Genomic DNA, 72,089 nt, shown 5'->3' with positions numbered 1-72,089 from the left:
TCTTTTTCGACCTGGGCTTTTTCTTTTTCTTGTTCCAACTCCAGTTCCCTTACTCTGGTTTTCTCTTTTTCTACTTCCAACCTGGTTTTCTCTTTTTCTACTTCCAACCTGGTTTTCTCTTTTTCTACTTCCAGCCTGGTTTTCTCTTTTTCCTTCTCGGCTTCATTTTTCATCTGGAGTTCTAATTTCATCTTTTCCAGCTGGAACTGTCTCTCCTTGTCCTCACGCTGCATCTGGAGCTCTAACTGGAATCTCTCCAAGCTCCTATTCCGGCTACTCCTGCTACTGCGGCTACTCTTGCTGCTCCTACTCGATCCCTGGGATCTCACGTCATCCTGCCCATCATCCTCCTTTCTACTTTCAGCTCCTTCCTGGGCTCCTTGTTCTGCCGCTTCACTTCTGGCTCTCAACTGTCTAAGGATCTCATCCTTCATCCCAGCTACTTTAGATGCTTTCAACCTGATGCCACATTTTTCTGCTATTTGTTTCAATTGATCCTTCGTGCAACCTTCTAAATCCTCAGGCTTGCCTGACTCCACAAACGCTTGCACCTTATCCATCTTTGTCCTGTGAGTCTTCCCAAGAGAGAATATACACCTGCGGTCACACAGTTTATCTCAGCAAGGATGTACAAATCCACTCTTGGACAGGGTGTGGGTGTGTCAGTTCACTCTCCCGGACACAGGCCCCCAATTTATTATAGACTGTGGGTTGGTTGGTGTTGTCGTCGTTGATCCTTCTCTACGGACAACCCAACCCACAACTCGGTAGAGTGCTTATACTAGGAGATCACCCTTGGCACTTCTGGCTCTTGGAGAGGGGCTCAACGTCACACGTTTAGGGGATGCGGCTCCAACACTTAGCCTCGTTGTCACGTGCACACACCCACTCGAGCCGCTGTGACTCCCCACTCTCTCCTTAGATAAGATATGATCTCCTCAATCCCCTATGACTTACTAGTATTACCTCCTACCCTGTCCACAGCAGTGGTTCTTGGTTCTTTCTCTCTCCTTCTTTACTACCTCCTGGGAAGCCTCACTAGGACAAGGGCAAACACCAGCAAATTGTGACACATTTACTGGACAAAGCACATACACGATACATACACACATATAATAATAATGAATCCTATACTCTATAATATCACAATCAGGTTGCACTCCAACACCATCAGAACTCTATTATCAGCTTATCAAGTGGTATCCTGCTCCACTGGTTCACCACCTGATACTATCAACCTCCTCAAATTGACCAAGCCTACGTACACTGTTGCACCATCAGCAAGATAACATATATATATAGAAAATCAGCATTTGAATGCAATAACATATACCAGTATAAATGTTCATTGATACTTCAGTATAAAAAAACTCCTTGACATAAGAATGCCAACAGTCACTCACCTCTCACTGCGTCTTGCACGCTAATGACAACCAAACACTATCAACTCCCTACTAGTACTCCACCAGAACTTCCCCTTCCACCTCTGGAAGTTCACTACCCTAATATCCTTAGGTTCTTCCGGGCTTCACTACCAGGATCCTCTGCAGCTCCTCCAGGCTGCTATCATGAAGTTTCCTTGTGCAACTACGGTGCTTCACCCTTCTGTTAGGTTCTTCCACAGCTCTCTTGGCTGCTACACCACCTCTACAGAAGCACGTGACACTCCTCTTCACTGCTGCTTCTCCTCACAGCTTGAGGTCCTCTGCTCCACTACCTTGGAGTCTCATCAGCTACATCATCTGCTGGCTTCGAAGTTCTCAGCAACTTCTTCCCCAAAGACAAACCTGCAACCCATCGACGTTCCAATAAAATGTTCCCCTTTAACACATAAACAAAAATAACCACACAATATGCTTGCCTCAAACCTCTATCTGTTCTCTACATACAGTGAGAGTGGACTCCCCCGTTTTGGGCGGGTCCATACTCCACCTCGCCTGGCGGCGGTCCTCACTCGCTGGGAGGGTCTTCCTCCATCCGGAGCCAGGCTCCCTCAGTCCTCCGCCAGCGCTCAGAGGGGGCGGACGTCGCTCCGTGTTCCTCCCTCTCCACTCTCTTATTTCAGGCTTTCTGCCTTATTAAAACATGTCTAACTTATAAATAAACATTGCTACTGTCGCTGGGCACACGACCAACTACAAGCGATCACTATGAACTGGCGTATATTGTGCTTACCACAGATTAACTGATCGAGGGCGCTTTCCCTCTGACGGCGTCTGGTCAGGGCGCTCCACACGGCCCACAATAATGCCTCCGGGCGGCTTAATATTCACTAATTATCGTCCACGACTTGAGACCACACGTCCCCAGCTCGATTCCACAGCTGGCACGTCTGCACACTTCTCTTCTCTTAGAGATATATCACTAGGGGTTCCCTTCTGACGGGAGCTCAACGGAGCGCGGCTTCCCCCTACGATGTCTGGCACTCAAGTGAGGTCAAGGTCCTCCAGAAGCGAGCCTCACGCCTCCAGCAAAATGTCCACATCTCCTAGCCCGTCATTTATCTATTTTCTTCTGCATTGCCCATAATCTCAAACTGTTACACATATCCAACCAACTATTTTACATATGCGTTATCACCTCAATACTTGCTAGACCTTCTAGTTAGGTCAGGCTTGCTGAATAACTCTCAAGAAGGGAGACTCGTTTCTCCTGCAGGCTGAGATCATAACAATAGTAAGTCACTGGAGACGGGAGACCTACCAGAAATATGGAAGACGGCGAATGTGGTCCCAATATACAAAAAGGGCGACAGGCAAGAGGCACTGAACTACAAGCCAGTGTCCTTGACTTGTATACCATGCAAGGTGATGGAGAAGATCGTGAGAAAAAACCTGGTAACACATCTGGAGAGAAGGGACTTCGTGACAAATCGCCAACATGGGTTCAGGGAGGGTAAATCTTGCCTTACAGGCTTGATAGAATTCTACGATCAAGTGACAAAGATTAAGCAAGAAAGGGAGGGCTGGGCGGACTGCATGTTCTTGGATTGTCGGAAAGCCTTTGACACAGTACCGCATAAGAGGCTGGTACATAAGCTGGAGAGACAGGCAGTCCTATCTTGTTTCTGATATATGTAAATGATCTCCCAGAGAGTATCGATTCATTTCTCTCAATGTTTGCGGATGATGCTAAAATTATGAGAAGGATTAAAACAGAAGAGGACTATTTGAGGCTTCAAGAAGACCTAGACAAGCTGAAGGAATGGTCGAACAAATGGTTGTTAGAGTTTAACCCAACCAAATGTAATGTAATGAAGATAGGTGTAGGGAGCAGGAGGCCAGATACAAGGTATCATCTGGGAGAGGAAATTCTTCAGGAGTCAGAGAAGGAAAAAGACTTGGGGGTTGATATCACGCCAGACCTGTCTCCTGCAGCACATATCAAGCGGATAACATCAGCGGCATATGCCAGGCTGGCCAACATACGAACGGCATTCAGAAACTTGTGTAAAGAATCATTCAGAACTTTGTATACCACATATGTCAGGCCAATCCTGGAGTATGCAGCCCCAGCATGGAGTCCATATCTAGTCAAGGATAAGACTAAACTGGAAAAGGTTCAAAGGTTTGCCACCAGACTAGTACCCGAGCTGAGAGGTATGAGCTACGAGGAGAGACTACGGGAATTAAACCTCACTTCACTGGAAGACAGAAGAGTTAGGGGGGACATGATCACCACATTCAAGATTTTGAAGGGAATTGATAGGGTAGATAAAGACAGTCTATTTAACACAAGGGGCACACGCACAAGGGGACACAGGTGGAAACTGAGTGCCCAAATGAGCCACAGAGATATTAGAAAGAACTTTTTTAGTGTGAGAGTGGTTGACAAATGGAATGCATTAATAAGTGATGTGGTGGAGGCTGACTCCATACACAGTTTCAAGTGTAGATATGTTAGAGCCCGATAGGCTCAGGAATTTGTACACCTGTTGATTGACGGTTGAGAGGCGGGACCAAAGAGCCAGAGCTCAACCCCCGCAAACACAACTAGGTGAGTACACCCACTGCCACCCTCAGGCTACCCCACCAACTGCCACCCTCTGGCTACCGCCCACCCACTGCCACCCTCAGACTTCCCCCCACCCACTGCCACCCTCAGGCTACCCCACCTGTTGCCACCCTCAGGCTTCCCCCACCCATTGCCACCCTCAGGGTACTATACCTACTGCCACCCCTCAGGCTTCCCCATCCAATGTCTCACTCAGGCTAAATCTGAATTCTCATGAGCGCAGGCGGGAGAGATACATAATAATTTACTCGTGGAAAATAATAGAGGGGCTAGTCCCAAATCTGCACACAAAAATCACATCACATGAGACCAGAAGGCATGACAAGATGTGCATAATACCAGCGTTGAAGAGCAGAGGTGCAATTGGTATTCTGAGAGAGAATTCTATCAACATCAGAGGCTCGAAACTGTTCAACACACTTCCACTATGTAACGGGGGATGGGAGAAATTGCTCTCTTTTGTCCATTATCCCGCCCCAATTAGCTATTCTAGAATTCCCCCAGAGTTCCTACTGCAACCTCTCTAATTCAACACCTTGTAACCTAGGTATTTGATTACCTAGGTGCTACATCCACAAGGCATTGTAACTTGACCAGCTACCCGTAACTCCAGAGAGAAACTCTAGAACATTTCACTGCTACAAACGTATAAGAGAAACGAAAGGAAAGAGATGAATAATGAAGCAATTAGTGACGGTTTGGGGTGAGGGAGGTAGAGAGGAGGGAGGAGTAAGGAGGGTTTTGTGTGACACTGCATTCGAATTGAGCTGTGTTGCTTACCATATCGTTCATTTTGTGAGTATAATTTATTTATTAATACTTTCATTGTTTTTAATTTTTTAACTGTTTTCTTATATTTTAGTGATGGGAACCTCAGATCATTTGATGTTCCCAATTTTCTGATGGGATCATCAGATTATTTGGGAATGCATCGGACGAGGGTGTGGGGAATGGTGGAGAGGACGAGGGGACAGGAGTAGGGGATGGTGGGGAGGACGAGGGGGACCGAAGAGGGGGTAATAGTGGGGAGGACGAGGGAACGGGGGAGTTGGGGATGGTGGGGGATGAGGAGACAGGGGAATGGAGAATGGTGGGGAGGACAAGGGGACAGTGGAGTGGGGGATGATGGGGAGGACAAAGGGGCGGGGGAGGGGGGAATGGTGGGGAGGACGAGGGGACAGGGGAATATTCGGGAGAAAGAGGGGACGGGGGAGTGAGGAATGGTTGAGAGGACGAGGGGATGGTGGAGGGGGGATGGTGGGGAGGAATGGGAGACAGGGGAAGGTTGCTGTGGCTCAGCAACGCACATGTGTTGCTGAGCCACAGCAACGCGTGGCCAGGTACGGCTAGTAAACAATAAAAAAAAAAACATTTTCTGGAGTGCGTTCACGCATTGGAACAAAGCTACAACTTCATGATGGGAGGGACCCATGTGCTCCTCTGGTGATCAGTGTCATGCGGCAATCATTCTCCATCTGACATATGGGGACTCTCATATAATTACTGTCAAATGACATATAATTACTGTCTAATGACATATAATTACTGTCTAATGACATATAATTACTGTCAAATGACATATAATTACTGTCAAATGACATATAATTACTGTCAAATGACATATAATTACTGTCAAATGATAAATTAACTAGCAACCAACTCTAGGATTGGTGCTGTTGCATGCAGTTGCAGTCGTTGCAGAAAACAATACCTCATAACTTTTTATCTCTGAACTGAATCTGATATTTCATGTACAGTCCTTCAATGGAATTGAGTATTGCTGTAATTCAACTAGGTCCTCATTTCAGTTTAATATTCGCCTCACATTTATGTCATCTGCAAAGCTGCTGATATTTCTGTTCACCCTAACATCAAGGTCGCTGGTTCTTCGGTTTCAATCCTTGAAGCAGGCTCTGCTGCATCTGAAACAATTCCTTCCAATCCATCTACCATTAATCAACCATTTGGGCTGGATGGTTGAGCGATGATCTCGCTACATGCAGGTCGGCATTCAATCTTTAACCATCCAAGTGGTTGTGTACCATTCATTTCCCCTGTCCCATCCAAAATCCTTATCCTGACTCCTTCCAAAAGCTATATAGTGTGACAGATCTTGACCCTCAATTAGTCATCCCAGCAGAATTGCCAATTATACTCCGGCGTATTCTACCTTATGAGGAGACGTTGTTCCTCTAGAGCGCTCGACGATGCACGCCTTAAAGAGTCACAACACACTCCACTCTAGAGCTCCTCTCTGTTGGACCTTACTCCCTTCTCTAGATGCCAGTGTTCACCTATGGGGAGCACCTCATTCGAACTATGGAGCAATGTTCCCACCGAACCCCAGCCTTGCACCCCATAGAGGTTATCTTGAGATAATTTCGGGGCTTTAGTGTCCCCGCGGCCCGGTCCTCGGCCAGGCCTCCACCCCCAGGAAGCAGCCCGTGACAGATGACTAACACCCAGGTACCTATTTTACTGCTAGGTAACAGGGGCATAGGGTGAAAGAAACTCTGCCCATTGTTTCTCGCCGGCTCCCGGGATCGAACCCGGGACCACAGGATCACAAGTCCAGCGTGTTGTCCGCCCGGTCGAAGAGAGTGAAGTAACCTGACCCTCGAGTGAAGTAAATCCCTCGTTTTCCTGCTGGTGTGTCCGAGGACATGGGAACTCAGTGTTTAACCAGGTAGGGTTGCCCGTCCATAAGGTTACATCAACAAGGTCGCCAACTTGACTCGCCTGTTTCTGCGGTCAAGTAATATTTCCATACACAGTGGTATACTACGTCACCCAGTCTATTACTTGTTCAATAGCAATGTGATATTCAGTAAACCCCTCGACAACATAACATGAACATGAAGAGGAGGAAACAAACAACATAATAAAATTTAATTTGTTTATTGAAAATAGGCTACACCGTAATAATCCATAAAAAGTCTTTTTAGGTCTTCCCGGAGTGAATACTCTTTAAATTAATAAACTTATTTATGACAACACTCCACAGTTTCCACACTCCAAAGTTACAAGGCTTTCTTTTCCCTATATTACTCTGTGACATGCGTATATATATATATATATATATATATATATATATATATATATATATATATATATATATATATGTCGTACCTAGTAGCCAGAACGCACTTCTCAGCCTACTATGCAAGGGCTGATTTGCCTAATAAGCCAAGTTTTCCTGAATTAATATATTTTCTCAAATTTTTTTCTTGTGAAATGATAAAGCTACCCATTTCATTATGTATGAGGTCAATTTGTTTTTATTTGAGATAAAATTTACGTAGATATATGACCGAACCTAACCAACCCTACCTAACCTAACCTAACCTATCTCTATAGGCTAGGTTAGGTTAGGTGGCCGAAAAAGTTAGGTTAGGTTGGGTTAGGCAGGTTAGGTAGTCGAAAAACAATTAATTCATGAAAACTTGACTTATTAGGCAAATCGGGCCTTGCATAGTAGGCTGAGAAGTGCGTTCTGGCTACTAGGTACGACATATATATATATATATATATATATATATATATATATATATATATATATATATATATATATATATATGTCGTACTTAGTAGCCAGAACTCACTTTTTGGCCTACTATTCAAGGCCCGATTTGCCTAATAAGCCAAGTTTTCCTGAATTAATATATTTTTTCTAATTTTTTTCTTATGAAATGATAAAGCTACCCATTTCATTATGTATGAGGTCATTTTTTTTTTATTGGAGTTAAAATTAACGTAGATATATGACCGAACCTAACCAACCCTACCTAACCTAACCTAACCTATCTTCATAGGTTAGGTTTGGTTAGGTAGCCGAAAAGTTAGGTTAGGTTAGGTTAGGTAGGTTAGGTAGTCGAAAAACAAATAATTCATGAAAACTTGGCTTATTAGGCAAATCGGGCCATGCATAGTAGGCTGAGAAGTGCGTTCTGGCTACTAGGTACGACATATATATATATATATATATATATATATATATATATATATATATATGTCGTACCTAGTAGCCAGAACGCACTTCTCAGCCTACTATGCAAGGCCCGATTTGCCTAATAAGCCAAGTTTTCCTGAATCAATATATTTTCTCTAATTTTTTTCTTATGAAATGATAAAGCTACCCATTTCATTATGTATGAGGTCAATTTTTTTTTATTGGAGTTAAAATTAACGTAGATATATGACCGAACCTAACCAACCCTACCTAACCTAACCTAACCTATCTTTATAGGTGAGGTTTGGTTAGGTAGCCAAAAAAGTTAGGTTAGGTTAGGTTAGGTAGGTTAGGTAGTCGAAAAACAATTAATTCATGAAAACTTGGCTTATTAGGCAAATCGGGCCTTGCATTATAGGCTGAGAAGTGCGTTCTGGCTACTAGGTACGACATATATATATATATATATATATATATATATATATATATATATATATATATATATATATATATATATATATATATATGTATATATATATATATATATATATATATATATAAATATATATAAATATATATATATATATATATATAAATATATATATATATAAATATACATATATATATAAATGTATATATATATATATATATATATATATATATATATATATATATATATATAAATATATATATATATATAAATATATATATATATATTAATATATATATATATATATATATATATATATATATATATATAAATATATATATATATATATATATATATATATATATATATATATATATATATATATATATATATATATATATATAAATATATATATATATATATATATATATATATATATATATATATATATATGTCGTACCTAGTAGCCAGAACGCACTTCTCGGCCTACTATTCAAGGCCCGATTTGCCTAATAAGCCAAGTTTTCCTGAAATAATATATTTTCTCTAATTTTTTTCTTATGAAATGATAAACCTACCCATTTCATTATGTATGAGGTCAATTTTTTTTATTAGAGTTAAAATTAACGTAGATATATGACCGAACCTAACCAACCCTACCTAACCTAACCTAACCTATCTTTATAGGTTAGGTTAGGTTAGGTAGCGGAAAAAGTTAGGTTAGGTTAGGTTAGGTAGGTTAGGTTGCCGAAAAACAATTAATTCATGAAAACTTGGCTTATTAGGCAAATCGAGCCTTGAATAGTAGGCTGAGAAGTGCGTTCTGGCTACTAGGTACGACATATATATATATATATATATATATATATATATATATATATATATATATATATATATATATATATATATATATATATATATATATATATATACGACATATATATATATATGTCGTACCTAGTAGCCAGAACTCACTTCTCAGCCTGCTATTCAAGGCCCGATTTGCCTAATAAGCCAAGTTTTCCTGAATTAATAGATTTACTATAATTTTTTTCTTATGAAATGATAAAGCTACCCTTTTCACTATGTTTGAGGTCAATTTTTTTTTATTGGAGTTAAAATTAACGTAGATATATGACCGAACCTAACCAACCCTACCTAACCTAACCTAACCTATATATATAGCTAAGGTTAGGTTAGGTAGCCAAAAAAAGCTAGGTTAGGTTAGGTTAGGTAGGTTAGGTAGACGAAAAAATATTAATTCATGAAAACTTGGCTTATTAGGCAAATCGGGCCTTACATAGTAGGCTGAGAAGTGAGTTCTGGCTACTAGGTACGACATATATATATATATATATATATATATATATATATATATATATATATATATGTCGTACCTAGTAGCCAGAACTCACTTCTCAGCCTACTATTCAAGGCCCGATTTGCCTAATAAGCCAAGTTTTCCTGAATTAATATATTTACTATAATTTTTTTCTTATGAAATGATAAAGCAACCCTTTTCTCTATGTATGAGGTCAATTTATTTTTATTGGAGTTAAAATTAACGTAGATATATGACCGAACCTAACCAACCCTACCTAACCTAACCTAACCTATATTTATAGGTAAGGTTAGGTTAGGTAGCCAAAAAAAGCTAGGTTAGGTTAGGTTAGGTAGGTTAGGTAGACGAAAAAACATTAATTCATGAAAACTTGGCTTATTAGGCAAATCGGGCCTTGAATAGTAGGCTGAGAGGTGCGTTCTGGCTACTAGGTACGACATATATATATATATATATATATATATATATATATATATATATATATATATATATATATATATATATATATATATACACTATATATATATATATATATATATATATATATATATATATATATATATATATATATATGTCGTACCTAGTAGCCAGAACTCACTTCTCAGCCTACTATGCAAGGCCCGATTTGCCTAATAAGCCAAGTTTTCATGAATTAATGTTTTTTCGTCTACCTAACCTACCTAACCTAACCTAACCTAGCTTTTTTTGGCTACCTAACCTAACCTTACCTATATATATAGGTTAGGTTAGGTTAGGTAGGGTTGGTTAGGTTCGGTCATATATCTACGTTAATTTTAACTCCAATAAAAAAAAATTGACCTCATACATAGTGAAAAGGGTAGCTTTATCATTTCATAAGAAAAAAATTATAGTAAATATATTAATTCAGGAAAACTTGGCTTATTAGGCAAATCGGGCCTTGAATAGTAGGCTGAGAAGTGAGTTCTGGCTACTAGGTACGACATATATATATATATATATATATATATATATATATATATATATATATATATATATATATATATATATATATATATATATATATATATATATATATATATATATATATATATATATATATATATATATATATATATATATATATATATATATATATATATATATATATATATATATAGCCTCCGTTGAAAGTGGACTGCGGTGATCTCTGTCTGGAACCCGTAGGTGCGGAACTCAGTGCTCCACCTCCTGGGGTTCGTGCGGCCAAAGCTTTGCTTCAGTAGGCTAGGGTCGTTCTTGCCCTTGCCTGGGTCGTTCTTGCCCTTGCTGGGGTGGTTCTTCTCCGGCCTCGACCATGGCAGTTTCCGGGTTTGGTGTCCCCGGGCCTTCTTTTACCAACTTCGAGATAAACTCCGGAGCTGAAGCTCCTAGGTCAGTTCGTTGTACCCTTCAACATCGTTCTGATAGATCCCCCGACGGCGCTAGACCAAATCATATTGGCGTTTGCCTCTCCATTAGAGACTTTCGGCGCCATGGAAACGGGTGACGGTCCTACCCCGTATCAATCTACTCTGGCTTTGAGCCCTGAAGAGGCTACGCCAGACCGACAACCAGGTTGCAAGTTCAAAGTTTCCTGAAACTGATGGATGCCTACTACTACTACTTCTCCGTACAGCATCCGTTATAATGGGAGGCTAAGCATAATAATGCAGAAGATATTATGTCATTCTCCACATAATATTAATGAAGGTGCTTTTCAGAGAGTTTACAGAAGATTGCAGCAGGTAATGTAATAGCACTCACCACAGAACATTACAGCAAATGTATTGAGAATCTCTATAGAACACTACATCAGGCACTGTACTGAGACTCTACACAACACAGTAGGTACTGAACTAGAATACAGGACTGAACATTTCCCCAGATGTGTCTGTGGAGACTTTCCTCTGAACAATTCATCAGGCACGGCACTTTACTCCACAGAACAACATCGAGAGGGACGCAATTGTCAGCATCAATCCAAAAGGTTTTTTCTGGATCCTTGGCTCCGACGTGGTCACCGAAGGCACCTGGAGGAACACTGACACAAGTGAGTCTCTTAACTAATGTATTTACTGTCTTCATTTTATTCACTGTATTTATGAGACCCATCATCTTTAAATTAATAATAAATAATTTATGTTGGAGACAGGCAGCCTTCATCAGCCTGCTAACTCAATAAATAAATATATATATATATATGTATATATGTCGTACCTAGTAGCCAGAACGCACTTCTCAGCCTACTATGCAAGGCCCGATTTGCCTAATAAGCCAAGTTTTCATGAATTAATGTTTTTTCGACTACCTAACCTAACCAAACCTAACTTTTTTGGCTACCTTACCTAACCTAATCTATAAAGATAGGTTAGGTTAGGTTAGGTAGGGTTGGTAAGGTTCGGTCATATATCTACGTTAATTTTAACTCCAATAAAAAAAAATTGACTCATACATAATGAAATGGGTAGCTTTATCATTTCATAAAAATTTTTTTAGAAAAAATATATTAATTCAGGAAAACTTGGCTTATTAGGCAAATCGGGCCTTGCATAGTAGGCCGAAAAGTGCGTTCTGGCTACTAGGTACGACATATATATATATATATATATATATATATATATATATATATATATATATATATATATGTCGTACCTAGTAGCCAGAACGCACTTATCGGCCTACTATGCAAGGCCCGATTTGCCTAATAAGCCAAGTTTTCCTGAATTAATATATTTTCTCTAATGTTTTTCTTATGAAATGATAAATCTACCCATTTCATTATGTATGAGGTCAATTTTTTTTTATTGGAGTTTAAATTAACGTAGATATATGACCAAACCTAACCAGCCCTACCTAACCGAACCTAACCTATCTTTATAGGTTAGGTTAGGTTAGGTAGCGGAAAAAGTTAGGTTAGGTTAGGTTAGGTAGGTTAGGTAGTCGAAAAACAATTAATTCATGAAAACTTGGCTTATTAGGCAAATTGGGCCTTGCATAGTAGGCTGAGAAGTGAGTTCTGGCTACTAGGTACGACATATGTCTATATATATATATATATATATATATATATATATATATATATATATATATATATATATATTATATATATATATATATATATATATATATATATATATATATATATATATATATATATATGTCGTACCTAGTAGCCAGAACTCACTTTTTGGCCTACTATTCAAGGCCCGATTTGCCTAATAAGCCAAGTTTTCCTGAATTAATATATTTTTTCTAATTTTTTTCTTATGAAATGATAAAGCTACCCATTTCATTATGTATGAGGTCAATTTTTTTTTATTAGAGTTAAAATTAACATAGATATATAACCGAACCTAACCAACCCTACCTAACCTAACCTAACCTATCTTTATAGGTTAGGTTTGGTTAGGTAGCCGAAAAAGTTAGGTTAGGTTAGGTTAGGTAGGTTAGGTAGTCGAAAAACAATTAATTCATGAAAACTTGGCTTATTAGGCAAATCGGGCCTTGCATAGTAGGCTGAGAAGTGCGTTCTGGCTACTAGGTACGACATATATATATATATATATATATATATATATATATATATATATATATATATATATGTCGTACCTAATAGCCAGAACGCACTTCTCAGCCTACTATTCAAGGACCGATTTGCCTAATAAGCCAAGTTTTCATGAATTAATGTTTTTTCGTCTACCTAACCTACCTAACCTAACCTAACCTAGCTTTTTTTGGCTACCTAACCTAACCTTACCTATAAATATAGGTTAGGTTAGGTTAGGTAGGGTTGGTTAGGTTCGGTCATATATCTACGTTAATTTTAACTCCAATAACATAAAATTGACCTCATACATAGAGAAAAGGGTTGCTTTATCATTTCATAAGAAAAAAAATATAGTAAATATATTAATTCAGGAAAACTTGGCTTATTAGGCAAATCGGGCCTTGAATAGTAGGCTGAGAAGTGAGTTCTGGCTACTAGGTACGACATATATATATTTATATATATATATATTTATATATATAAGTTGTACCTAGTAGCCAGAACGCAGTTCTTGGCCTACTATGGAAGGCCCGATTTGTCTAATAAGCCAAGTTTTACTGAATTAATATATTTTCTCTAATTTTTTTCTTATGAAATGATAAAGCTACCCATTTCATTATGTATGAGGTCAATTTTTTTTATTGGAGTTAAAATTAACGTAGATATATGACCAAACCTAACCAACCCTACCTAACCTATCTTTATAGGTTAGGTTAGGTTAGGTAGCCGAAAAAGTTAGGTTAGGTTAGGTTAGGTAGATTAGGTAGTCGAAAAAACATTAATTTATGAAAACTTGGCTTATTAGGCAAATCGGGCCTTGCATAGTAGGCTGAGAAGTGCGTTCTGGCTACTAAGTACGACATATATATATATATATATATATATATATATATATATATATATATATATATATATATATATATATATTGTTACGGTGCCCTCTCCTATTTCTTTCGTTTGCCGGCTTAAAGAGTCATATCAGCTCTCCCTACTGATTCTCTGAGGTTCAGGGAGTCTATTGATATATGTGGCGACCAGACCGGCTGCCAGTTAAGGGAAGGAAGTTACATTATAAGTTGTAAATAAGGGGAAATTGGCGCCCTGATATAAAATGAAAGAGTATCCCCTAATGCAGATATGACTTTTTGGAAGGGACACTAGCCGATCGCGGATTGGCCGACTTAGGTACCGGGCGACCAATCAGGGCCCGCCATGTCGTCACCGAGTGCCCCGGGCGGCGCCAACGTCAGAGTTGACCTAACCTCGGAAGCGAGAGGACGCGTCTCGATCTGCTCTCAAGGATTTGAGGCTCTACAAGCCTTTCTCGGTGGATTAGTGCAGGCTATCGCAGCCCATCTCACGTATTGGAGACCATGCGCCTCTGGGAAGCGAAAAGGAACTAAGTTTATTGAGCGAAAGAGTGCCAAACTTGGAAAATATTCGGCGACGACGCTGGACGTTGGGGGCCTGGAAAGGTGTGGCGGGCAAGCCTAGCTGTGACTGGGTCACATCCACTGAGGGTTTTGGAAGGACGACACCGTGCCTAGGACAAGGAGCAACGCCTTGTGGAAGGGGCGAGTGTGGGAAAATAGTGGTTAGCTCAGCGCCTATCGATGAACCAGGATTGGGGTAGCTGAATCTCAGGGATTGGAACGGCGACGACGCGAAGGCTCCACGACACCTGAGGACCTGTGGAACGTTCCTGGATCGTCGAAGATCGACACAGGAAGCGTGGGAACCTTACACCATCGAGGGACAGGCGTCGTGAGCCAGGAATGTAAGGTAGATCATTTTCCCTCCCATTACCCCTTGTGTGAGTAGGCTAGTTAGGCCACAATATTTACTTATGTATGTGGCAACAGGACTTTAATACTTTAGTAGTAGGATAGGCTGCAAGGCAGCTTGTGTTCAGGACTGTCAGAGGGGACAGTGTGTATGGATGGCAGGACAGTGAAGAAGAGGTGCCGACGTGGTGAAGAGGCCCTCCTGTGAGAGAGTGTGGGACTCCTGTCTTTCTGCCCAGTTGAAGGAGTGTTGAGGTCGTGGAAGAAGAGGCTGACGATCTCCAGACTTATTATCCTTATTTTCATATTCATGTATTACTTGTGATTGTATGTGTGTTCATGTAATTTGCATCAGTAAATTCACACTTTTATCATTGTGTTTAAGTGTGCCTCCATTTATAACATTTCTCTATGAGCATACATGAAGGTTATCATAGTACCACCTAGGGAATACAACGTTCTCTATAGAAGTTCTTATTGCCTGGAGAGTGGTAAAGACAGCACAGACTTACATAAAAGTGTACCCTTAGCCATCCGATCAGTATCAGTGCCTGAGTGGTGGCAACTATTACCATAGTGGCTATAGAGAGGCAAAGCCACACAGACCTTCCTGGGAGAGTACCCTGGGCCAACAGTCTAGTAGCAGATCTATGGGGGTAGCAATCTTCTGGCTACAAACAATATATAATACACCCACTGAACTGCAATGCTGGGGTGCAGATATAATAACCCAGCTGGTGACCTTGTTAAGAAGATAGAGAAGACAGGCGAGAAAGGAGTTCCTGCAACCTTTTTGTCTGGCAGGCAAGACTCAGGGAGGTTATGGTTATAAGGTAAGCCTGAGTCTTCCTTCACTCCTCCACGGGTCTAGGCCGGAACTGTTAACAATAGTTCCCCCGTGTTTGACTGAAGGGCTTCCAGGGTGAATCAGTGGCACCCCTTTTGTGGTGGAAGCAAAGACCTGCGGAGGTGGGCATTGTTGGTCCTCTCCTGTGTGACCATGGAGACTCCGGTGAATCCCGGGAGTCGAAGGGGCTGAGTACATGGCCTTTTGAGTCCCTAGCAGCTGAGTGCTAGCATAGCCCCGGCCCACCTCCACGTGACAATATATATATTGTTGGGGTTTACCTCCGGTGAGCAACCGTAATCAGCACTTATCCTGGCAAGGTCGCCAATGTTGGGGTTTACTCTACTCTTACTCTGGGTGTGTGTGAGGAGGTGGTTCACCAGCTCACTTACAATAGTGCTCTTATGCCTGTGGGAGCCAGTACACTTGTTAAGTGGGCGGACTTAAGTTTTGTACCAGCAACCGAAACATCTAGTGTTTGGGCTCATGTGAGAGCCCCAGTCATCAGCAGTCCATAAATGTTACCCTGGCCGGGGTGGCATGTCTGTGGACAGTGCTAGAGCTGATAGCATCATCTCATTGTATGGCATGGAGCCAGACAACTTTGCGCGCGAACGCCTAGGCCGCAGGCGTGGGGTGAAACATGTGGGGTCCCACGCTCGCTGGCCACTTGAGTGGTTGTCATGGAGACAGCCGCCATCTTAGTAAACATCTTGAGCCGCCATGTTGGTCGGCCATCTTGGAGCTGCCCTAGGGGCTATCCTACACCGTCGCTGATTGGATGAGAGGGGTAGGCCGCTGTATGCCTTCCTCTCATTGGTTATTTCGAGAAGGACGCGGGAATAGCCGTTGTGTAGCATCATTCTGAACTCAGCCGCCACCTTGTCAAGACGTTCCTGTACTCAATTCGGCCAAATTGATGTATAGGGCGTCGTGGTGGCTGGACTACAACTGCTGATGCTTCCTGCTTCACCTACGACATCGGTCGTCACAGAATCCGGCCGAAGTCGTCGGTTTGGAGGGGTTTAAGACATTATTGTATGCAGGGGATAGAGGTACAGTGATCTGGGATCGTGGGGGAATGTGCATACGAGCAGCAACAGACTCGTAGATCCCATACCAGTGATGATTAGACTTGCTAGTGCTCTGTAGCAGTCGATGGGAACGGGGAAATTCGTGTCAGGGTTAAGGCAATTTCCCGTGTTTGTACTACGGTCACGAACTACCGCCGCCTACGCCACCCGGAGCGAGCCAGCCACCTATAGCGGGGTGCCTGATGTATGGGAATGGTGTGTAAAGCCGGCAGTGTGAATGAGTAAGTACCTATGTGTGTATTTCGGTGATTAGTAGTCTCTAAAGCTTGAATTCGAGGTCAAGTGTTCCGTCACATTGTCACGCAGCACTTGTTCAGGTGGAGTGAATTGTGGGCGAGGAGATTAATCACCTGTGTTGTCATCTTGTCAGTCCAGAGGGACTTAAGGTCTGGTGTACACAGACGTACAGTGTGTGTGTGTGGGTACACACGGGAACACAGAATATACATAGATTAGCCAAGGACGGAGAGGATGTCCATGTAATAAATTCTTTTATTTCATTGTGGTAATCATTTTTGATCGTCCGTGGGACGGAGTGATATCATTTCCATGTGTGGTCTTGCAGGTGTGGAATTCCAACACTGAGCGCTCAGGTATGTGTAACGCCAGTGATTCCTGGCAATGATTATTGTGGAGTGTGCCACAGTGTGGCTTAAATTTCTTGTAGTGTTCCCAGGGCCGTGACAAGTGTGATTTATATAAATATATATATTGTGGTTGCAGTATTAATTAACGTAATTTTGGTGAGGTTTGGTGAGTGACGAGGCCGTCTAGAGAGACCGCCCCCGCTCTGTCGAGTAACGTAACTCTCGAGTGTTTATCGGCATACGTGACCGATAAATCACTCACCCATGTGATTTAAGGAGTGTGAGATTCTCCTTAGTGTTCCCAATAACGTTTGATAGCTGTAGGCTACATGTGTCAGCGGTAATTATATATATATATATATATATATATATATATATATATATATATATATATATATATATATATATATATATATATATATATATATATATATATATATATATATAATCGTAGTGTCACGGTGCCCAGTGTTAATGTGTTATTTACTGTGTGGTGATTGCAATATATTGACCTATGTTCTAGGGGTCCTTTGCAGCAGTAAGTAAGTAAGTGTGTGCAGTATCCTAATATTTGGAAATTAGAGTACTTGCCGTGTGTGTTATTGCAAAGGGGGTTGTTATTTGATGGTGATTGTTGCTAGTGTTGAGCAATCACCATATGTGATTGCAGTTCAGTAAAACCATTGTGGGGCAGGGTTCTAGAGGGTTCATGTCCTGTAGGTTATTTTACTAGGTTCTGCAGTATTGTCATTGCAACCGGATTGTAACGTAAATCACTGTGATTTGTTAGTGTGATTTGTCATTGTCGTGGGGGAACTCGGCTGTAGACGAGTACTTGGATATACAAATATATTCTCCTGGTTATCTGGTAGGACATCGAAGTCCAGTATTCAGTGAGGTGATTGCGAGGCAATTAATATAACGTAACCAAGGGAACGCCCATTGCTTTAAGAGAATTTGTTCTTTGACAATTTGAGTAACGTAGAATGCGTTTGGGTTAATTTACTTTCCTGTAAGCAGCTACGGTAGTCTCGGGGAGCCTAGCCATCAGCCAGATAAGAATTAGAGTATTGTCTGTCGTAATTAACGGTCAGTGGGCCGGGTAATTGACGTGTTTCAGGAAGTCAAAGTAATTAATCTCGATCCTTGTTTGATCGACTCACACGAAGGCTACATTGTTCCATTAACGTAACGTCGTTATCTGCCCGGAAGTACCGGCATTTGATTGACTCGTGAGAGGAGTAACGTCATTTTAGAATAACGTAAACGTGGGGCTAATTACTGTTATTAGCCGCCTGAATTGGTCTGAGTATGGAAGGCTCAGACGGAATTCATACCTTAATGTAAATTGCTGAGCCAGTGTGAAAGGTTGCGTATTTTTAATTGTTTAATTATTGATCTTGAGGATAGTAATTAATTACTCTAAAGGTAATCACGAGTGATTACCGTTCTCTTAGCACTTTGGACATTGCAAATCAGAGTTTACCATCGCTGAGTGATTAGTAACCGATTAACGTAAATTAACGTAACTAGTAAAGAGATTAATCAGCTGTCTGGAAGTACAGGGATTAATGGGATTTTCTCACTGAATGCTCGACGGGTAGAGTGTTGTTTGATTTCCGCGTTACTAGTGACAGTTGTAAGAGTTGTTAATTTAACGTAAATATTACCTTGTAATTAACGTAAATGTTATTGTGTTATTAACGTAAATCAATTGTTATTGATTGTTGATCGTCCGTGGGACGTAGTGTTAACGTAAGGATTAATTTGAGGAAGGGTGCTGGAGTTGCCAGCGAACCCATTAGTTATTGTTGTCATTGGATGACTACTGATTTGATTGCATTGCAACCGCTGTTGCAGGAGTAGACTGCACTGAGGCGTAGAACAGTTAGGAGGTTACTGGAGACGTATTTCAGAACCTACTGTGTCATTTGTTGTAATTGTGATTATAGATCTGTTAGTTCTTGCTTGCTTGTTGATTCCTCTGTGGTCACACTTATGTTCGAGTTAGTTCATTATGCAGTCCGAGGGGCTGGTGTCTAGCTGTCATTGATAGTGTCACAGGAAGGATTTCGAGTAACGTCATTGACATTTCTTTTGTTTTGTGTAGTAGTTAGTACTTTATTGAATAAACTAAGTTGTTATGGTTAACACTGTCTTTTCGTTACACCCCCACACATTATTATTGTTATGCAAATGTTCTTCACACTCGACTAAAATTGAGACTAATTTTCTGAGCTTTGGATCAAATATACGGCACCACACAACAATAAATTATTGTTGTGAGAGCCCGTGACCTACTCGTTAGATTCGCTTCGGCGATTGGCGAAGGTCGGCGGCCTAAGTGGGGGGGATTTCAATTTTCATTGGGGTCTCGGCGTTTGCTCGCGCCTAGTCAATTGTTCATACATGGTCCCAAAGTGAGGAATGAGCTGGTTACTACACTGGTGTGTTAGCTAAGCAAGTCCTTCCTCAGGCGACCTAGTTGAATATCACGACAGGAATAAAGGTTAAAGAATAAAGAAAATTCTTAGAAATTTTCCGAGCTAAAATTCCTTATACCAATTTTAATTTATTCCACAAATTCTCAAAAACTCTCACAGCGTGGCGCCCAACGTGGGGCCGTAGACTTTTGATTCATAATCAGAAAAGTAAGATTCATCAAGTTGAGAAACCTGTGAAGAAAGGTGTGCAGAACATTGCAGAACAATATTGCTGTGGGTGTGTATGTTGTCGGTTAGCAGGATTAGGTACACACACACCACACACACAGAATGGATGAGGATTATAGAAAGAAGTACGTATACCTGTATGTGACTAAGTATGGCGTGCTGCCAAAGGATAGAAACAGTCGTACAGATGAGGAATGTAGGCGGTATGTTGAGGATCATAATGCCTATGTACGGCGTCTATGTCTAGAAAGAGCAAACAGAAGTGATCTAGGGGACAAGGGAGTTCCCCTAGCCGACCGTGGTATAGTCGGTATGTCAGGGGGTGTGGGATTGAGTCCACCCCAGGAGAAGGAAGGGGAGTCGCGACCCCAGCCTAGGCTAAGGACTGATTCCTTGGGCCACAGAAACGTTTCATTGGAAGTAGTCAATCAGATACCAGAACAACCTCTCAGGAGGGGGACTGAACAACCCCAGGAGGAAATTACTTTACAGTACCTAGCAGCTCAAGCTGATGCTATGAAACTGCAAAAAGAGGATAAGGCCAAATTTGTGGCTTACATGTGGAATGCCCACCACGAGAGATTGACTAGATTGGAAGTTGCAAGAGTGCAATCCGAGGCAAGGACGGGGAGTCAAGGCCCTCCTGCCGCGCCAAGCTCAGAGGTACAGGCGCTGGAAGTAGAGGTACCTCCTCTATTGCCAAGAGAGGAGAAGATCGATCCTAGGGATGCATACCTAGATCGATGTGTGACAAAGGTTGAAAGGTTTACTCAAGCTCCAAGTAAGGGAGCCAAACCTAAAGAAAGTAAGTCTAAGGGACACCAACAGAAACCCAAGGTTAAGGGACCCAGGTGCTTCACATGCAACATGGCAGGTCACCGAGCAGCTAAGTGCCCGAGCAGCACTAGGCTTAAGACTAAGAAGGTGACCAAGGTGCACGTTACAGGCATGAGTACCGTGGGAGGTGATGCCCTAAGAGACACACTCGAGTTAACTAGAGGAAGAGTTAATGGGCAATGGACGAGTGTCTTTCGAGACCGGGGTGCTACAGTTAACATGGTCAGGAACAGTTTGGTTGAGCCTGAGAGTAGAACAGGTCGAACCCTCCGTGTCCAGTACCCAGATGGCACTGGTAAGGACATGGAAGAAGTGTCCGTGTTGGTAGACACCCCATATATCAAAGGTAAGATCAAAGCTGCGCTAAGTAGAAAGGCAGTGTATGGACTTTTGATAGGTAATACTCCTGGTATAGGGAACCAGGTGGGTCTGTCCTGTGGAAATGACCCAGAGGAAACAGGAACAGGTGAGAGGAAGGTTAAACCCGCTGGCGTTGACACCAAGCGTCAGCCGACCGGTCGAGCAGAGATCACCGCCGCCCAGACAGAAGAAGAGAGGCAGCAGGTGAAAGGAAACCGGAGCCATCCTCCTCTCCCTATTGCACAGAAAACGAGAACTGACTCAGAGGGACTCAGATGGGTCTCACCAGCTGACAGCGATGTCACACGGCCGCCAGCTGAGGAAGTCAAGGTCGCCTCTTATCAGGCGAAAGATCAGGTGCATGAGGTAAAAGGAAAAAAGAGCAATTTTTCCTTCTTTCATTTCACAGAAAACGGGGGTGAGCCCAGTGAGACGGGTGTGGCCCGGATCAGGTGATCCCGCCACAACCTGTCAGCCAGTCAGACCCGCGAGGGTTAACACCACACAGGAGAGTAAACGTCTGCTTGATGTTACCAGTGGTGAGGCTAAGGTAGCTGTGGTTCCCACAAGTGAAGTGGATATTCTGGACCAATCTTTCAGGCTGTTGGAAGATCGTTCAGACAAACGAACGGTCGCGGAGAGATTGAAGAACGAGCAGGTCAGTGACCAAGTGCTCAGTGAGGGGCGAGGTTTGACAGCTGCTGAAGAGGCCTCAGCCCAGTCAACTCAGTCGGTAGAGCAACCCGGTCTGAGAGTGACAGACAGACAGGAAGAAAGACCCTGTCACCGGGAAGTCAAGACAGTCTGCTAACTGTCGGGATTGTGTCGGTAGGGTAGGGAAGGTGTTGAGTCTGTACTTCATTGGTAAGTCCATCCCAGTGTGCTACCTATTGTGTCCAGTATGACACAGACCTGTGGGGCGAGAGTGTGAAGGGACTGAGGAAGGGAAGCTGCGAGGCGTTGAGCCGGCTTAACCTGGACCCAGAACCTGAGCACGACCGCACTATGGTCAGGAAGTACCACCCTGGACGAGCCAGTGACGTCACATCTTGTCCCGCCAGCCACCGACGTCAACAGAAAACGGATGAATCACCACCACCTCCCAGCCGCCGTGCACTTAATTAAGAGCCAAGTGTAAGTGGCTGGTGATTTTTAGATGAAATTTTCCTCCGGGAAATTTTATCTTTTTGGTGGGGAGTTATGTGAGGAGGTGGTTCACCAGCTCACTTACAATAGTGCTCTTATGCCTGTGGGAGCCAGTACACTTGTTAAGTGGGCGGACTTAAGTTTTGTACCAGCAACCGAATCATGTGAGAGCCCCAGTCATCAGCAGTCCATAAATGTTACCCTGGCCGGGGTGGCATGTCTGTGGACAGTGCTAGAGCTGATAGCATCATCTCATTGTATGGCATGGAGCCAGACAACTTTGCGCGCGAACGCCTAGGCCGCAGGCGTGGGGTGAAACATGTGGGGTCCCACGCTCGCTGGCCACTTGAGTGGTTGTCATGGAGACAGCCGCCATCTTAGTAAACATCTTGAGCCGCCATGTTGGTCGGCCATCTTGGAGCTGCCCTAGGGGCTATCCTACACCGTCGCTGATTGGATGAGAGGGGTAGGCCGCTGTATGCCTTCCTCTCATTGGTTATTTCGAGAAGGACGCGGGAATAGCCGTTGTGTAGCATCATTCTGAACTCAGCCGTCACCTTGTCAAGACGTTCCTGTACTCAATTCGGCCAAATTGATGTATAGGGCGTCGTGGTGGCTGGACTACAACTGCTGATGCTTCCTGCTTCACCTACGACATCGGTCGTCACAGAATCCGGCCGAAGTCGTCGGTTTGGAGGGGTTTAAGACATTATTGTATGCAGGGGATAGAGGTACAGTGATCTGGGATCGTGGGGGAATGTGCATACGAGCAGCAACAGACTCGTAGATCCCATACCAGTGATGATTAGACTTGCTAGTGCTCTGTAGCAGTCGATGGGAACGGGGAAATTCGTGTCAGGGTTAAGGCAATTTCCCGTGTTTGTACTACGGTCACGAACTACCGCCGCCTACGCCACCCGGAGCGAGCCAGCCACCCGGAGCGAGCCAGCCACCCGGAGCGAGCCAGCCACCTATTGCGGGGTGCCTGATGTATGGGAATGGTGTGTAAAGCCGGCAGTGTGAATGAGTAAGTACCTATGTGTGTATTTCGGTGATTAGTAGTCTCTAAAGCTTGAATTCGAGGTCAAGTGTTCCGTCACATTGTCACGCAGCACCTGTTCAGGTGGAGTGAATTGTGAGCGAGGAGATTAATCACCTGTGTTGTCATCTTGTCAGTCCAGAGGGACTTAAGGTCTGGTGTACACAGACGTACAGTGTGTGTGTGTGTGTGGGTACACACGGGAACACAGAATATACATAGATTAGCCAAGGACGGAGAGGATGTCCATGTAATAAATTCTTTTATTTCATTGTGGTAATCATTTTTGATCGTCCGTGGGACGGAGTGATATAATTTCCATGTGTGGTCTTGCAGGTGTGGAATTCCAACACTGAGCGCTCAGGTATGTGTAACGCCAGTGATTCCTGGCAATGATTATTGTGGAGTGTGCCACAGTGTGGCTTAAATTTCTTGTAGTGTTCCCAGGGCCGTGACAAGTGTGATTTATATAAATATAAATATTGTGGTTGCAGTATTAATTAACGTAATTTTGGTGAGGTTTGGTGAGTGACGAGGCCGTCTAGAGAGACCGCCCCCGCTCTGTCGAGTAACGTAACTCTCGAGTGTTTATCGGCATGCGTGACCGATAAATCACTCACCCATGTGATTTAAGGAGTGTGAGATTCTCCTTAGTGTTCCCAATAACGTTTGATAGCTGTAGGCTACATGTGTCAGCGGTAATTATATATATATATATATATATATATATATATATATATATATATATATATATATATATATATATATATAATCGTAGTGTCACGGTGCCCAGTGTTAATGTGTTATTTACTGTGTGGTGATTGCAATATATTGACCTATGTTCTAGGGGTCCTTTGCAGCAGTAAGTAAGTAAGTGTGTGCAGTATCCTAATATTTGGAAATTAGAGTACTTGCCGTGTGTGTTATTGCAAAGGGGGTTGTTATTTGATGGTGATTGTTGCTAGTGTTGAGCAATCACCATATGTGATTGCAGTTCAGTAAAACCATTGTGGGGCAGGGTTCTAGAGGGTTCATGTCCTGTAGGTTATTTTACTAGGTTCTGCAGTATTGTCATTGCAACCGGATTGTAACGTCAATCACTGTGATTTGTTAGTGTGATTTGTCATTGTCGTGGGGGAACTCGGCTGTAGACGAGTACTTGGATATACAAATATATTCTCCTGGTTATCTGGTAGGACATCGAAGTCCAGTATTCAGTGAGGTGATTGCGAGGCAATTAATATAACGTAACCAAGGGAACGCCCATTGCTTTAAGAGAATTTGTTCTTTGACAATTTGAGTAACGTAGAATGCGTTTGGGTTAATTTACTTTCCTGTAAGCAGCTACGGTAGTCTCGAGGAGCCTAGCCATCAGCCAGATAAGAATTAGAGTATTGTCTGTCGTAATTAACGGTCAGTGGGCCGGGTAATTGACGTGTTTCAGGAAGTCAAAGTAATTAATCTCGATCCTTGTTTGATCGACTCACACGAAGGCTACATTGTTCCATTAACGTAACGTCGTTATCTGCCCGGAAGTACCGGCATTTGATTGACTCGTGAGAGGAGTAACGTCATTTTAGAATAACGTAAACGTGGGGCTAATTACTGTTATTAGCCGCCTGAATTGGTCTGAGTATGGAAGGCTCAGACGGAATTCATACCTTAATGTAAATTGCTGAGCCAGTGTGAAAGGTTGCGTATTTTTAATTGTTTAATTATTGATCTTGAGGATAGTAATTAATTACTCTAAAGGTAATCACGAGTGATTACCGTTCTCTTAGCACTTTGGACATTGCAAATCAGAGTTTACCATCGCTGAGTGATTAGTAACCGATTAACGTAAATTAACGTAACTAGTAAAGAGATTAATCAGCTGTCTGGAAGTACAGGGATTAATGGGATTTTCTCACTGAATGCTCGACGGGTAGAGTGTTGTTTGATTTCCGCGTTACTAGTGACAGTTGTAAGAGTTGTTAATTTAACGTAAATATTACCTTGTAATTAACGTAAATGTTATTGTGTTATTAACGTAAATCAATTGTTATTGATTGTTGATCGTCCGTGGGACGTAGTGTTAACGTAAGGATTAATTTGAGGAAGGGTGCTGGAGTTGCCAGCGAACCCATTAGTTATTGTTGTCATTGGATGACTACTGATTTGATTGCATTGCAACCGCTGTTGCAGGAGTAGACTGCACTGAGGCGTAGAACAGTTAGGAGGTTACTGGAGACGTATTTCAGAACCTACTGTGTCATTTGTTGTAATTGTGATTATAGATCTGTTAGTTCTTGCTTGCTTGTTGATTCCTCTGTGGTCACACTTATGTTCGAGTTAGTTCATTATGCAGTCCGAGGGGCTGGTGTCTAGCTGTCATTGATAGTGTCACAGGAAGGATTTCGAGTAACGTCATTGACATTTCTTTTGTTTTGTGTAGTAGTTAGTACTTTATTGAATAAACTAAGTTGTTATGGTTAACACTGTCTTTTCGTTACACCCCCACACATTATTATTGTTATGCAAATGTTCTTCACACTCGACTAAAATTGAGACTAATTTTCTGAGCTTTGGATCAAATATACTGCACCACACAACAATAAATTATTGTTGTGAGAGCCCGTGACCTACTCGTTAGATTCGCTTCGGCGATTGGCGAAGGTCGGCGGCCTAAGTGGGGGGGATTTCAATTTTCATTGGGGTCTCGGCGTTTGCTCGCGCCTAGTCAATTGTTCATACATGGTCCCAAAGTGAGGAATGAGCTGGTTACTACACTGGTGTGTTAGCTAAGCAAGTCCTTCCTCAGGCGACCTAGTTGAATATCACGACAGGAATAAAGGTTAAAGAATAAAGAAAATTCTTAGAAATTTTCCGAGCTAAAATTCCTTATACCAATTTTAATTTATTCCACAAATTCTCAAAAACTCTCACAGCGTGGCGCCCAACGTGGGGCCGTAGACTTTTGATTCATAATCAGAAAAGTAAGATTCATCAAGTTGAGAAACCTGTGAAGAAAGGTGTGCAGAACATTGCAGAACAATATTGCTGTGGGTGTGTATGTTGTCGGTTAGCAGGATTAGGTACACACACACCACACACACAGAATGGATGAGGATTATAGAAAGAAGTACGTATACCTGTATGTGACTAAGTATGGCGTGCTGCCAAAGGATAGAAACAGTCGTACAGATGAGGAATGTAGGCGGTATGTTGAGGATCATAATGCCTATGTACGGCGTCTATGTCTAGAAAGAGCAAACAGAAGTGATCTAGGGGACAAGGGAGTTCCCCTAGCCGACCGTGGTATAGTCGGTATGTCAGGGGGTGTGGGATTGAGTCCACCCCAGGAGAAGGAAGGGGAGTCGCGACCCCAGCCTAGGCTAAGGACTGATTCCTTGGGCCACAGAAACGTTTCATTGGAAGTAGTCAATCAGATACCAGAACAACCTCTCAGGAGGGGGACTGAACAACCCCAGGAGGAAATTACTTTACAGTACCTAGCAGCTCAAGCTGATGCTATGAAACTGCAAAAAGAGGATAAGGCCAAATTTGTGGCTTACATGTGGAATGCCCACCACGAGAGATTGACTAGATTGGAAGTTGCAAGAGTGCAATCCGAGGCAAGGACGGGGAGTCAAGGCCCTCCTGCCGCGCCAAGCTCAGAGGTACAGGCGCTGGAAGTAGAGGTACCTCCTCTATTGCCAAGAGAGGAGAAGATCGATCCTAGGGATGCATACCTAGATCGATGTGTGACAAAGGTTGAAAGGTTTACTCAAGCTCCAAGTAAGGGAGCCAAACCTAAAGAAAGTAAGTCTAAGGGACACCAACAGAAACCCAAGGTTAAGGGACCCAGGTGCTTCACATGCAACATGGCAGGTCACCGAGCAGCTAAGTGCCCGAGCAGCACTAGGCTTAAGACTAAGAAGGTGACCAAGGTGCACGTTACAGGCATGAGTACCGTGGGAGGTGATGCCCTAAGAGACACACTCGAGTTAACTAGAGGAAGAGTTAATGGGCAATGGACGAGTGTCTTTCGAGACCGGGGTGCTACAGTTAACATGGTCAGGAACAGTTTGGTTGAGCCTGAGAGTAGAACAGGTCGAACCCTCCGTGTCCAGTACCCAGATGGCACTGGTAAGGACATGGAAGAAGTGTCCGTGTTGGTAGACACCCCATATATCAAAGGTAAGATCAAAGCTGCGCTAAGTAGAAAGGCAGTGTATGGACTTTTGATAGGTAATACTCCTGGTATAGGGAACCAGGTGGGTCTGTCCTGTGGAAATGACCCAGAGGAAACAGGAACAGGTGAGAGGAAGGTTAAACCCGCTGGCGTTGACACCAAGCGTCAGCCGACCGGTCGAGCAGAGATCACCGCCGCCCAGACAGAAGAAGAGAGGCAGCAGGTGAAAGGAAACCGGAGCCATCCTCCTCTCCCTATTGCACAGAAAACGAGAACTGACTCAGAGGGACTCAGATGGGTCTCACCAGCTGACAGCGATGTCACACGGCCGCCAGCTGAGGAAGTCAAGGTCGCCTCTTATCAGGCGAAAGATCAGGTGCATGAGGTAAAAGGAAAAAAGAGCAATTTTTCCTTCTTTCATTTCACAGAAAACGGGGGTGAGCCCAGTGAGACGGGTGTGGCCCGGATCAGGTGATCCCGCCACAACCTGTCAGCCAGTCAGACCCGCGAGGGTTAACACCACACAGGAGAGTAAACGTCTGCTTGATGTTACCAGTGGTGAGGCTAAGGTAGCTGTGGTTCCCACAAGTGAAGTGGATATTCTGGACCAATCTTTCAGGCTGTTGGAAGATCGTTCAGACAAACGAACGGTCGCGGAGAGATTGAAGAACGAGCAGGTCAGTGACCAAGTGCTCAGTGAGGGGCGAGGTTTGACAGCTGCTGAAGAGGCCTCAGCCCAGTCAACTCAGTCGGTAGAGCAACCCGGTCTGAGAGTGACAGACAGACAGGAAGAAAGACCCTGTCACCGGGAAGTCAAGACAGTCTGCTAACTGTCGGGATTGTGTCGGTAGGGTAGGGAAGGTGTTGAGTCTGTACTTCATTGGTAAGTCCATCCCAGTGTGCTACCTATTGTGTCCAGTATGACACAGACCTGTGGGGCGAGAGTGTGAAGGGACTGAGGAAGGGAAGCTGCGAGGCGTTGAGCCGGCTTAACCTGGACCCAGAACCTGAGCACGACCGCACTATGGTCAGGAAGTACCACCCTGGACGAGCCAGTGACGTCACATCTTGTCCCGCCAGCCACCGACGTCAACAGAAAACGGATGAATCACCACCACCTCCCAGCCGCCGTGCACTTAATTAAGAGCCAAGTGTAAGTGGCTGGTGATTTTTAGATGAAATTTTCCTCCGGGAAATTTTATCTTTTTGGTGGGGAGTTATGTGAGGAGGTGGTTCACCAGCTCACTTACAATAGTGCTCTTATGCCTGTGGGAGCCAGTACACTTGTTAAGTGGGCGGACTTAAGTTTTGTACCAGCAACCGAATCATGTGAGAGCCCCAGTCATCAGCAGTCCATAAATGTTACCCTGGCCGGGGTGGCATGTCTGTGGACAGTGCTAGAGCTGATAGCATCATCTCATTGTATGGCATGGAGCCAGACAACTTTGCGCGCGAACGCCTAGGCCGCAGGCGTGGGGTGAAACATGTGGGGTCCCACGCTCGCTGGCCACTTGAGTGGTTGTCATGGAGACAGCCGCCATCTTAGTAAACATCTTGAGCCGCCATGTTGGTCGGCCATCTTGGAGCTGCCCTAGGGGCTATCCTACACCGTCGCTGATTGGATGAGAGGGGTAGGCCGCTGTATGCCTTCCTCTCATTGGTTATTTCGAGAAGGACGCGGGAATAGCCGTTGTGTAGCATCATTCTGAACTCAGCCGTCACCTTGTCAAGACGTTCCTGTACTCAATTCGGCCAAATTGATGTATAGGGCGTCGTGGTGGCTGGACTACAACTGCTGATGCTTCCTGCTTCACCTACGACATCGGTCGTCACAGAATCCGGCCGAAGTCGTCGGTTTGGAGGGGTTTAAGACATTATTGTATGCAGGGGATAGAGGTACAGTGATCTGGGATCGTGGGGGAATGTGCATACGAGCAGCAACAGACTCGTAGATCCCATACCAGTGATGATTAGACTTGCTAGTGCTCTGTAGCAGTCGATGGGAACGGGGAAATTCGTGTCAGGGTTAAGGCAATTTCCCGTGTTTGTACTACGGTCACGAACTACCGCCGCCTACGCCACCCGGAGCGAGCCAGCCACCCGGAGCGAGCCAGCCACCCGGAGCGAGCCAGCCACCCGGAGCGAGCCAGCCACCCGGAGCGAGCCAGCCACCTATAGCGGGGTGCCTGATGTATGGGAATGGTGTGTAAAGCCGGCAGTGTGAATGAGTAAGTACCTATGTGTGTATTTCGGTGATTAGTAGTCTCTAAAGCTTGAATTCGAGGTCAAGTGTTCCGTCACATTGTCACGCAGCACCTATTCAGGTGGAGTGAATTGTGAGCGAGGAGATTAATCACCTGTGTTGTCATCTTGTCAGTCCAGAGGGACTTAAGGTCTGGTGTACACAGACGTACAGTGTGTGTGTGTGTGTGGGTACACACGGGAACACAGAATATACATAGATTAGCCAAGGACGGAGAGGATGTCCATGTAATAAATTCTTTTATTTCATTGTGGTAATCATTTTTGATCGTCCGTGGGACGGAGTGATATCATTTCCATGTGTGGTCTTGCAGGTGTGGAATTCCAACACTGAGCGCTCAGGTATGTGTAACGCCAGTGATTCCTGGCAATGATTATTGTGGAGTGTGCCACAGTGTGGCTTAAATTTCTTGTAGTGTTCCCAGGGCCGTGACAAGTGTGATTTATATAAATATATATATTGTGGTTGCAGTATTAATTAACGTAATTTTGGTGAGGTTTGGTGAGTGACGAGGCCGTCTAGAGAGACCGCCCCCGCTCTGTCGAGTAACGTAACTCTCGAGTGTTTATCGGCATGCGTGACCGATAAATCACTCACCCATGTGATTTAAGGAGTGTGAGATTCTCCTTAGTGTTCCCAATAACGTTTGATAGCTGTAGGCTACATGTGTCAGCGGTAATTATATATATATATATATAATCGTAGTGTCACGGTGCCCAGTGTTAATGTGTTATTTACTGTGTGGTGATTGCAATATATTGACCTATGTTCTAGGGGTCCTTTGCAGCAGTAAGTAAGTAAGTGTGTGCAGTATCCTAATATTTGGAAATTAGAGTACTTGCCGTGTGTGTTATTGCAAAGGGGGTTGTTATTTGATGGTGATTGTTGCTAGTGTTGAGCAATCACCATATGTGATTGCAGTTCAGTAAAACCATTGTGGGGCAGGGTTCTAGAGGGTTCATGTCCTGTAGGTTATTTTACTAGGTTCTGCAGTATTGTCATTGCAACCGGATTGTAACGTAAATCACTGTGATTTGTTAGTGTGATTTGTCATTGTCGTGGGGGAACTCGGCTGTAGACGAGTACTTGGATATACAAATATATTCTCCTGGTTATCTGGTAGGACATCGAAGTCCAGTATTTGGTGATTGCGAGGCAATTAATATAACGTAACCAAGGGAACGCCCATTGCTTTAAGAGAATTTGTTCTTTGACAATTTGAGTAACGTAGAATGCGTTTGGGTTAATTTACTTTCCTGTAAGCAGCTACGGTAGTCTCGAGGAGCCTAGCCATCAGCCAGATAAGAATTAGAGTATTGTCTGTCGTAATTAACGGTCAGTGGGCCGGGTAATTGACGTGTTTCAGGAAGTCAAAGTAATTAATCTCGATCCTTGTTTGATCGACTCACACGAAGGCTACATTGTTCCATTAACGTAACGTCGTTATCTGCCCGGAAGTACCGGCATTTGATTGACTCGTGAGAGGAGTAACGTCATTTTAGAATAACGTAAACGTGGGGCTAATTACTGTTATTAGCCGCCTGAATTGGTCTGAGTATGGAAGGCTCAGACGGAATTCATACCTTAATGTAAATTGCTGAGCCAGTGTGAAAGGTTGCGTATTTTTAATTGTTTAATTATTAATCTTGAGGATAGTAATTAATTACTCTAAAGGTAATCACGAGTGATTACCGTTCTCTTAGCACTTTGGACATTGCAAATCAGAGTTTACCATCGCTGAGTGATTAGTAACCGATTAACGTAAATTAACGTAACTAGTAAAGAGATTAATCAGCTGTCTGGAAGTACAGGGATTAATGGGATTTTCTCACTGAATGCTCGACGGGTAGAGTGTTGTTTGATTTCCGCGTTACTAGTGACAGTTGTAAGAGTTGTTAATTTAACGTAAATATTACCTTGTAATTAACGTAAATGTTATTGTGTTATTAACGTAAATCAATTGTTATTGATTGTTGATCGTCCGTGGGACGTAGTGTTAACGTAAGGATTAATTTGAGGAAGGGTGCTGGAGTTGCCAGCGAACCCATTAGTTATTGTTGTCATTGGATGACTACTGATTTGATTGCATTGCAACCGCTGTTGCAGGAGTAGACTGCACTGAGGCGTAGAACAGTTAGGAGGTTACTGGAGACGTATTTCAGAACCTACTGTGTCATTTGTTGTAATTGTGATTATAGATCTGTTAGTTCTTGCTTGCTTGTTGATTCCTCTGTGGTCACACTTATGTTCGAGTTAGTTCATTATGCAGTCCGAGGGGCTGGTGTCTAGCTGTCATTGATAGTGTCACAGGAAGGATTTCGAGTAACGTCATTGACATTTCTTTTGTTTTGTGTAGTAGTTAGTACTTTATTGAATAAACTAAGTTGTTATGGTTAACACTGTCTTTTCGTTACACCCCCACACATTATTATTGTTATGCAAATGTTCTTCACACTCGACTAAAATTGAGACTAATTTTCTGAGCTTTGGATCAAATATACGGCACCACACAACAATAAATTATTGTTGTGAGAGCCTGTGACCTTCTCGTTAGATTCGCTTCGGCGATTGGCGAAGGTCGGCGGCCTAAGTGGGGGGGATTTCAATTTTCATTGGGGTCTCGGCGTTTGCTCGCGCCTAGTCAATTGTTCATACATGGTCCCAAAGTGAGGAATGAGCTGGTTACTACACTGGTGTGTTAGCTAAGCAAGTCCTTCCTCAGGCGACCTAGTTGAATATCACGACAGGAATAAAGGTTAAAGAATAAAGAAAATTCTTAGAAATTTTCCGAGCTAAAATTCCTTATACCAATTTTAATTTATTCCACAAATTCTCAAAAACTCTCACAGTGTGCAACAGTTACACTCAAGGTCACTCACCGTAGCCCTGCGGGTCTTCACTCTAATCCTCTCGGCGCCACTGCACGCCAGGAGAGTATCCCAGTCAATCCCAACCGGCCTCTGATTGAGAAGGAGTGGGAACACACTTCTTGTTCACTTAACTGTTGTGTGGCCCGCCCCAACAATAGGGCTTTACTATTAACCACAAGGTCGCCAACTGGTGTTTTCGGTGTCCAGTAACACCTCAGTGGACTGGTTGAATTAGTGGTAGCCTTGGCAAGGTCACACTCAATAGATCAGGAGATCAGGCAGGTATGTACTTGTATCACTCTATGCTTCAAGTATAATATAGCCACAAGATAAATGGAGGGGATGATATAAACACAAAAGTATTTTGTGTTTTACTTAAAATTCATGAAAGATGTCACAAGGTCATATCAATAAATAAATCAGCTGATCCTGGCTGGAGTCGCTCGTTCCCACGAATATTATGCACTCACTAAGTGGCAACACCTCCCCCTCTCGTAAATGTCACGATCAGCTGTGCGCCTGGCTCCGCGCGAAAGTTTATTGCTTGTTTTCCTGGCTTCGCGCGCTGTTTCTTTAAGTTCTTCAATATTATTAGAAACTCGCACACTCGATATTTTCAACAATAGCACGTATTACTTAGCTACACTGTATTCGGGCTCAAACAGTCGTTTCTACAATCAATGCGACAATGACTCACTGTAATGGTTCTACACTGCCCTTCATTCAATGATATATTATGGAGTATTTAACACTGGAGTTTTCAGTACTTCCTTTCGTGGGCGATAACACAATAATTCACTGTACTCACAAATGATTAATCACTGCATGAACATAGACATATATAATGTAATAAATCAGACATCAATAAATGGCAAATAAATAGTTTCCGGGCACATAGCCTAACTTCCAAATACTGGAATAATATTATATATAATTTATCACTATATGTTCACTTCAAAGTCTCTAGAAAGATATACAAAACACAGTAAATTTATCACTTGTTCCGGGTGCCTGTACACACCAATAATAAACATGGATATTATAAGTACTCTTGATAGTACTATACTGCACACTGGTGCCTTACTGTGACATGGGTGAGACTTGCTCACGACATATAAAATCCTCAGGCTAGATAATATAGCCGAATAATATAGCTAACTAAAGGGGAATGGGGAGGGATACTAGAACCACCTACTTCCACCTATCCTCCGATGAGAGTTGAGTTGTAGCTCCTGGTCCTGGTGTCGGGAACGCCCCCACACACACGTTGTCGTGTCCTACAGGAACCACTCGCCGTCCCACCGTTTAGTGCGTCGTCTCCGTGCCTTCTTCCCTGCAGGTCCGTGCTCCTCCTCGACTTCTTGTAGGGTTGGAGTCGGTCTCCTGGCCGTCGTCTTCTCCCAGCAACGGCTGCCTGCCTACTTCTCGGCGGCAGTCGTCCGGATTCCCAACTAGTCCTCTTCTTCCTCTGCTACCCTGTGGCTCTGGTCAGCCACTACGCCGTCACGAATGGGTGAACTGCCTCAGACGTCGACTACGTCACTGCACAGACTTCACTTCTCCTTGCACAGTACCTGTCCTGGAGCACTTGTTGCTCAATAACCGTCGATTCCCTCTCTGGTTCAACACATGAGCTAAGGAAGACTTCACAGAGTACTGGCAGACTTCAGGTGACGCGTAAATCCATGGGAGCGGGAACAACTGTCAAACTGACAGGACCAATTGTTTTCGTCGCACGTCCAACCTCCTTGACGTGTCGTGTCTGACTGATGGCGCCATCGCGGCGCGCTGCCCTGACCCCCTTCCTTTCGTGACGTCACTTTCGCCACGGGAAGTTCTCATTGGCTCCCGGTGCCACATTGCTGTCGGTGACCAATCCGGTGTCACTGACGTCACACCGTTTTGGCGGGGAAACAGGAGAGCCAGCGCCATCTTGGCTTCCTAAAGGGCCTAAACCACAGGCCAAAATATTATTGTTTCACAAATTTCTCGGCCCTCCGAGAACACTCCACTCTGTCCCATATATTAAATTGATGCCTGCGACCTAGAGAACGCTCGGGTAAAGTGGACATGACTCTTACTGCAGGCGTGGGAGAAAGATAAGGGGGGGAACACTGTCACAATATATATATATATATATATATATATATATATATATATATATATAATTATATATATATATATTAAAAATATATATATATAAATAAAAAAAAAAAAATATATATATATATATATATATATATATACATATATATATATATATATATATATATATATATATATATATATATGTATATATATATATATATATATATATATATATATATGTATATATATATATATATATATATGTCGTACCTAGTAGCCAGAACGCACTTCTCAGCCTACTATGCAAGGCCCGATTTGCCTATTAAGCCAAGTTTTCATGAAATAATTGTTTTTCGACTACCTAACCTACCTAACCTAACCTAACCTAACTTTTTAGGCTACCTAACCTAACCTAACCTATAAAGATAGGTTAGGTTAGGTTAGGTAGGGTTGGTTAGGTTCGGTCATATATCTACGTTAATTTCAACTCCAATAAAAAAATATTGACCTCAAACATAATGAAATGGGTAGCTTTATCATTTCATAAGAAAAAAATTAGAGAAAATATATTAATTCAGGAAAACTTGGCTTATTAGGCAAATCGGGCCTTGCATAATAGGCTGAGAAGTGCGTTCTGGCAACTAGGTACGACATATATATATATATATATATATATATATATATATATATATATATATATATATATATATATATATATATATATATATATATATATATATATATAAATATATATATATATATATATATATATATATATATATATATATATATATATATATATATATATATATATATATATATATATGTCGTACCTAGTAGCCAGAACGCACTTCTCAGCCTACTATGCAAGGCCCGATTTGCCTAATAAGCCAAGTTTTCATGAATTAATTGTTTTTCGACTACCTAACCTACCTAACCTAACCTAACCTAACTTTTTCGGCTACCTAACCTAACCTAACCTATAAAGATAGGTTAGGTTAGGTTAGGTAGGGTTGGTTAGGTTCGGTCATATATCTACGTTAATTTTAACTCCATTAAAAAAAATTGACCTCATACTTAATGAAATGGGTAGCTTTATCATTTCACAGGAAAAAAATCTGAGAAAATATATTAATTCATGAAAACTTGGCTTATTAGGCAAATCGGGCTTTGCATAGTAGGCCAAAAAGTGCGTTCTGGCTACTAGGTACAACATATATATATATATATATATATATATATATATATATATATATATATATATATATATATATATATATATATATATATATGTCGTACCTAGTAGCCAGAACTCACTTCTCAGCCTACTATGCAAGGCCCGATTTGCCTAATAAGCCAAGTTTTCATGAATTAATGTTTTTTCGTCTACCTAACCTACCTAACCTAACCTAACCTAGCTTTTTTTGGCTACCTAACCTAACCTTACCTATATATATAGGTTAGGTTAGGTTAGGTAGGGTTGGTTAGGTTCGGTCATATATCTACGTTAATTTTAACTCCAATAAAAAAAAATTGACCTCATACATAGTGAAAAGGGTAGCTTTATCATTTCATAAGAAAAAAATTATAGTAAATATATTAATTCAGGAAAACTTGGCTTATTAGGCAAATCGGGCCTTGAATAGTAGGCTGAGAAGTGAGTTCTGGCTACTAGGTACGACATATATATATATATATATATATATATATATATATATATATATATATATATATATATATATATATATATATATATATATATATATATATATATGTCGTACCTAGTAGCCAGAACGCACTTCTGAGCCTACTATGCAAGGCCCGATTTGCCTAATAAGCCAAGTTTTCCTGAATTAATATATTTTCTCTAATTTTTTTCTTATGAAATGATAAAGCTACCCATTTCTTTATGTATGAGGTCAATTTTTTGTTATTGGAATTAATATTAACGTAGATATATGACCGAACCTAACCAACCCTACCTAACCTAACCTAACCTATCTCTATAGGTTAGGTTCGGTTAGGTAGCCAAAAAAGTTAGGTTAGGTTAGGTTAGGTAGGTTAGGTAGTCGAAAAACAATTATTTCATGAAAACTTGGCATATTAGGCAAATCGGGCCATGCATAGTAGGCTGAGAAGTGCGTTCTGGCTACTAGGTACGACATATATATATATATATATATATATAAATATATATATATATATATATATATATATATATATATATATATATATATATATATATATATATATATATATATATATATATATATATATATGTCGTACCTAGTAGCCAGAACGCACTTCTCAGCCTACTATGCAAGGCCCGATTTGCCTAATAAGCCAAGTTTTCATGAATTAATTGTTTTTCGACTACCTAATATATATATATATATATATATATATATATATATATATGTCGTACCTAATAGCCAGAACGCACTTCTCAGCCAACTATGCATGGCCCAATTTGCCTAATAAGCCAAGTTTTCATGAATTAATGTTTTTTCGACTACCTAACCTACCTAACCTAACCTAACTTTTTCTGCTACCTAACCTAACCTAACCGATAGAGATAGGTTAGGTTAGGTTAGGTAGGGTTGGTTAGGTTCGGTCATATATCTACATTAATTTTAACTCCAATAAAAAAAATTGACCTCATACATAATGAAAATGGGTAGCTTTATCATTTCATAAGAAAAAAAATTAGAAAAAATATATTAATTCAGGAAAACTTGGCTTATTAGGCAAATCGGGCCTTGCATAGTAGGCTCAGAAGTGCGTTCTGGCTATTAGGTACGACATATATATATATATATATATATATATATATATATATGTGTGTATATATATATATATATATATAAATATATATATATATATACACACACACACATATATATATATATATATATATATATATATATATATATATATATATATATATATATATGTCGTACCTAGTAGCCAGAACGCACTTTTTGGCCTACTATGCAAGGCTCGATTTGCCTAATAAGCCAAGTTTTCCTGAATTAATATATTTTCTCTAATTTTTTTCTTATGAAATGATAAAGCTACTCATTTCATTATGTATGAGGTCAATTTTTTTTTATTGGAGTTAAAATTAGCGTAGATATATGACCGAACCTAACTAACCCTACCTAACCTAACCTAACCTATCTCTATCGGTTAGGTTAGGTTAGGTAGCAGAGAAAGTTAGGTTAGGTTAGGTTAGGTAGGTTAGGTAGTCGAAAAAACATTAATTCATGAAAACTTGGCTTATTAGGCAAATTGGGCCATGCATAGTTGGCTGAGAAGTGCGTTCTGGCTATTAGGTACGACATATATATATATATATATATATGTCGTACCTAGTAGCCAGAACGCACTTCTCAGCCTACTATGCATGGCCCGATTTGCCTAATAAGCCAAGTTTTCATGAATTAATTGTTTTTCAACTACCTAACCTACCTAACCTAACCTAACCTAACTTTTTCGGCTACCTAACATAACCTAACCTATAGAGATAGGTTAGGTTAGGTTAGGTAGGGTTGGTTAGGTTCGGTCATATATCTACGTTAATTTTAACTCCAATAAAAAAAATTGACCTCATATATAATGAAATGGGTAGCTTTATCATTTCATAAGAAAAAAATTAGAGAAAATATATTAATTCAGGAAAACTTGGCTTATTAGGCAAATCGGGCCTTGAATAGTAGGCTGAGAAGTGCGTTCTGGCTACTAGGTACGACATATATATATATATATATATTAGTATATTTTGGTAGCAGTCTTTCCTGTAGACATATATTATTAAATATGACCGAAAAAGTAAGATTAATAATTCTAACACGAATTTTCTCAATCTTTCGTACATTATGCTTCACTGTTGGAGGTAAATCAAAAATCACTTCTCCAAAATTCATTTTTATTTCTAGTCTGACGCGACACGGGCGCGTTTCGTAAAACTTATTACATTTTCAAAGACTTCACAAATACACAACTGATTAGAACTTGCGTTTCCCTGATTTTATATCTACATTTGAGTGAGGTGGGAAGGGTGATGTGGCATTACATTTGAGTGAGGTGGGAAGGATGATGTGGCATTAACACAAGACAGAACACTAGAGGATATTAATAGGGTATTAAAAGTATCAACACAAGACAGAACAGAAACAATGGGTATTGAATAGAAGTGTTTGTAGAAAGCCTATTGGTCCATATTTCTTGATGCTTCTATATTGGAGCGGAGTCTTGAGGTGGGTAGAATATAGTTGTGCAATAATTGGCTGTTGATTGCTGGTGTTGACTTCTTGATGTGTAGTGCCTCGCAAACGTCAAGCCGCCTGCTATCGCTGTATCTATCGATGATTTCTGTGTTGTTTACTAGGATTTCTCTGGCGATGGTTTGGTTATGGGAAGAGATTATATGTTCCTTAATGGAGCCCTGTTGTTTATGCATCGTTAAACGCCTAGAAAGAGATGTTGTTGTCTTGCCTATATACTGGGTTTTTTGGAGCTTACAGTCCCCAAGTGGGCATTTGAAGGCATAGACGACGTTAGTCTCTTTTAAAGCGTTCTGTTTCGTGTCTGGAGAGTTTCTCATGAGTAGGCTGGCCGTTTTTCTGGTTTTATAGTAAATCGTCAGTTGTATCCTCTGATTTTTGTCTGTAGGGATAACGTTTCTATTAACAATATCTTTCAGGACCCTTTCCTCTGTTTTATGAGCTGTGGAAAAGAAGTTCCTGTAAAATATTATTAGACTATTTTACAGGAACTTCTTTGAATGAGAATGAATTTTACAGGAACTTCTAGAATGAGGTGATTTGGTAAAATGCTATGCCCAAGATAACTATCCGAGTGCCGGCGGTGGGGTGGTTCAAATAGCCTCGGCTATCACCTCATTTTGTCCGGTCGTGATGGTCAAGTGGATTAAGGCGTCTTGTACATACCAGTTGCGTTGCTTCTGGGAGTATGGGTTCGAGTCACTTCTGGGGTGTGAGTTTTCAGTTGCATATGTCCTGGGGACCATTCAGGCTTGTTCGCATTTGTGTTCCTCACGTGTTGCCCCAAAGAATGAGGTGATTTGGTAAAATGCTATGCCCAAGATAACTATCCGAGTGCCGGCGGTGGGGTGGTTCAAATAGCCTCGGCTATCACCTCATTTTGTCCGGTCGTGATGGTCAAGTGGATTAAGGCGTCTTGTACATACCAGTTGCGTTGCTTCTGGGAGTATGGGTTCGAGTCACTTCTGGGGTGTGAGTTTTCAGTTGCATATGTCCTGGGGACCATTCAGGCTTGTTCGCATATATATATATATATATATATATTTATAAGTTATATATATATATATATTTATAAGTTATATATATATATATATATATTTATAAGTTATATATATATATAACCTAATAAGTTATAACCTATAAGTTATATATATATATATATATATATATATATATATATATATATATATATATATATATATATATATATATATATATATATATATATGTCGTACCTAGTAGCCAGAACGCACTTCTTGGCCTGCTATTCAAGGCTCGATTTGCCTAATAAGCCAAGTTTTTATGAATTAATTGTTTTTCGACTACCTAACCTACCTGACCTAACCTAACCTAACTTTTTCGGCTACCTAACCTAACCTAACGTATAAAGATAGGTTAGGTTAGGTTAGGTAGGGTTGGGTAGGTTCGGTCCTATATCTACGTTAATTTTAACTCCAATAAAATAAAATTGACCTCATACATAATGAAATGGGTAGCTTTATCATTTCATAAGAAAAAAATTTGAGAAAATATATTAATTCAGGAAAACTTGGCTTATTAGGCAAATCGGGCCTTGCATAGTAGGCTCAGAAGTGCGTTCTGGCTACTAGGTACGACATATATATATATATATATATATATATATATATATATATATATATATATATATATATATATATATATATATAACCTAACCTAACTTATAATATATATATATATATATATATATATATATATATAAATATATATTGGTGTAAACTGGCAGCAGGTTTTCTTTCAAACATGTTTCATTGAATATGACCGCATATTCTGTATTTATTATTTTCTGGTTTAGGGCTTCTATCCCTCTAACTATTTTCTTAGCATCAGGGCTTATTTGAAATAGGAGTTCTCCAAAACTCATTTTCGTACTTTTAAGGTGAAGAAAAGAAGTGATTTACTATAGAGTGTATTACACTTATTTGTATAATTTGCACGACGTTTCGAACCTCCATGGTTCATTCTCAAGTGAACAGATCTTACAATACTAGTTGATTTTATACCCGCATTAGGTCAGGTGATAATACAATGAAGGTGAAAACATGGGGGGATACATAAGGGATAAACATAGGGGCTGCAGAAGGCTTATTGGCCCATACGAGGCATCTCCTATCTAAACACAAAGATTAATCCAGTGTAATTGGCCTGTTATGTTGGACATTGTCTTCTGTGTTGGCATCGATATGTTCTTGTCTTGTCCTTACTCTCATGGTGGGTAGAGTAAATAGTTCCGTGATTTGGGTGTTCATGGTAGGTCGCTCTATTCTTATGTGAATTGCCTCAAGAATTTGTAATCTTCTTGAATCTTGGGTTTTGTCTATTATGCAAGTATTCTTGTTCAACATTTCTCTTGTTAGAGTAATGTCATGGGCTTGTCTCATGTGATTCCTAGGGGCACCAGATTGAAGATGGCATGTCAAACGCCTCGTCAGCTTGGTCGACGTCATACCTATGTACTTACATTGAAGGTTACATCCTTCGTGGGGGCAAGTGTACATGTATACAACGCTTGACTGCTGTAGAGGGTTCTCCGTCGGCTTCGGGCTGTTTTTGATAAGGAGTTCGGAAGTCTTCTTGGTTTTGTAGAATATTATCAGGTTTATGTTTTGGTTAGGAGTAGTGCTTTTTACTCCTTTACGGATTATTTCTTTCATTATTCTTTCCTATATATATATATATATATATATATATATATATATATATATATATATATATATATATATATATATATATATATATATGTCGTACCTAGTAGCCAGAACTCACTTCTCAGCCTACTATACATGGCCAGATTTGCCTAATAAGCCAAGTTTTCCTGAATTAATATATTTTCTCTATTTTTTTTCTTATGAAATGATAAAGCTATCCATTTCATTATGTATGAGGTCAATTTTTTTTTATTGGAGTTAAAATTAACGCAGATATATGACCGAACCTAACCAACCCTACCTAACCTAACCTAACCTATATTTATAGGTAAGGTTAGGTTAGGTAGCCAAAAAAGGCTAGGTTAGGTTAGGTTAGGTAGGTTAGGTAGACGAAAAAACATTAATTCATGAAAACTTGGCTTATTAGGCAAATCGGGCCTTGAATAGTAGGCTGAGAAGTGCGTTCTGGCTATTAGGTACGACATATATATATATATATATATATATATATATATATATATATATATATATATATATATATATATATATATATATATATATATGTGTGTGTGTGTGTGAGGTGAAACATAGAGGCTGCAGAAGGCTTATTGGCCCATACGAGGCAGCTCCTATCTAAACACAAAGATTAATCCAGTGTAATTGGCCTATTATGTTGGACATTGTCTTCTGTGTTGGCATCGATATGTTCTTGTCTTGTCCTTACTCTCATGGTGGGTAGAGTAAATAGTTCCGTGATTTGGGTGTTCATGGTAGGTCGCTCTATTCTTATGTGAATTGCCTCAAGAATTTGTAATCTTCTCGCATCTTGGGTTTTGTCTATTATGCAGGTATTCTTGTTCAACATTTCTCTGGTTAGAGTAATGTCATGGGCTTGTCTCATGTGATTCCTAGGGGCACCAGATTGAAGATGGCATGTCAAACGCCTCGTCAGCTTGATCGACGTCATACCTATGTACTTACATTGAAGGTTACATCCTTCGTGGGGGCAAGTGTACATGTATACAACGCTTGACTGCTGTAGAGGGTTCTCCGTCGGCTTCGGGCTGTTTTTGATAAGGAGTTCGGAACTCCTACCGATTTTCGTATCATCGGCAAATTTGCAAATGTTGCTACTCAAACCTGAATCTAAATCATTTTGATATATTATAAACAACAGAGGTCCCAGGACAGAGCCCTGAGGTACTCCACTAACAACATTATCCCACTCTGACTTGATTCCATTTATACTAACTCTCTGTTTCCTTTGGAATAACCATGCCCTAATCCAACTTAATATAGCACCCCCAATACCATGAGCTTCTATTTTTTTTAATTAGTCTTTCATATGGCACTGTATCAAAAGCTTTGCTAAGTCAAGGTACACAACATCACAATCCTTACCAGTATCAACTGCCTCAACTATGCTGGAATAAAAAGTTAGCAAATTTGTTAAACATGAACGGACATTTGTAAAACCATGTTGCGACTCATTTATTAATTTATGTTTTTCAAGATGAAGACGAATTGTATTTGCAATTATTGATTTAAGTAACTTTCCCAAAATAGACGTTAGGCTAATTGGCCGATAGTTTGACGCAAGTGATCTATCTCCTTTCTTAAAAATTGGTACCACATTAGCTACCTTCCATGACTCTGGCACTCTGCCTGACTCTATTGATTTATTAAATATGGTAGACAGTGGCTCGGAAAGCTCCTCTTTGCATTCTTTAAGCACCCTGGCAAACACTTCATCCGGCCCTGGGGATTTGTTTGGTTTTAGTTTTTCTAATTGTTTAATTACATCCTCCCTGGTAACTGCTAAACTAGTCAACCTGTCCTCATTCCCACCCACATAGACTTGTTCGGCTGAAGGCATATTGTTAAGTTCTTCTTTAGTAAATACAGATATAAAATATTTGTAAAAAATACTACTCATCTCCTTGTCATTATCCGTTATTTGACCTGTCTCAGATTTTAATGGACCTATCCTTTCCCTAGTCTTAATATAACTGAAAAAATCCTTTAGGATTTGACTTTGCTTGCTCTGCTATGCGAACTTCATAGTTTCTTTTTGCTTTCCTAATCTCTTTTTTAACATTTCTAACCAGTTGTATGAATTCCTGTTCTAAACTGACTTCCCCGTTCTTAATCCTTTTGTACCAAGCTCTCTTTTTACCTATAAGGTTCTTTAAATTATTTGTTATCCACTTTGGGTCATTATTATTCGATCTATTCAATTTGTATGGTATACTATGCTCCTGTGCTTTGTTTAGAATATTCTTAATTAAGTTATATATTAAATCCACATCGAAATCCCCATTAACGTCACCTATCGCTGGGTTCATGTCTCGCTCCAAGACCGGCCTACACCCCATACCCAAGACTTTCCAATCTATTTGACCCAAAAAAAATTTTAGGCTATTAAAATCAGCTTTTCGGATATCTGGCACTTTAACAGAATTTTCTCCTACAGATCTATTCCATTCTATGCTAAATCTGATTACTTTGTGATCACTGTTCCCTAGCTCACTCCCTATTTCGATGTCATTAATTTGTGTTTCGCTGTTAGTTAACACTAAATCTAAAATATTATTTTCCCTCGTTGGTTCCTTAATGTGTTGCGTAAGAAAGCAATCGTCAATTAATTCTAGAAAATCTTCTGCTTCACTATTCCCTGTTTTGTTCACCCAGATTAATCCACTAAAATTAAAGTCACCTATGACATAAATACTGTTAGATCTAGATGCTCTAGATATTTCATCCCATAGATGTTTTGCTTCCATTCTGTCTAAATTTGGTGGCCTATATATAACTCCTATTATAATATTATTTGCTTTTTCGTTTAATTCTATCCAAATAGTTTCTGTGTGTGGCTCAGTTTTGATTCCCTCTTTGAGACTACATTTCAAATTGTCCCTAACATATATGGCTACTCCCCCTCCTCGTCTAATATATCTATCTGTGTGAAATAGTTTAAATCCATCTATTTGATATTCAGCTAATAGTTCTCTATTTTCTACATTCATCCACGTTTCGGTAAGTGCAATAATATCTATTTTTTCTGTACAGACAAGAGCATTTAATTCGTTAATTTTATTTCTTAGACTTCTACTGTTAGTGTAATATTCCCTAAGTGAATTGTAATTTTGAGGCCCTTTTCTTTCCCTGATCATTTTGCCAATTCTTTTCTCCCACGAACACATACTTTTATTACCTCCTTCCTCCAAATCAATTCCCATACCACTATCTACTAACAGTTTAAACCCAAACAAACACCTCTAACCACTGGTTCCAACGAGTTCGCAACAGCAACAACCCCAGCCCTGGATAGATGCACCCCATTACGAGCATACATTTCATTTCTTCCATAGAAGTGTTCCCAGTTGTCTATGAAAGATATTGCATTTGATTTGCAATATCTTTCCAGCCGGCAATTGACACCAAGTGCCCTCGACATCCATTCATTTCCCACTCCCTTTCTTGGAAGAATGCCACATATGATCGGGATTCCTCCCTTGCTCCTAACTAATTCAATGGCTGTCCTGAATCTCTGTATTAGTTCCTCACTCCTAACTCGCCCAACATCATTACCCCCTGCACTAATACAAATAATGGGTTTGTTCCCATTTCTCATCATAATATCATTCATGTTTCCTACAATATCACCAATTCCAGCTCCCGGATAGCAAACCCTTAATCTGTTCCCCCTATCTCTGGCACAAAACGTTCTGTCTAAATACCTCACCTGGGAATCTCCCACAACCAAAATTCGCTTCGGAACCTCCTTAACTTTCTGAGCAGCCTGAGGGGCCTGTGCTCCGCCGCTCCTCGCTGATTTCCGTTCCGAGTGAACTGCAGGCTCACCACAGCACTCGTCCTCCAACACGGCAAATGAATTTGCTGTCCTTAGGGCGTCTGTAGGTGGCCTTGTCAAGGTCTTCTTAAGACCCCTGTCCTTCACGACTCTCCACGATGAGGTCCCGTCAACACTGGTCTCCTCCTTCGTTTCCTCCCGAAGTCTCAGCCGTCGTACCTCCTCCCGCAGGGAATCCATCTCTGCTCTCAGAGCTCCAACCAGACTCACCAAATCCTTCACTAATCCTTCCATTACTGCAATAATAATGTTACAACAATCGGAGCTCCAGGTAACACAACCTCTCACTATAGGCAAGACAACAACATCTCTTTCCATGCGATTAACGATGCATAAGCAACAGGGCTCCATTAAGGAACATATAATCTCTTCCCACAACCAGACCATCACCAGAGAAGTCTTAACAAAAAACACAGAAATCATCGATAGATACAGCGATAGCAGGTGGCTTGATATCTGCGAGGCACTACACATCAAGAAGTCAACACCAGCAATCAACAGCCAATTAATGCACAACTATATTCTACCCACTTCAAGACTCCGCACCAATATAGAAGCATCAAAAAATATGGGCCAATAGGCCCTTTGCAGTTACTTCCATTCTTCCCTTTAACGTACAAAATATTATACCCATTATTATAGATTGTGTGTTGGTGGTGTTGTCGTCGTTGTCCCTCCTTTATGGACAACCCAACCCACAACTCGGTAGAGTGCTCATACCTCACTAGGAGATCACCCTTGGCGTTTCTGGTTCTTGGAGAAGGGATCAACGTCACACATTTAGGGGATGCGGCTCCAACACTTAGCCTCGTTGTCACGTGCACACACCCACACGAGCCGCTGTGACTCCCCACTCTCTCCTTATGAGATATGATCTCAGTCCCCTATGACTTACTAGTATTACCTTCTACCCTGTCCACAGCAGTAGTTCTTGGTTAATTCTCTCTCTCTCTCCTTCTTTACTACCTCCTGGGAAGCCTCACTAGGACAAGGGCAAACACCAGGAAATTGGGATACATTTACTGGACAAAGCACATACACACATATAATAATAATGAATCCTATACTCTATAATATTACAATCAGGTTGCACTCCAATATCATCAGAACTCTATCATCAGCTTATCAAGTGGTATCCTATCTCCTGGTTCACCACCTGATACTATCAACCTCCTCAAGTTGATCAAGTCTACATACACTGTTGCACCATCAGCAAGATAATATATATATGTATCTATAAATGTGTACAAAGAAAATCAGCATTTGAATGCAATAACATATATCAGTATAAATGTTCCTTGATACACAACAATGATCAATCGATCACCCTATCAGTCCTAGAACACATACATCTGTAGGTAATCCAGCCTACGACTGTAACTCTAAACTTCAGTATAAAACACTCCTTGACATAAGAATGCCAACAATCACTCACCTCTCACTGCGTCTTGCACGCTAATGACAACCAAACACTATCAACTCCCTACAAGTAATCCACCAGAACTTCCCTTCCACCTCTGGAAGTTCACTACCCTGATATCTTTAGGTTCTCCTGGGCTTAACTACCAGGATCCTCTGCAGCTCCTCCAGGCTGCTACCATGAAGTTTCTTTGAGCAACTACGGTGCTTCATCCTTCTGCTAGGGTCCTCCACAGCTCTCTTGGCTGCTACACCATGAAGTTCCCTCGAGCAACTATGGTGCTTCACCACCTCTACAGAAGCACGTGACACTCCTCTTCACTGCTTCTCACAGCTCGAGGTCCTCTGCTCCACTACCTTGGAGTCTCATCAACTACTTCATCTGTGCTGGCTTCGAAGTTCTCAGCAACTTCTTCCCCAAACACAAACCTGCAACCCATCGACACTCCAATAAAATTGTTTCCCCTTTAACACATAAACAAAAATAATCACACAATATGTTTGCCTCAAACCTCTATCTGTCCTCTTCATACAGTGAGAGTGGACTCCCCCGTTTTCGGCGGGTCCATACTCCACCTCGCCCGGCGGGCTTCCTCACTCAGGGAGGGTCCTTCACTGTCAGGAGCTGGCTCCCCCAGTTGCCTGCCAGCGCTCAGAGGGGACGGACGTCGCTCCGTGTTCCTCCCTCTCCACTCTCTTATTTTAGGCTTTCTGCCTCACCAAAACATGTCTAACTTATCAATAAACATTGATACTGTCGCTGGGCACACGACCAACTACAAGCAATCACTATGAACTGGCTTATATCGTGCTTACCACAGATTGTCTAGTCGAGGGCGCTCCTCCCTCTGACGAAGCTTGGTCAGGGCGCTGCCACGGCCCACAATAATGCCTCTGGGCGGATTAATACTCTCCTCTTCGACCAGGTCTTGAGACCACAACGTTCCCAGCTCAGTTCCACAGCTGGCACGTCTACACACTTCTCCTCTCTTGGAGATATATCACTAGGGGTTCCCTTCTGACGGGAGCTCGAATGGAGCACGGCTTTCCCCTGCGATGTCTGGCACTCAGGTGAGGTCAAAGCCCCTCCAGAAGCGAGCCTCACGCCTCCAGCAAAATGTCCACATCTCCTAACCAGTCATTTATCTGTTTTCTTCTTCACTACCCATAATCTTAAATTGTTATATATATCCAAGCAACTATTTTACATATGGGTTATCACCTCAATATTTGCTAGACCTTCCAGTTAGGTCAGGCTTGATGAATAACTCTCAAGGAGGGAGACTCGTTTCTCCTGCAGGCTGAGATCATAACACTCCCCTCCCCTTATTTTTGAGAGTTATTCCAGTGGCAAAGCTCGGGATAATACATCCGCCACCACACTGTCTCGTTCTTCAACCGACTGGTTCGACCGGTTGATCTGCTTATGTACTCCCTTAGGAGTCTACAATTAGTTCGTTGCTCCTTGCAACATCCGGCTCACAACTCTCCAGAAACATGATCTTCTCATAAACGATTTGACTTCTCTGGCACCTCTCGGCTAGGCTGTCCTCCTAGGACGCCTGCACTCCATCGGTCAACTCTACTTATTGTTTCCACCCTCCGTTTCCTCGTCTTCCTCTCTTCACGTCCAGAGTCAGACATCTACTGTCTGTACCTCCTCTGTCGTCTTCACACTTCCATCTATTGCCATTATACTTTCGTCTCCTGTCATCATACTTCACTCCCTCGTCTTCACCGACGATCCTCCCTTTCGTCTCCTCATTTATCCGAGAACTCATCCTGTTTGACTTCCATCGAGTCCTCGGCTTTCTTCTATCCATCCATGCTTGCATCATCATCCTCTTCCCACACTTCTCATCTTTATACAACTCCATTTCTTCTCCTTCAACTCTTCTTCGTTCCCTAAAAGTTTCTTCGAGCACTGTACTACATCCAACAGCATTCGACTGTACATGTCGCTTTACCTCTCCTAGAGTGCTCGTAAGCATCTCTCCACACATACTGTCTCTTCTCCTTTCATTTTCTCGGCTATTACTCTTCTTCACTATCTCTCCTCCACGTTTTCTGCGAAACATGTCAACTCTCGACATCTCCCACAACTTAACTCTACTATCCAAATGACTCTGTGCTCGTGGACAACTTGACGCTCTACTCCCGCCCTCAGTATGTCCACATCCTTCCTCATTTCTACTCAGCACAGTTGCATTCGCCTTCCGACTCTTAATTTCAGCAGTCTGGGCTCTACTCAGGTCCGCTCTCTTCACATGATTCTTCTTCGGCTGGGCCATCTTCACTTTTGACCTCACCGAGACTTCATTTTCCTGGCCTGGACCTTCATCAAACAGCCATGCTATATCTACGTCGATATCTTCCACCGGTTTAATCGACACTGTCTCATCTTCTCCAGCGCCTTCCTTGTCGGCCACCTCTGCCTTCATCACTACTGAGACAGGGTTTTCAATGGCTTGGCGGTCTTCTGACGCATCTCCTCGGATGTCAGTCAGGTTCACACTCTCAGGTGTCCCACCTGTGCCGTGGCCATCTGGGCAGTCCTCTGGCACAGTCTCCGCCATGACTCTTGTCAACACCTTTGACCCGCACAAGTCATTCCCCAGGATCACTTGGACTCCTGGAACAGGTATGTCGGGGCATACTCCCAACATCACCTCTGCCGACACATATTCCGACCTTAGCTGGACAGTACAAACGGGCATGTCACTCTCAGACAACAACCCATATACTTTCATCTTACTCCTGCCAGCTAATCGTCGATCATTCCCAATCAGGCTTCTCGTAATCAAGCTCTGATTAGCTCCGGTATCTCTTAAGATACCAACTTCTACATCAGGTTGGCCTCCTATACTGATCCAACCTTTACTCATGAACGGCCTATACCTCTCGTTCACTAAGTTCGCTCTCTGTGGTTTGTCTCGGAACACATTAGTATATTTACCTCGGGGGTCACACATGGCCAGGGTCACAACTCTCTTGCCCTGTCTACAATCTCGCATCACGTGACCCAATCCGTTACAATTGTAATATCTCATCTGGGAAAAGTCTCTTCTATATGTACCAGAGTAGCTCTGACTCTGCCCACTCGTATTGGAGTTCCTCGGGCCAGACGTACTACTCGTACTCTGTGGAGCTTTACTGGACTCTTGATTCCCTGGATAACGATTAGTTTCTCGTTTGGCTCCTCCATCCTCACTTTCAGACGAAGTGCGCGACCTACTCTTCTGAGTTTTAGGGTACTTACTTTTATCTGCCCATTTATCAAAATTCTTCTCACCCCAGACTCCTCTGGGCCTTTCATAATTTCTTCCTCCCCAGACTCCACTGGATCTGCTATTGCTGCATCTTGCCTCACTTCTCACTCTGTTCTCCCTCAAGCTCTTAAATGCTTCGGTAATCATATCCGCCCTATCTGCGGCATCTTTCACCTCCTTTATCCCTGCTTCTTGGATCTTGAACTTTGTTTCGGGATGCATCATCTCCAAGAACTTCTCCATGACCATCAGTTGCTTTAGGTCAGCGTAAGATCCAACTCCAGCAGCCTCAATCAAATTCTGGAATTGTCTTTCCAGATCCCTTGCTGTCTCAGCAAAAGTACACGCTCCAACCTTCACCATCTCTCTGAAGCGCTTCCTATAAGCTTCTGGGGTTAACTGAAACGAGCGCAATATACTGCTCTTTACTGTGGCATAATCTTGGCACTCTTCCAGTGACAATTGGGTGTATGCCTCCCTGGCTGCACCGGTCAATCTTAACTGAACCAGCTGGGCCCATTCCTCCTGTGGCCACTCCTTGATGCTGGCTACCTTTTCAAAGTGCTCGAAAAAGCTCTCTGCCTCTTCGGGAACAAACAAGGGAATGTCCTTCTCCCTAACCCTAACATCTGGTGAGTGTGATACCTGGGTGGTGCTCTCTGGCAACCCATGTTCAATCCTTTGTTCAGCCAAGGTTCTATTCGCTTCTATCTGCAGTTGTCTTGTTCTCTCTTTTTCTTTTTCGACCTGGGCTTTATCTTTTTCGACCTGGGCTTTTTCTTTTTCGACCTGGGCTTATTCTTTTTCTATTTCCAGTCTGGTTTTCTCTTTTTCTACTTCCAGCCTGGTTTTCTCTTTTTCCTTCTCGGCTTCATTTTTCATCTGGAGTTCTAACTTCATCTTTTCCAGCTGGAACTGTCTCTCCTTGTCCTCTCGTTGTTGCTGCATCTGGACCTCTAACTGGAATCTCTCCAAGCTCCTATTTCGGCTACTCCTGCTACTGTGGCTACTCTTGCTGCTCCTACTCGATCCCTGGGATCTCACTTCATCCTGCCCATCGTCCTCCTTTCCACTTTCAGCTCCTTTCTGGGCTCCTTGTTCTGCCACTTCACTTTTGGCTCTTAACTGCCTCAGGATCTCATCCTTCATCCCAGCTACTTTAGATGCTTTCAACCTAATGCCACATTTTTCTGCTATTTGTTTCAATTGATCCCTCGTGCAACCTTCCAAGTCCTCAGGCTTGCCTGACCCCACAAACGCTTGCACCTTCTCCATCTTGTCCTGTGAGTCTTTCAAAGAGAGAAAATATACACCTGTGGTCACACAGTTTATCCATTTCAGGAAGGGGTGTACAAATCCACTCTTGGACAGGGTGTGAGTGTGTCAGTTCACTCTCCCGGACACAGGCCCCCAATTTTATTATAGTACTGTGTGTTGGTGGTGTTGTCGTCGTTGTCCCTCCTTTACGGACAACCCAACCCACAACTCGGTAGAGTGCTCATACCTCACTAGGAGATCACCCTTGGCGTTTCTGGCTCTTGGAGAGGGGCTCAACGTCACACATTTAGGGGATGCGGCTCCAACACTTAGCCTCGTTGTCACGTGCACACACCCACACGAGCCGCTGTGACTCCCCACTCTCTCCTTATGAGATATGATCTCCTCAGTCCCCTATGACTTACTAGTATTACCTTCTACCCTGTCCACAGCAGTGGTTCTTGGTTAATTCTCTCTCTCTCTCCTTCTTTACTACCTCCTGGGAAGCCTCACTAGGACAAGGGCAAACACCAGCAAATTGGAATACATTTACTGGACAAAGCACATACACGATACATACACACATATAATAATAATGAATCCTATACTCTATAATATTACAATCAGGTTGCACTCCAACATCATCAGAACTCTATCATCAGCTTATCAAGTGGTATCCTATCTCCTGGTTCACCACCTGATACTATCAACCTCCTCAAGTTGATCAAGTCTACATACACTGTTGCACCATCAGCAAGATAATATATATATATGTATCTATAAATGTGTACAAAGAAAATCAGCATTTGAATGCAATAACATATATCAGTATAAATGTTCCTTGATACACAACAATGATCAATCGATCACTCTATCAGTCCTAGAACACATAAATCTGTAGGTAATCCAGCCTACGACTGTAACTCTAAACTTCAGTATAAAACACTCCTTGACATAAGAATGCCAACAATCACTCACCTCTCACTGCGTCTTGCACGCTAATGACAACCAAACACTATCAACTCCCTACAAGTAATCCACCAGAACTTCCCTTCCACCTCTGGAAGTTCACTACCCTGATATCTTTAGGTTCTCCTGGGCTTAACTACCAGGATCCTCTGCAGCTCCTCCAGGCTGCTACCATGAAGTTTCTTTGAGCAACTACGGTGCTTCATCCTTCTGCTAGGGTCCTCCACAGCTCTCTTGGCTGCTTCACCATGAAGTTCCCTCGAGCAACTATGGTGCTTCACCACCTCTACAGAAGCACGTGACACTCCTCTTCACTGCTTCTCACAGCTTGAGGTCCTCTGCCCCACTACCTTGGAGTCTCATCAACTACATCATCTGTGCTGGCTTCGAAGTTCTCAGCAACATCTTCCCCAAAGACAAACCTGCAACCCATCGACACTCCAATAAAATTGTTTCCCCTTTAACACATAAACAGAAATAATCACACAATATGTTTGCCTCAAACCTCTGTCCTCTACATACAGTGAGAGTGGACTCCCCCGTTTTGGGCGGGTCCATACTCCACCTCGCCCGGTGGGCTTCCTCACTCAGGCAGGGTCCTTCACCGTCAGGAGCTGGCTCCCTCAGTTGCCTGCCAGCGCTCAGAGGGGACGGACGTCGCTCCGTGTTCCTCCCTCTCCACTCTCTTATTTTAGGCTTTCTGCCTCACCAAAACATGTCTAACTTATCAATAAACATTGCTACTGTCGCTGGGCACACGACCAACTACAAGCAATCACTATGAACTGGCTTATATCGTGCTTACCACAGATTGTCTAGTCGAGGGCGCTCCTCCCTCTGACGAAGCTTGGTCAGGGCGCTGCCACGGCCCACAATAATGCCTCTGGGCGGTTTAATACTCTCCTCTTCGACCAGGACTTGAGACCACAACGTTCCCAGCTCAGTTCCACAGCTGGCACGTCTACACACTTCTCCTCTCTTGGAGATATATCACTAGGGGTTCCCTTCTGACGGGAGCTCGAACGGAGCACGGCTTTCCCCTGCGATGTCTGGCACTCAGGTGAGGTCAAAGCCCCTCCAGAAGCGAGCCTCACGCCTCCAGCAAAATGTCCACATCTCCTAACCAGTCATTTATCTGTTTTCTTCTTCACTACCCATAATCTTAAATTGTTATATATATCCAAGCAACTATTTTACATATGGGTTATCACCTCAATATTTGCTAGACCTTCCAGTTAGGTCAGGCTTGATGAATAACTCTCAAGGAGGGAGACTTGTTTCTCCTGCAGGCTGAGATCATAACACCATTGTTTCGTGTTCTGTCCTGTGGTGAAAATTTGTTTTCACCTCATCCAAAACTGTTGCAACATATCACCTCACTCAAATGCAGGTATATAAAATGAAAGCCGTTTAAATTATAGCATAGCAGAGCTCTGTTTAGTGTTTGCAGGTTATAGTTGTGTGTATGTAAGCTAAAGTCTTTGAAAATGTAATTAGTTATTACGAAACGCGTTCAAGTGACGCGTCAGACTAGAAATAAAAATGAATTTTGGAGAACTGATTTTTCAATTACCATCGACAGTGAAAAGAAACAAGAAATATTGAGAAAATTCATGTCAAAATTATTAATCTTACTTTTTTGGTCATATTTAATAATATATATATATATATATATATATATATATATATATATATATATATATATATATATATATATATATATATATATATATATATATATGTGTTGTACCTAGTAGCCAGAACGGACTTCTCGGCCTACTATGCAAGGCCCGGTTTGCCTAATAAGCCAAGTTTTCATGAATTAATTGTTTTTCGACTACCTAACTTACCTAACCTAACTTTTTAGGCTACCTAACCTAACCTAACCTATAAAGATAGGTTAGGTTAGGTTAGGTAGGGTTGGTTAGGTTCGTTTATATATCTACGTTAATTTTAACTCCAATAAAAAAAAATTGACTTCATACATTATGAAATGGGTAGCTTTAACATTTCATAAGAAAAAAAATTGAGAAAATATATTAATTCAGGAAAACTTGGCTTATTAGGCAAATCGGGCCTTGCATGGTAGGCTGAGAAGTGCGTTCTGGCTACTAGGTACGACATATATATATATATATATATATATATATATATATATATATATATATATATATATATATATATATATATGCGAACAAGCCTGAATGGTCCCCAGGACTATATGCGAATGAAAACTCACACCCCAGAAGTGACTCGAACCCATACTCCCAGGAGCAACGCAACTGGTAACTACAGGGCGCCTTAATCCACTTGACCATCACGGCCGTCAAAAGGAAGTGATAGCCGAGGCTATTTGAGCCACTTCCCCGACGGCAACTCGGATGGTAATCTTGGGCATAGCATTTCACCAAATCACCTCATTCTTTGGGGCACACGTGAGGAACACAAATGCGAACAAGCCTGAATGGTTCCCAGGACCATATAGTCCTGGGGTGTGAGTTTTCATTCGCATATAGTCCTGGGGACCATTCAGGCTTGTTCGCATTTGTGTTCCTCACGTGTGTAATAAATGTATTACACTTATTTATACAATTTGCACAACGTTTCGAACCTCCATGGTTCATTCTCAAGTGAAGAGATCTTACAATGCTGGTTGATTTTATACCCGTACTGGGTCAGGTGATTAGACAATAAAGGTGAAAACATGGGGGGATACATAAGGGATAAATGTGGGGTGAAACATAAGAACATAAGAATAGAGGTAACTGCAGAAGGCTTATTGGCCCATACGATGCAGCTCCTATCTACATACAAAGATTAATCCAGTGTAGTTGGCCTCATGGTGGGTAGAGTAAATAGTTCCGAGATTTGGGTGTTCATGGTAGGTTGTTCTATTCTTATGTGAATTGCTTCAAGAATTTTTAATCTTCTTGCATCTTGGGTTTTGTCTATTATGCAGGTATTCTTGTTCAACATTTCTCTTGTTAGAGTGATGTCATGGGCTTGTCTCATGTGATTCCTGGGGGCACCGGATTGAAGATGGCATGTCAAACGCCTCGTCAAACTTGATCGACGTCATACCTATGTACTAAGATTGAAGGTTACATCCTTCGTGGGGGCAAGCGTACATGTATACAACGCTTGACTGCTGTAGAGGGTTCTCCGTCGGCTTCGGGCTGTTTTTGATAAGGAGTTCGGAAGTCTTCTTGGTTTTGTAGAATATTATCAGGATTCCTGATAATATTCTACAAAACCAAGGAGACTAAAAAAATATTATCAGGATTCCTGATAATATTCTACAAAACCAAGAAAACTTCCGAACTCCTTATCAAAAATAGCCCGAAGCCGACGGAGAACCCTCTACAGCAGTCAAGCGTTGTATACATGTACACTTGCCCCCACGAAGGATGTAATCTTCAATCTAAGTACTAAGTTCAATCTAAGTTGGGTATGGTTGGGACGAGGGGACAGGGGAATGGAGAATGGTGGAGAGGACAAGGGGACAGGGGAGTGGGAGATCGTGGGGAGGACAAGGGGAAGGGGGAGTGGGAGATGGTGGGGAGAAAGAGAGGACGGTTGAATGGGGAATGGTTAGGAGGACGAGGGGACGTGGAAGCGGGAAATGGTGGGGGGGGGGGGGTACTGGGAGGCAGGGGAAGGTTGTTGTGGCTCAGCAACGCGTGGTTGGATACAGCTTGTCTATATAAATAAAAATGTAAATGTTTGTTTGTTCAAAATCGCTAATCTCTGAAAGTTCTTCACAGATTTCTTTGAAATTTCTACACAACGTGTCCATTCGCATCCGAGTGGGTTTTTATATACATATTATATAGATGTCACGTCTGTGACAGGTTAGAACATGCTTTCATGAAAAACTGTGTTTTACCATGAGTTTTTCATGTGTGTGGGAAATCTTTGAAACCTCTTTACCGATTGGTTTGAAATTTTAATGCAAAGTTGCATTCAAATAGGCACGTGTTTTTATGTACCTACTGTATACATGCCTCACCTGAAAAAGGATTTTTTTTTAAATAGTCCTCCAACAGTGCTACTACTGTTGGACGTAGTAGCAACACACACTGTAATCTCTGAAAGTTCTTCACTGATTGATACCTGGTTGATACCTGGTTGATGGGGTTCTGGGAGTTCTTCTACTCCCCAAGCCCGGCCCGAGGCCAGGCTCGACTTGTGAGAGTTTGGTCCACCAGGCTGTTGCTTGGAGCGGCCCGCAGGCCGCTCCAAGCTCAAAGCAATTGCTTTGAAATTTTGACACAACGTTCCATTCGAATATATGCATGTTTTTATATACCTACTATATAGATGCCACACCTGTGATAGGTAAAAACATGCTTTTTTAGAAAAAACAGTGCCATCTATTGCACACAATTGCAACACACGCTGTACTAAATATGTTACGAATCCATTTCAGTGTTTCTGATTGCATTGATAAATTGAATTTTCATAGATTTTGATTTATTTTCATTTTTATTTAATCATTTTGTGTGACATTGCATTGGAATTGTGCTGTGTTGTTTACCATACTGTTCATTTCATGAGTATATTTTATTTTTCCTTATTTTCCTTTTTTTTCATTTCGTTTTTTTAAACAATTCTACTTATTTTTCAGTGCTTTTTTCAGGGAACATCAGATCATTTGATGTTCCCATTTTTCTGATGGGAACATTAGACCATTTGGGAATGCATTGGACGATGGAGTGGGAAATGGTGGAGAGAGTTGAGGGGGCTGGAGTGAGGAATGGTGGGGAGGGTTTGGTTATGAGAGTGGGGGATGGTGGGGAGGACTTGAGGACGGGGGTGGGGGTAAAGGAGGGGAGGACGAGCGGGACGTGTGATTGGGGGATGTTGAGGACGAGGGGACAGGGAAGTGGAGTATGGTGGGGAGGACAAGGGAACAGGGAAGTGGAAGATGGTGAGGAGGACGAGAGGACAGGGAAGGAGGTAATGTTAGGGAGTATGAGGGGACGAAAAAGTGTGGCATGGTGAGGAGGACAAGGGACGGGGGAATGGAGAATGGTGAATAAGACAAGGGGTCAGTTGAGTGGGGGATGGTGGGGAGGACGCGGGGACGGGGAAGTTGCGTATGGTTGGGAGGATGAGGGGACAGTGGAGTGGGGAATGGTGGGGAGGACAAGGAGACAGGGGAGTGAGGGAAGTTGGGGAGGATGAAGGGGAGGGGGGAATGGTGGGGAGGATGAGGGAACGGGGGAGTGAGGAATAGTTGGGAAGACGAGGGGACATAGGAGAGGGGAAATGTTGGGTACGACAGTGGGGGGGGGGCTGCTGTGGCCCAGCAATGTGCATGGTCTGCTGAGCCACAGCAACGTGTGGCTGGGTACAGCTAGTATATAAATTAAAATTTAATTGTTCGTTTGTTCAAAATCGCTAATCTCCGAAAGTTCTTCACCGATTACTTTGAAATTTTCACAGTACGTTCCATTCGCATCCCAGCAGGTTTTTATATACATACTATATAGATGTCACGTCTGTGATTGGAAAAAAACATGCAAAACATTCTTTTGCATCTCGAGGTCGAATATGTCGTCCAATAGGATCTTGGAACAGTAGCTAAAGGCATAGGACTCAACATAATGATAAACTGGATCCCATCCCATATAAAAATCCCATTAAATGAGAAAGTTGATGAAACTGCAAAATTGGCAACTCTTCGTAGAGTGATCCACAAAAAATCCCACCAAGCCTAGAGTACATAAAAAACTCCATCACCAAAAACTCTACAACTGGAAAATTGGTGAATCCAGAGATTGGAAATGCATCTTCTGTCAAGAAAAGATGCAAAGAGAAGCCACTACTTCACTCTCTCCGGGAATGAGAAAAAATCAACGACCTTAGAAGCGCTTTAAGAGTCCCTGAATGTTGCAGTAACCACCCTGAAGGCATCAACACTGCCACTCTTCTGGTAATGAAAAGTGTCCAGCAGCTGGACAACTTCATAAACATTGAAAAGCAGTAGCCACCACTACAATAGCAGCCATAATGTAAGGCCTGATGATTTAAATGCTAGCACAGCACGCAGTATATCCTTTCACGACCAAAGATCTCATTCACTCCAAAAACTCTACTACTTACTTAGTGGTAGATTTTATTCTCTCTTATTCATGGTAGTGCCACCTCTTGAGTGGATTAATCTTCATCAATTAATCAATTCTTGTAAACTCAATATAGCTGTGTCAGTTCAACAGAGTGTATTACTGAAGATGTCACATTGCTGATGAAACGTCAAACAGGAAAAATGGAAAGATTAAGTGATCTAATGTTTCTTCACCATTCAGATGGAAGATATTTATGTAGAGTGGATAATATCCAGAAGAAAATTATTAATTCAAAATGCTGTTGTGTTTATATATGTGTTAGGCTTATGTCGAGGTCCCTCCAAAGTCGCTCTACTGATCTTCCCCAGGATGGAGCCTGACGACAAGCTGACGAACACTTGGGTACCTATTTATTGCTATGTGACAGTAAATGTGCCTTGTCATTTCAGTCCCGTTCGGCATTTATACCCGAAATTCCCGATTGTGAGTTGAGAACGAGCCCAGCTGTACTACTTTATCACAATCATCCTTGATATGTACTAGATCACCTTCACAGTCAACGCGCTCACCATCTTTATGATATCTCTCGCCATGGTCAAGTTTAGTTTAACTTCATTCTTCGTCATAATTACAATGTTCCTCACTTTTATTTCCCATACCATCCATATTCATCATTACCCTTCACCCTCACTATCCAACTTCATGATAACCGTTGCCATGACCATACTAGATGTCAACAGTGACAGCAATGTCTGCCTCTTGCTGCAGATGAGCTCCTGACGTACCTGCCGTGGGTCTCTGGTCAGCCTGACGGCGGCACCGCTGAGAACTGCCTCGTCTTGGATCTCTCCTTGAAGAAGTTTCTTGACCTCAGTTGTTCGTCAACTTTATGGTTTGTGTGTGAGAAACCTGTCCAATAGAGGTCGTCCTCGCCAGTGCCAGTTTTGCTCCAAGTGGCTTGGTCGCGCCATTGATGCTCACTAGGAGTCGTCACCAGTGGTGCCGTCCAACACGCACGAAACGTGGCAAAGAAAGACAAGTTGCATGTGTAGTTCAACAAGCACATAAGCAACCTTTAACCCAAGAATGGTCAAAGTATTTGTTTATGTAATATGGCAACTGCTTCCTTTTCTAACACTAATTTCACCTTTATATATTACAAAAATATTTTATTCATGATCAAATATTTAATTTATTTGCATTGCATACATAATTCGTAAATGTTGTTCCATAGCTGTGTGAAACATTCTTAAAACATTTCATTACTCGATGATTGGATTATAATTTATTTTATATATAGCTAATATATTGACTTATATAATACTATTTGTTCCCTTATATATTTGTGAGGAGATGGTTCACCAGCTCACTTACAATGGTGCTCTTCTGCCCGTGGAAGCCAGTACACTTGCTAAGTGCACTTGTTAAGTGCGCGGACCTAAGTTTGGTAACCAGTACCCGAAACATCTTGTGTTTGGGCACATGTGAGAGCCCCAGTCATCAGCATTCCAGATATGTTACCCTGGCCGGGGTAGCACGTCTGTGGACAAAGTTATAGCCAATAACATCTTTTCATTGTAAGCTTGGAGGGAGACAATTTCGCGCGGGAACAGTTAGGCCGCATGTGTGGGGGAGCGTGGGCCTTCCGCTGGCTCCAGCAATGTCGTCATGGCAACGGCCGCCGTTTTATCAAACATCTTGAGTCGCCATGTTGGAGCGGCCATCTTGAGTAGCCCTAGAGACATGATACACTGTCTCTGATTGGTTGAAAGGGGTAGGCCATTGTGTGCCTCTCTCTGATAGGCTCTTTCGAGGAGCCAATTGATAAATCACTCACCCTAGTGATTTAAGGAATACGAGATCTTCTTAGTGTTCTAGTGTTCCCCTTAACGATTGATAGCTGTAGGCTACATGTGTCAGCAGTAATTATATATATATATATATATATATATATATATATATATATATATATATATATATATATATATATATATATATATATATATATATATATATATATATATATACATATATATATACATACATATATATATATATATATATATATATATATATATATATATATATATATATATATATATATATATATATATATATATATATATATATGTCGTACCTAGTAGCCAGAACTCACTTCTCAGCCTACTATGCAAGGCCCGATTTGCCTAATAAGCCAAGTTTTACTGAATTATTATATTTTCTCTAATTTTTTTCTTATGAAATGATAAAGCTACCCATTTCATTATGTATGAGGTCAATTTTTTTTAATTGGAGTTAAAATTAACGTAGATATATGACCGAACCTAACCAACCCTACCTAACCTAACCTAACCTATCTTTATAGGTTAGGTTAGGTTAGGTAGCCGAAAACGTTAGGTTAGGTTAGGTTAGGTAGGTTAGGTTGTCGAAAAAACATTAATTCATGAAAACTAGGCTTATTAGGCAAATCGGGCCTTGCATAGTAGGCTGAGAAGTGAGTTCTGGCTACTAGGTACGACATATATATATATATATATATATATATATATATATATATATATATATATATATATATATATATATATATATATATATATATATATATATATATATATATATATATATATATATATATGTATGTATATATATATGTATATATATATATATATATATATATATATATATATATATATATATATATATATATATATATATATATATATATAACTGAAAACTCACACCCCAGAAGTGACTCGAACCCATACTCCCAGAAGCAACGCAACTGGTATGTACAAGACGCCTTAATCCACTTGACCATCACGACCGGACATAATGAGGTGATAGCCGAGGCTATTTGAACCACCCCACCGCCGGCACTCGGATAGTTATCTTGGGCATAGCATTTTACCAAATCACCTCATTCTTTGGGGCACACGTGAGGAACACAAATGCGAACAAGCCAGAATGGTCCCCTGGACAATATGCAACTGAAAACTCACACCCCAGAAGTGACTCGAACCCATACTCCCAGAAGCAACGCAACTGGTATGTACAAGACGCCTTAATCCACTTGACCATCACGACCGGACATAATGAGGTGATAGCCGAGGCTATTTGAACCACCCCACCGCCGGCACTCGGATAGTTATCTTGGGCATAGCATTTTACCAAATCACCTCATTCTTTGGGGCACACGTGAGGAACACAAATGCGAACAAGCCAGAATGGTCCCCTGGACAATATGCAACTGAAAACTCACACCCCAGAAGTGACTCGAACCCATACTCCCAGAAGCAACGCAACTGGTATGTACAAGACGCCTTAATCCACTTGACCATCACGACCGGACATAATGAGGTGATAGCCGAGGCTATTTGAACCACCCCACCGCCGGCACTCGGATAGTTATCTTGGGCATAGCATTTTACCAAATCACCTCATTCTTTGGGGCACACGTGAGGAACACAAATGCGAACAAGCCAGAATGGTCCCCTGGACAATATGCAACTGAAAACTCACACCCCAGAAGTGACTCGAACCCATACTCCCAGAAGCAACGCAACTGGTATGTACAAGACGCCTTAATCCACTTGACCATCACGACCGGACATAATGAGGTGATAGCCGAGGCTATTTGAACCACCCCACCGCCGGCACTCGGATAGTTATCTTGGGCATAGCATTTTACCAAATCACCTCATTCTTTGGGGCACACGTGAGGAACACAAATGCGAACAAGCCAGAATGGTCCCCTGGACAATATGCAACTGAAAACTCACACCCCAGAAGAGTTCGAGTGGGTTCGAGTCACTTCTGGGGTGTGAGTTTTCAGTTGCATATTGTCCAGGGGACCATTCTGGCTTGTTCGCATTTGTGTTCCTCACGTGTGCCCCAAAGAATGAGGTGATTTGGTAAAATGCTATGCCCAAGATAACTATCCGAGTGCCGGCGGTGGGGTGGTTCAAATAGCCTCGGCTATCACCTCATTATGTCCGGTCGTGATGGTCAAGTGGATTAAGGCGTCTTGTACATACCAGTTGCGTTGCTTCTGGGAGTATGGGTTCGAGTCACTTCTGGGGTGTGAGTTTTCAGTTGCATATTGTCCAGGGGACCATTCTGGCTTGTTCGCATTTGTGTTCCTCACGTGTGCCCCAAAGAATGAGGTGATTTGGTAAAATGCTATGCCCAAGATAACTATCCGAGTGCCGGCGGTGGGGTGGTTCAAATAGCCTCGGCTATCACCTCATTATGTCCGGTCGTGATGGTCAAGTGGATTAAGGCGTCTTGTACATACCAGTTGCGTTGCTTCTGGGAGTATGGGTTCGAGTCACTTCTGGGGTGTGAGTTTTCAGTTGCATATTGTCCAGGGGACCATTCTGGCTTGTTCGCATTTGTGTTCCTCACGTGTGCCCCAAAGAATGAGGTGATTTGGTAAAATGCTATGCCCAAGATAACTATCCGAGTGCCGGCGGTGGGGTGGTTCAAATAGCCTCGGCTATCACCTCATTATGTCCGGTCGTGATGGTCAAGTGGATTAAGGCGTCTTGTACATACCAGTTGCGTTGCTTCTGGGAGTATGGGTTCGAGTCACTTCTGGGGTGTGAGTTTTCAGTTGCATATTGTCCAGGGGACCATTCTGGCTTGTTCGCATTTGTGTTCCTCACGTGTGCCCCAAAGAATGAGGTGATTTGGTAAAATGCTATGCCCAAGATAACTATCCGAGTGCCGGCGGTGGGGTGGTTCAAATTGCCTCGGCTATCACCTCATTATGTCCGGTCGTGATGGTCAAGTGGATTAAGGCGTCTTGTACATACCAGTTGCGTTGCTTCTGGGAGTATGGGTTCGAGTCACTTCTGGGGTGTGAGTTTTCAGTTGCATATTGTCCAGGGGACCATTCTGGCTTGTTCGCATTTGTGTTCCTCACGTGTGCCCCAAAGAATGAGGTGATTTGGTAAAATGCTATGCCCAAGATAACTATCCGAGTGCCGGCGGTGGGGTGGTTCAAATAGCCTCGGCTATCACCTCATTATGTCCGGTCGTGATGGTCAAGTGGATTAAGGCGTCTTGTACATACCAGTTGCGTTGCTTCTGGGAGTATGGGTTCGAGTCACTTCTGGGGTGTGAGTTTTCAGTTGCATATTGTCCAGGGGACCATTCTGGCTTGTTCGCATATATATATATATATATATATATATATATATATATATATATATATATATATATATATATATATATATATGATCGTAGTGTCACGGTGCCCAGTGTTGTGTGTTATTTACTGTGGTAATTGCAACGTGTGGACCAGTGTTCTAAGTGGCAATTACAGCACTGGGGTCATTTGCAACACTAAGTGTTGTGCAGTGTACTAATATAGTTTGATTTAGTACACGTGCTAAGGGGTACACGTGTGTTATTGCTAAGGGGTTGTCATTGGTGGTGATTGTTGCTAGTATTGAGCAATCTCCGGGGTGTGTTTTGCAATCCAGTAAATCATTGTGGAGTCGTGTTCTTGAGGGTTCATGTTCTGAGGGTTATTTACTGGGTTTCTGCAGTATTGTCATTACAACTGGATTGTGACGTAAATCACTGTGTTTTGTTATTGTGATTTAGTCATTGTTGAGGGTGAACTCTGTCGAGAAGAGTACTTGGGTACACATATATTCTCCTGTTATCTGGTAGGACATCGATGTCCAGTATTCAGTGAGGTGATTGCGAGGCAATTAATATAACAAGGGAACAGCCATTACTTTAAGAGAATTGGTTCTATAACAATTTGAGTAACGTAGAATACGTTTGGGTTAATTATCTCTCCTGCAAGCAGCTACGGTAGTCTCAGGGTAGCCTAGCCATCAGCCTGATAAGAATAAGAGTATTGTCTGTCGTAATTAACTTTCAGTGAGCCGGGTAATTGACGTGTTTCAGGAAGTCAAAGTAATTAACTTCGATCCGTGTTTGATCGACTCACACGAAGGCTCCATTGTCCCATTAACGTAACGTCGTTATTTATCTGTCCGGAAGTACCGGCACTTGATTGACTCGTGGGAAGAGTAACGTCATTTTAGAATAACGTAAAGGTGGTGATTAGCGTCCTTAATCACCTGAATTGGTCTGAGTATGGAAGGCTGAGACGGAATTCATACCTTAATGTAAATTACTGAGCCAGTGTGAAAGGTTGCGTATTTAATTGTTTAATTATTGATCTTGAGGATAGTAATTAATTGTTCTAAAGGTAATCACGAGTGATTACCGTTCTCTTAGCACTTTGGACATTGTAAATCAGAGTTTACCATCGTTGGGTGATAGTAACCGATAACGTAAATTAACTTAAATTAACGTAACTAGTAAAGAGATTAATCTGCTGTCTGGAAGTACAGGGTTTAATGGGATTTACTCACTGAATGCTCGTCGGGTAAAGTGTTTGTGTAATTTCTGTGTTACTAGTGACAGTTGTAAGAGTTATTAAATTAACGTAAATGTTACCTTGCTATTAACGTAAATGTTACCTTGTTATTAACGTAAATGTTACTTTGTTATTAACGTAAATCAAATTGTTATTGATTGTTGATCATCCGTGGGACGGAGTGTTAATGTAAAGATTAATTGAGAAAGGGTTGCTGGAGTTGCCAGTGAACCCATAAGTCATTGATGTGTCATTGACAGGCTACTGATTTGATTGCATTGCAACTATTGCAGGTGTAGACTGCACAGAGGCGTAGAACAGTTAGGAGGTTACTAGAGACGTGTCTCAGAACCTACTGTCATAGTTGCAGGTGTGATTATAGATCTGTGTCTGCATCTTGCTTGATTGACTCCTCTGTGTTCACGCCTTATGTTCGAGTTAGTACATTATGCAGTCCGAGGGGCTGGTATCTAGCTGTCATTGATAGTATCACAGGAAAGATTTCGAATAACGTCATTGATATTTCTTTTGTTTTGTTGTAGTAAGTAGTACTTTATTGAATAAACTAAGTTGTTATGTTGAACACTGTCTTTTCGTTACACCCCACACATTATAATTGCCCTGCACGTGATTCTTCACACTCGACTATTAAATTGAGACTGATTCTTGAGTTTTGGACCAAATATACAGCACCACACAACAATAAATTATTGTTGTGAGAGCCCAGGACCTACTCGCTAGATTCACTTTGGCGAATGGTGAAGGTCGACGGCGTATTGGAGGGGATTTCAACTTTTGGGGTCTCGGCGTTTGCTCGCGCCTAGTCAATTGTTCATAAAGGGTCCCAGAGTGCGGAATGAGCTGTTTACTACACTGGTGTGTTTGCTAAGCAAGTTCTTCCTCAGGCGACCTAATTAAATATCACGACAGGAGTAAAGGTTAAAAGAATTAAATGAAATTTCTAGAAATTTTCTGAGCTCAATTCCTCAACCATTTCATTATTCCATTTTCTCAAACTCTCACAATATTAAAACTATTTTTCCAGGTTTATATATTAAATTTATAGTCACTTTGTAATGTACAATAATGTTAATTGTAATGATTGTGTCTTAGTTGTATAAAAAAGTGAGCAAAACATTTACTAAATCTGAAATTTCATTAAATTGTTTCAATATGATTTTGCTCAAAATTGTTTTTATAACACTTAATGATATTTGCTAATATATTTGCTTAATTTATTTGCTAAATGATATATTAAATAATACTGTATTCATGTTTAAAATTATATTTATGTACTTTATGTAAAATACATTAACCTGAATGGAAAATGATCTTTCATAGTGTATGAATTAGACATACAAACTTTAATCTACCATTTTTATTGGGAAGTAAACATTAAGGTGCATCGAAATACCTCTTTATCACATGCATGTGTATTGCAGCAGATTTTATATTAAATATCATTGAAACACAAATAGGTGAATACAACTAGGGGATTACAACTAGGGGAGTACAGATAGGTGAGAAGAGCTACGTGAGTACAGCTACGTGAGTACAGCTGCATGAGTACAACTACGTGAGTACAGCTACATGAGTTGAGCTACGTGAGTACAGCTACGTGAGTACAGCTACGTGAGTACAGCTACGTGAGTACAGCTGCATGAGTACAGCTACGTGAGTACAGCTACATGAGTACAGCTACGTGAGTACAGCTACACGAGTACAGCTACGTGAGTACAGCTACGTGAATAGAGCTATGTGAATACAGCTACGTGAGTACAGCTACGTGAGTACAGCTACGTGAGTTCAGCTACGTGAGTACAGCTACCTGAGTACAGCTACGTGAGTACAGCTACGTGAGTACAGCTACGTAAGTACAGCTACGTGAGGTTATCTTGAGATGATTTCGGGGCTTTAGTGTCCCCGCGGCCCGGTCCTCGACCAGGCCTCCACCCCCAAGAAGCAGCCTGTGACAGCTGACTAACACCCAGGTACCTATTTTACTGCTTCGTAACAGGGGCATAGGGTTAAAGAAACTCTGCCCATTGTTTCTCGCCGGCACCCGGGATCGAACCCGGGACCACAGGATCACAAGTCCAGCGTGCTGTCCGCTCGGCCGACCGGCTCCCCGGTCGGTCCCCTGTACTACATGAGTACAGCTACGTGAGTACAACTACGTGAGTACAGCTACGTGAGTACAACTACGTGAGTACTGCTGAGTATAGCTAGGGGGAGTGGAGCTAGGGTAGTACAGCAAGGGGAGTACAGCTAAGGGAGTACAGGTAGGTGAGTAGAGCTACAGGAGTAGAGGTAGGTGAGTACAGTGGTAATGGTGTTAGTTGTGGTATTTTGGCTTAATTATATTATGTTCATGTCTTATATGCTAGTATGTTTAAATTTATATTAAGAGACAGCAAGGAAAAAATTATATTACACAGTTTAATGTGATTATCTTGCTATAAATTGCTTACATTGTGATAAAACGTATAATTAATGTTATTAGGTTATCTTGAGGTTATCTTCATATGATTTCGGGGCTTTAATGTCCCCGCAGCCCGATTCTCCACCTGACCTCCACCCTCAGGAAGCAGCCCGTGACAGATGACTAACTCCCAAGTACCTATTTACTGACAGAGCTGACAGATGTACAGAGCTCAGTAGACTAAGGATCATGTACATTAGTTGATTGACAGTTGAGAGGCAGTACCAAAGACCCAGAGCTCAACCCCCGCAAGCACAACTAGGTAAGAAAAACTAGGTAAGTACACACAAGGTGCTTGTGTGTACCTTGTGTGTACAAGGTAAACTAGGTAAGTAATGTACACAACCTGTACATTAGTTGATTGACCGTTGAGAGGTGGGACCAAAGAGCCAGAGCTCAACGCCCGCAAGCACAACTAGGTAACTAGGTAAGTACACACTGAATGATGGAATTTACAAACTGAATGAATGGTCCAACAAATGGCTGCTAAAGTTCAACCCGAGTAAATGCAAAGTAATGAAACTAGGCGGTGGAAACAGGAGGTCAGACAGAGGATACAGAATAGGAGATGCAGTAGCTCATGAAACGGACAAAGAGAAAAATCTAGGAGTTCATATCACACCAAACCTGTCTCCTGAAGCCCACATCAAAAAAATTACGTCTGCAACATACGCGAGACTGGCTAACATCAGAACAGCCTTCAGGAACCTGTGTAAGGAATCATTCAAAACCTTGCATACCACATAGGTAGGACCAATCCTGGAGAATGCGGCACCCAGAATGGAGCACGTACCTTGTCAAGCACAAGACGAAGCTGGAAAAAAGTTCAGAAGTATGCCACTAGACTAGTCCCAGAACTAGGAGGCATGAGTTACGATGAAAGGCTGCGGAAAATTCACCATTCCTGGTCCTGTACACCAGTTGTATACAGGAATAAGGAATATGTACACCAGTTGATTGACAGTTGAGAGGTGGGACCATAGGGCCAGAGCTCAACCCCCGCAAGCACAACTATCAAACCAGGATACACACTACCACACCACCATACACGCTACCACACCACCATACAAAATACCACACCACCATGCACACTACCACACACTTAACCACAACTAACACTATGACCAAGCACAACTACCTCAACCCAAAACCACCACTACCACAAACCTCAACCGTCACCAATCAACCACATCCACTACCACCTATACCACCGCATCCTATCCTACCACCTACACAACCACCAGCACCTTCACTACCACTACTACCACAACCTCCACTACCTCCACATTCACTAAAACCCCTTCACATCTATCACCACCACCAAGATTACCACCACCAGCACCTCCACTACCACCACCAGTACTTCCACTACCACCACCAGCACTTCCAATACCATCAACAGCACCTACACTGCCACAACCAGCATCTCCACAAGCACTTCCACTACCACCAGCAGCTTCACCACCGCCACCACCACTACCAGAAATTCGACTACTACCACCACCACCACCACTACCACCACCACCACTACCACCACTAACAGCAGCTCCACCACCACCACTACAACTACCACCACCACAACCAGCACTTCCACTACTACCACCACCACCACTACCACCATCACCAGCAGCTCCACCACCACCACTACCACCCCCATCACTTCCACTACCACCAACAGCAGCTCCACCACCACCACTACCACCACCACAACCAGCACTTCAACTACTACCACCATCACCAGCAACTCCACCACCACCACTACCACCACCATCACTTCCATTGCCATCAACAGCACCTCCACCGCCACAACCAGCATCTCCACAACCACCACCACCACCACCACCACATCCACTACTACCACCACCAGCACCACTTCCACTACTGCTCCTGTCTTATTCTTCCTCCTCCTTACATATTATTCCTCAATGACCTCCTACTCCTTCGTCCTCCTACACCCACACTATGACCACCACAACTATTAACAACCACCACCAACAACCACCACCACACCTATCAACAACAACCAACACCACAACTATCAACCACCACCACAACTATCAACAATCAACACAACTATCAACAACCACCACAATTATCAACAACCACCACAACTATCAACAACCACCACAACTATAAACAACCACAACCACAACTATCAACAACAACAACCACCACAACTATCAACAACCACCACAACTGTCAACAACAACCACAATTATCAACAACCACCACTGTGGGAACCGACCTGTGAGATTTATATTTATTTAATTTATATGAATTTATATAGAATTTATATTTACGTTAATTTATATTTTTCGATAGCAATTGGTATGATGTTCAGTGGACTGTATTTCTGCAATAATCTCACAAATCGATCCTCTACACATTAGGGGGGGGGGTTATATTAAATTTATATATATGCAGCCAATCAAACTACAGTATTAACTACACATTAGTGTACATTGAAGAGGTTCCTTATCTTATTGTACAGCAGGCCTTAGTTCACCAGGTATAACTAGGGTGTAGACACCACATTTTCCTCTTTGAGGTAGCTTCCATCACCCAGTAACTGGTACACAAAGCATGCTTCCTCGTCTTGACCTGTCAAAAGGGCGCTAGCTATGAAGCCAGAATCCTAATATATGACAGCTATATCAGAGAAAACACTGTACATGGAACCATAAAGACCTAGGCTTAATTACCTTGTTTGAGTCGATCATTCGTGTTCTAACCTGTTACGCTCTATCTACTGACATTAATGGCCAAAAATGATTAGATAAACGGGTTTCGGAAAGACACTTCCCTTGAGATTGATGACAGCGTGTTGATGATGGCAGATCACTACTCTGATCTTCCAAAACACTTTGTCCAAGAGAATTTATAGGAGCCGTAATTCGCTCCACGACTCTGTGGTCTTAAACAATAACAATGGCTGACCACTCCCTCCTCACTCACGCTACTGGCCTACATTGTCCAGATGACAGTAAGTGATAGAAGGGTCACATTTACTCTATTTTAATTCTGATAATTAAGTTAATTTATATGAGATGTTTTTATGATGGTAAAGTCCAAAGACTAATGTATTTAAGAATAATTCCCACCATAATAGGTGGTGAATTTATAATAGTATGTGGTAATGATATCCCGTTTTCTATAGACGGAAATTCCACTACAAGTTACATTTTCTATGGGTTAACTTGTTTATACAACACAGCAATATTATCTGCCTGTATGATATTATTAAATGGTGTCGGATTTTCCAACAACCACTAACAACCACCATCAACAAGCATTACCACCAACCACCACTACCAACCACCACAACTATCAACAACCACCATCAACACTAACCACCACCACCATCAACAACCACAACACTAACCACCACAACTATCAACAACGACCACCAACAATCACCACAACTATCAACAACCACCACAACTATCAACAACCATCACAACTATCAACAACCACCACAATTATCAACAACCACCACAACTTTTAACAATCATCACAACTATCAACAACCACTATACTTATCAACCACCACCACAACTATCAACAACCACCTTAACTGTCAAAAACCACCACAACTATCAACAACCATCACAATTATCAACAACCACCACAACTATCAACAACCACTACAACTATCAACAACCACCACAATTATCAACAACTATCAAAAACCACCACAACCATCACCATCCACTACAACTATCAACAATCACCACCAACAACCAACACTACCACCAACCACCACCAACAAAAACCACCATAACCAGCTACCACAACCACCACCGCCAATAACAATCACCACCAACCACTGCCGCCAACCCCCACCACCAACAACCAACACCACCAGCATCCACCACTACCAACCACCACCAACAAAAACCATCACCACCAGTTTCCATCAACCACAACCACCACCATCAACAATCACCACCACAACTATCAACAACCACCACCACCACCAACCGCCAGCAGCACCACCAACCACCACTAATCCCTTCCACCAACCATCACCAATTCCCTCCACAACCACCACCAATTCCTTCCACTACCAACACCAACCACCACAAACAACAGCTACCACCAACAACAATCACTACCAACCACCACAACTATCAACAACCACAACCACCAACCACCTCCACCACCACCAACCACCACCCCAACAACAGTCACCACCAACCATCACAACTATCAACAACCGCCACAGCTATGGATTCCCCATTAAGCGAAAATCTATTTAAATTAAAATGTAAATGTTCGTTTGTTCAAAATCACTAATCTCCGAAAGTTCTTCAACAATTGCTTTAAAATTTT

Source organism: Procambarus clarkii, chromosome 15 (genome assembly GCF_040958095.1).
Source record: "Procambarus clarkii isolate CNS0578487 chromosome 15, FALCON_Pclarkii_2.0, whole genome shotgun sequence".
NCBI lineage: Eukaryota > Metazoa > Arthropoda > Malacostraca > Decapoda > Cambaridae > Procambarus > Procambarus clarkii.
Note: the sequence above shows the minus strand (reverse complement) of the source record.